Here is a 57,500-nt window from a genome sequence, read left to right as displayed (position 1 = left end):
GTGTGTGTGTGCGTGTGCGTGTGCGTGTGCGTGTGCGTGTGCGTGTGTGTGAGTGTGTGTGTGTGTGAGTGTGAGTGCGTGTGGGTGAATGCGTGTGCATGTGAGTGTGAGTGTGTGTGTGTGTGTGTGTGTGTGTGTGTGAGTGTGTGTGGGTGAGTGTGTGTGTGTGTGTGTGTGTGTGTGTGTGTGTGTGTGTGTGTGTGTGTGTGTGAGTGTGTGTGAGTGTGTGTGTGTGTGTGGGTGAGTGTGTGTGGGTGTGTGTGTGTGTGTGTGTACCAGTATTAAGGGGGAGAGGGTTTGCTTCTCCCTTACAGATGCTTGTGTGTGTGTAAAAATAAGTTTAGAATGGACTGCAAGAATTTTTATTTGGCATTTAGCTGACACTTATCAAAAGTGACTTACACTTATGACTGGGTTAAGGGTCTTGCTCAGGGGCCCAACATTAGCAACCTGGCAGCACCAGGACTGGAACTGCCAACCTTCCAATTACTAGTAGAATACCTTAACCACTGAGCTACAAGTCTTTTGACAAAATCTCACACTACGTGTACTTCACTGTCATTCGCTGAGTGGCATCGTATGATTAAGGCCCCACCTCCAGGGCAAGTCAGAGGAAGCGAAGACTGAAGACTGAACATTTTCTTTTTCGAGAAACATGTCTTGCATAAGTGACGAGAGACAATATTCCTCTTCAGTAAAACCATCACTCAACAAAGAAAAGTAAGTAATATTTCAACATAAGCCATCCGTACTGAGCGCAATGCTTTCCCTGATAAGAGTGATGGGTATTATTTGAGAGAAACTCAGAAAAACAGCTTTTTCGGAGACGATTCTAAAGTCCGGGAGAGCATATAAAAGGACGCATAACATGATAAACCTGCATGTGCTGTCCTCTAGCTACACAGGCATATGGTTTTAGTTTAGTCAAAGGTCCACAGGCTGTCGTTTGTACGATGGGAGATTTATACGTGTGATGAAGTGGGAGACACTCAAGCCTACGAAGGCTGAATCCGAACATCTTACACACCCGAAGGTTCATTCGACCCGATCGTCGCCTAACGCAGGGCAGAAAGTGCGGGTCCGGTGGAAGCACTAGAGAGAACAGCAGGATACCAAGCGTGTCGCCTGGGATTTTCCACTTACAGTTTGGAGACAATCCGCATTCAGACCAGGGATATAAACTTTTCTCATAAGTGAACCCACTTTTTCTAATATATATTTACAACAGTAATATACATTCAGATTTTTCCTAATTCTAAGAATTCATAAACCTCATGCATGTTTAAAATGAACAAGTGTCGCAATTGTAAATTGATACTGCAGGCATTAGTAGCCATGAGCAGTGGTAGCTATGTGGTTAAGGTACTTGACTTGTAATTGGAAGGTTGAAGACCCCTAACCTTCAGTTGCTCAAGTTGTACTTAGTCATAATTGTAAGTCACTTTGGATAAAAGTGTGAGCTAAATGTAAAAAAAAAATTATGTAATTATTAGTGGTCAAACAGTAAAAAAAAGTGTCCTGTGAAATGTCAAGAATATAATTTTAACTGGTTACATTTATAGTGTATAACTAGGCCTGTCACATTCATTCACAGTTTCTTCAAACAGCACACAGCAAACAGTATCACAGTGTGGTGATACTTATTTTCTTTTTAAATTAAATAAACATTCATCAGACTCTTAGTAACATATAGTGTAGTGAAGCATCTGAATACATTCAATACATGAATCAAGAGATCTTTAATTCTTAATACGTTTTTCACAAATTATAATGCATATCTTAGTATACTGACCGAGCTGTTATAGACATGCTGTTGACAATGTTCTGTAACTGGATTTTGGTTAGGGATTAGGTCAAGATTAGAGCAAGGGTGAGGATTAGGATTAGGGCTGAGATTAAGATTAGAGTTAGGATTAGGTTTTGGGCTAAGATTAAGATTAGAGTTCACATTAAGTTTTGTGTTGAGGTTAAGGCTTGTTGGGTTGGTTTGAGGTTTGATCACGTGTCTAACCCATTAGCTGCTCTTCTTGTGAGTAAACTTGACTGCTATTGTATTCAAACTCATCTGATTCATTTATGACTATGTTACAGATACTCTGTCGAGTTTATTTTATTTAAGTTTTACCATGAATATAATATGAAAATGTAGTATATGGCAGCTCAGTAGCAGATAAATTAGCCATCCAATGTGCATGATTCAGGAGAACACTGGGATGTTCATGTCAGGTAAATGTATCCATCTGAAACAGAATGCATGATTCCAAATAACCATTTATTTATTTACTTTCTTGGCCTTGGTCTGTCTCCTGTTTTGTTGCTAGGCTTCATGAGCAGTGGTGATGTTGAGGAACGCTGTGATTAACCATGTTAGGTTGGTTTTTACTGTGTAAAGCTGAACTCTTCTTGATCCCCAGCTTCCTGCAACCCTGTCCTGATGGCCCATCGGTGTGGGTTGGGTTCATAGAGGACATCCCTGTCATTGGGACAGTGAAAGAGGGCGTGGAATTGGTCTTGGCTGTGCATGAAGGGAATGAGTCAGTGGTCAGGCAGAAAGAGGAGGCCATTATTAAGAGTCTGTGTGCTCCACCTCAAGAGTCACTGCTGGAGCCCATGAAGGTACGTCATATCCATTACAGAACAAATATATGCCAATTAAATAATGGAACCAGAATCTGCACAGGCTGGCATGTCCACCATATGTCAAATAAATATAAAGTGTCCTCTTGCAAATAGCACTTATATCTCTTGAGAACACCACCAGCAATACTACAGCGTCTGTCTGCTGGTGTAGCCGATAATCGGAATGGGTGAGCTGTATGCACCCCAAGTCATTCTGCTAAAGGATCAGGAGAAAACACCGTGGACGTGATTGTGTCCTTGGTTCTCATAGGCTGGGCCATAGAATACTTAGTAACATTATGCACACACAGTGGACAGTCATCCATGCATTTATTTATAGCAGAATCGATTATTAAATGGTCTCCCTACCAGTCTTCTTAAATTTCTCAAACAAATTAAATTGATTCAGAATGCAGCTGCCAAACTTCTTACTACTAGAACTGGCTCTGTGCATTACAGAATTGTCTTTAAGGTACAATTACTCGTCTATAAATCACAGAATGGTTCAGGACTAATGTATCAAACTGAGATAGTCATACAGTCCAATCCAAGCAGACCTCTTACCAGGAGCTCATCAGCTAACCTCATATATTTACCCTCATATATTTACGCTCATGTAGTTACCCTCATATACTTACCCTCATATATTTACCCTCATGTCCTTACCCATATATAGTTACCCTCAGGTAGTTACCCCCATATAGTTGTCTATTCCCTGTTGTCTCAACTCCAGGGTAAAACAGCAAGTTGGTTGGAAAGATGGAAGCTTGTAAAGGTTCCAAACGTTCCTTTTCTTTCTTTCTACAGAAGTTGGACATTCCTGAGACACCAAAGTCAGCTGGAGCCTCAGGACATTGGGAGTCGTCTGGACTGCAGGACATAAGAGGTTTCTGACATTTGTTTGTTTGTTTACATAATAATGAATAAGAACACAATGTTATTGTTGTTTTTATTTATGTTTATTCATTTGTCATGTTAATGTTTTTCCCCACAGAGGTCAGATTGGAGTTCATTGCTGAATATGTAATAACAAACAAAAAAGGTCAACAAACAAAGCAAACAAAGCAAACAAAGCAAACAAACTCAGAGAAAACTCAGATGAAGCAGGAAGTTGAAAAAAAGATCAGATGTATCATAGCCTATGAGTATACACCAGCCAAAAAAGACAAGGCATCGGAGAGATCTAAACGAGGCGAGCATGTCTTCAATTACGGAATTCTTAAATTTCATAAAAAGTTACTGGATGACTTTTTAAAAGAGAAGAAAAAAAGCTTCAAGAAAAAAGAGGACTACAATAGATTAGGTTGCCACAGTCTTATTGACGACACAGCAACGATCATAGAAAAAACTACAGTTTTTTTTGATGAGGATGAAGTTTATATAAACAGCAATGCAGTAGTGTATGGTATATATTGCCGAGAACTGCGTTCAGCTCTTTTTGGTAGGCTTGACCCAAACAAAAACACTGATAACGCTGGTTCCAGGGTGAAAGAAATCACATATTACATGAACAAAGAAGAAGTGTATGTGGATCATTATGCCAAGGAAAAATGGTTTATGGACGACGGAAGAAATAAAGAAACATTTAAAACAGTTAAAAAAGAAGTGAAAGAAATGTACGAAGACAAGCGTGGGGTCAGGTGGTGTGATGAAATTAAGACACTACTGAAATAAAACCTGATCATAAGTGACTCGTTGGGTAGCGTTTTTTTGGCTCTTCACCTTTAACTGTAACAAATCTTTTTTCCTTTTCTTTTATCGTCTTTTTGTCCTGGAGGGGCGGTGTTCGGTGGTGAGGCTGTTAATAGTTCAAAAACTGGCTTATTATTTTGGATTTAACAGAAAATTGCTGTTCTAAGTGTTAGACTAGAAAGGGGCTGCAACCAGTCATTTGAGAGAAAGCTCACTGATAGCTAAAACCAGACATTATCAACGCTTTTACATTTTATCTCGACAGATACACATTTCCGACAGTTCTAAACTTGCTTGCAGCCGAATATAAAGATCTTTTATTCAATTATGATCATTAGTACTCAATTATTACTTTGTTACAAGCTCTGTGTGTGCTCTGCGACCTTGACCTTGTGCATTGGAAAGGTTCAATATAAAATAAAATGATGCTGTTCTGTGATTGATCGGAATTTTCCGCAGGGCCAGCCAACATTCAAAATATTTATATTCAGTAAATATTGCATTGGAATTTAGTACTATGGATTTTAGTGTGTCTTGTTTATGTGATCCTTGTGTACACTGGTTTCATTCTGTTCTGTTCCGTTCACTTCTAATGAACGTTGCAGCAACACCCTGGAGAAAAGTTATTTCACTTCACTGAATGCTTGTACATGAACAGGACAATAAAGTTCTTCTTGAGTCTTGACAATTGTTTATTTGAGTGAAGACGCATCTGAATGGTTTCTTAGGTTTGAATGGTTCCTAGCAGTTTAAAATAATGTTACAACAATAATTCTGATATTTTTGATACTGCAGCTAAAGCTAGTTTCTTTTTCTTCTTCTTAACATTGACGGCAAGCACCTCATATCCACATCTCACATCCATGACATCACAAACAGAAACAGTATGAACTACAGTCACGCAGAACAACTTCATAGATAATCTACTGGATGGCTGCACCAGCAGAACTCTTTTGAGTTACTCTAACAAAGTCACTACCTGGGCAAATTGAAATCCCTTATATAAATTCCCAGTCATCGGCTACAAGTATAAATGACTAATGAGAGGATGAATGTTGCAAGTTTAATTGATTAGTGAAAATATCTATGCTGATGTTTAATTGGTTAAATATAAGATATATGCTGAAGCTTAACTGGCTAGTGAGAGGATCTATGCTGAAGTTTAAGTGGTTAATAAGCAAACCTATGAGAGAAAAAAACTACACACACTGGCCGAGGGTCCAAATTCCTTCCATTGCTGCATGTGTCTAAGGAGGCCCCTGCCTTCCTCGGAGGGCAGCAGCTCAGCACATGGGTTTCATGTTTATTCCTGTGTTCCACGTCTTTGACTCGATTACATGCCACGCAGGTCCCGGCTGCTGTGTGTCTGCTGTGTGTCCTTGGTCACACCCCCTGGGTCTTATTATGTCTTTGTTGTTCCTTATTCAAGACTTTTGTTTCGTTCGACCGTTGTCAGTCATTGCAGTTACAGGACCATACAATTTGCTTTAAGGCCCCAGCACAGAAACAGACACTAGATCAACGTGCCTTGTCAAAACCTCATGGCAAACTCTGTCATGCCCTCTAGTGGTATAGAAGGCCCAGTACACTTACCTTGGATTGGTTGAACACTGAGCAGGCTACAAAACAAGGTGCCACATTATACCTATAAACCACAGTGTCATGTTTTAGAGTTAACAGCACATGTTATCTGTTGATTTAATCCCCAGGGGGACAGTTACTCTGAAGAAGTGGCTATTATAGGATCATGGATGCCTGGAAAAGCAGCATTACTACATATTTCACAGTTACAAGCTAAATCACAGCGCTGTTAACCATAATCGCAGGATGTCTAAGACAAGCTTCCTTTTACTGTTAGCACTGAACTGCAGTAAAGACAACAACTTGAAAAGCACAACATCCTAAAGATGTCCTTATTTCTCACAGTGCTGGACTGTTGACTGCACATATCAATACTGAGATGATGCGATGCTAAAATTCCCCAAAACCTGACGAACACACACACAATCAGGCAACTACAGTTCTATCTGAGCATTTATTTATCTGTCCACCCAAGCCGTACCATTGAGAAAAACAAAACAAAACATGAGAATCTGAATCCAGTACTAATCCGTCCACAAGTTGTTCTACCAAAAGTTGCGATTGCCATCAGTTAAAAAAACAAACAAACCACACAACCCCTGTGTCTCTGCCTCCAGCCCCAGGTGCGGAGCTGACACCCAGATCCACAATACCAAGGTTTATTTTAGCACTCAGTGTTGTGAGAAGGCTGAAGTGTGAGGGCTAGGGGGCGGGGCCTGGGACACTGTGGGCGGGGCAGTCATAGCCTTCTTCTGCTGCATTCTAATGACCTACGCCTCCATCTAGGCTGAAGTGGCCACAGTAGCGAGCACAGCCTCAAACCTCCCACACCCAGGAGAAACCTCACGGAAAAGCATCAACTGTGGCAGGGAAACGAGGACCACAGCTTCAGAGCTCAGGACAAAAATACAGAGAAATGAACAGCAAAGAAAACCAAAGAGAAGAGGCATCCCTCAATAGGTAGCTGCTAGGGCAGAATAAATACCGAAATGTACGGCAGAGACACCACACCGCCCGCAGTAGGAGCTAGTAATGACACAAACGTAGACAAACGTTCATCTCCTTCACTGCTGAAAGAAAAAAAACAGGTGGAAACTACATTTCAGGAACACAAGAATATCCTAGAAGCATTGCAGTGATTTCAGAACTTGTTATTACTGACTGGTAACTATCATATGTCCTTCTAAACGAACAGGACAGGGTTGAGTGTCTGGGTGTTCAATAAGGGAGAACAAATCTCTCAGGTCTTAAATCAGCAACGAAAGCAAACAGAAGAGGTGCAGAACTGTCATGTCGTTCATCGCGTCTAAGCGTTACAAACTCTTTATCTGGCATCCCACAGTGCTCCCCTGACACAAATCACACATGATGCAAATGCTAACGAGATTTTAAAAGTAAATTAAAGACCCTAAAAGCAGTGGAGTCGTTGTTCCCAGTGATGACCCCGACCTCACGGTTCTGTTGTCTCATTACGTAGCTTCATGTGACTAAGATACACTGCTGGACTGGGAGTTTTCATAGGAGTGTATTATAACTGCATCATAAAAACATACATAAAGAACACACAAACAAGCAAAAAATGAGAGCTTTTTTTCAAACTTATGTACAGACACATGAGCCTGATGTTGGGAGGGTGTGTGTGTGTGTGTGTGTGTGTGTGTGTGTGTGTGTGTGAGAGAGAGACACGATGGTGTGTTGTCCTCATCATTGATCAGATCTCGGGATCCTTTAGCTGGTCTGGAGAAGAATCTCTCCACCCAAGTCCGACCACAGTAATCGTCCTCACTGATGCACAAACACAGCAGCACTTGTCCAAAGAGTGTGTGAACAGGTCGTCCATAAACCATCACACCTGCGAGCTAAGCCCTTTATGATATGACATCATCCATTCAGTCTGTCTAGGGCATGGTGATGTCACAGAGCACAGAGAGACCTAGATTTAGTGAAGCTTATATAAGATGCATTTGTTCGCTCGCTATCTCTCTCTCTCACACACACACACACACACACACACACACACACACACACACACACACACACACACACACACACACACACACACACACTGCACGTTTGTCCTCTTTCTGTGCTCCAAAGTGAAAAGAGGCAAAAACACACAGGTTTAGTCCTTTATAAAGACAAGCGCCTTCTTTCAGTTCCCCCACACCACACACACACCTAACACATTCACGCTTATAAACTAAGGCATAAAACAAATCATCAAAACCTAGAATTAACAATACAAATACTGCTTACTCATCATGTGCAACACAAACAAAACAGCAAACAAAACCACCCACCCACCCACACACACTCACCCTCACCCTCACACCCACACTCACACCCACACCCACACCCACACTCACACCCACTCACACACCCACTCACACCCACACTCACACCCACACTCACACCCACACTCACACACACTCTCTCCTGTGCAGATATTCTCCACTTCCTGTAGTGTATCAGGCCAAGGCTTGTCTTCACAGGAGGAGAGGTTTGTCAGAGAGGTGAGGCCGAGGGCCACCCCCTGCTTCCAACACACACATTCAACTGCAGAGAGGAGACGCGGTCGCACAGATCCTGGGAGGGGTTAGCTGGCCACGTGGTTTAAGGTGGACCTTGGGGGTGACACGCAAATCTCCTGGTCCGCAGCATTTACCTGCTGGTATCCATGGGATCCTCCTTAAAATTCTCACACTGTTCCATCACCTTGCTGCAGGAGTTAAAAGAAAAGAAGGAAGTGCTCAAATAAACACTGGTTTGTGTACATGTAGGTGTTTGTTCTGTTCCCACGTACTACAGTGTGTGTACATGTAGGTGTTTGTTCTGTTCCCACTCACTACAGTGCGTGTACATGTAGGTGTTTGTTCTGTTCCCACTCACTACAGTGTGTGGACATGTAGGTGTTGGGTTCTGTTCCCACTCACTACAGTGCGTGTACATGTAGGTGTTGGGTTCTGTTCCCACTCACTACAGTGCGTGTACATGTAGGTGTTTGTTCTGTTCCCACTCACTACAGTGTGTGGACATGTAGGTGTTGGGTTCTGTTCCCACTCACTACAGTGCGTGTACATGTAGGTGTTGGGTTCTGTTCCCACTCACTACAGTGTGTGGACATGTAGGTGTTGGGTTCTGTTCCCACTCACTACAGTGCGTGTACATGTAGGTGTTTGTTCTGTTCCCACTCACTACAGTGTGTGGACATGTAGGTGTTTGGTTCTGTTCCCACATACTACAGTGTATGTACATGTAGGTGTTGGGTTCTGTTCCCACGTACTACAGTGTGTGTATATGTAGGTGTTGGGTTCTGTTCCCACTCACTACAGTGTGTGTACATGTAGGTGTTTGGTTCTGTTCCCATTCACTACAGTCTGTGTACATGTAGGTGTTTGGTTCTGTTCCCATTCACTACAGTGTGTACATGTAGGTGTTTGGTTCTGTTCCCACTCACAAGCATACAGGTGTGCAGGCATATGCATGTCATGTGTATGTGTGTGTGTGTGTGTGTGTGTGCATGCGCACATATGTGTTTGTGTGTGTGTGATTATGTACATACAGTTGTGTTCAAAATAATAGCAGTCCAACATGACTAAACAGATCAATCACTGTTTTTGGCAGAAATTATATTACTACATGCCAATGTAACTTACTGTAGTAGGTGTAGTAGAGTCATAGAAAACCATCAGACCCAACATTCATGATATGCATGCTCCTGTAACTGAATTAATTGAAACATGAAACATATTCAAAATAATAGCAGTGTGGAGTTCAATTAGTGAGGTCATATATTCTGTGAAAAAATAGATTTCAGTCAGGTGGCCCTTATTTAAGCATGAAGCCAACACATGTTGTACATGCATTTCTCTCTGAAAACCTGAGAAAAATGGGTCGTTCCAGACATTGTTCAGAAGCACAGTGTACTTTGATAAAAACGTTGATTGGAGAGGGGAAAACATATAAAGCAGCACAGAAAATGATGGGCTGCTCAGCTAAAATGATCTCCAATGCTTTAAAATGGAAAGCAAAACCAGAGACGTGGAAGAAAACAGAAGACTACCATTCGAATGGACAGAAGAATAGCAAGAATGGCAAAGACGCAGCCAATGATCAGCTCCAGGGTGATCAAAGACGGTCTGAAGTTACCTGTGAGTACTGTGACAATTAGAAGATGCCTGTGTGAAGCTAATCTATCAACAAGAAGCCCCCGCAAAGTCCCATTGTTAAAAAAAAGACGTGCTGAAGAGGTTACAATTTGCCAAAGAACACATGGACTGGCCTAAAGAGAAATGGGAAAACATTTTGTGGACTGATGAAAGCAAGATTGTTCTTTTTGGATCCAAGGGACGCAGACAGTTTGTCAGACGACCCCCAAACACTGAATTCAAGCCACAGTACACTCTGAAGACAGTGAAGCATGGTGGTGCAGGCATCATAATATGGGGATGTTTCTCTTACTATGGTGTCAGGCCTATTTATCACATACCAGGGATCATGGATCAGTTTGCATATATCAAAATACTTGAAGAGGTCATGTTGCTTTATGCTGAAGAAGAAATGCCCTTGAAATGGGTGTTTCAACAAGACAACGACCCCAAATACATCAGTAAGCGAGCAGCATCTTGGTTCCAGACCAACAAAATTAAAGTTATGGAGTGGCCAACTCAATCCCTGGACCTTAATCTGATAGAAAACCTGTGGGGGGACATCAAAAATGCTGTTTCTGTGGCAAAACCAAGATATGCAGAGGAATTGTGGAAAGTTGTCATATCATCCTGGGCTGGAATACCTGTTCACAGGTGCTAGAAGTTGGTCAACTCCATGCAACACAGATGTGATGCAGTTCTCAGAAACAGTGGTTATACAACTAAATATTATCACAGCAATGCTAAATCCTAAAGATTTTTCAGCTGCAGACACTGCTATTTTTTTGAACAGCCCAATATTCATTTTTTGCATTTTCAGTGTTCTCAATGCATGGAAATAAAAACTATTATAAGGATTCTGAGCTTTACTCATGTTTTTAAACACACTGCTATTATTTTGAGCACAACTGTACATGCGTGTGCGCGTGCGTACATACATGCGTGTGTGCACGTATACATATCTGTGCATATGTGTGCGTCTGTGTGTACATCCATGTACCGTGCCATGTCCTTGGTTTCTCTCTGTGAAGACTCCAGCTCTAGAACTTTCTCCAGTAGTCCGATGCCTCCCTCCTTCACTAATAATGGACAGTACTTATTGGCTACAGACAGAAGAGGAGAGAGATCATCAAAAGCCTTTTCCTTCCAATACCACAGAGTTAGACAAGCCTGTCCAATCACAGCGTCGGACAAGCCTGTCCAATCACAGCGTCGGACAAGCCTGTCCAATCACAGCGTCGGACAAGCCTGTCCAATCACAGCGTCAGACAAGCCTGTCCAATCACAGTGTCAGACAAGCCTGTCCAATCAGGTTCCAGCAGGCAAAAGTTTGAAACTAAGCAATAAGAACTTAAATTAAAGACACATTAGGCAGGAAACATGTTATGAGATACGGGGACAATTTGAAGGGTGATTGGTCTAAAAAATGTTCTACACAGTTAGAGTGCAACATTTAGGTCCACATCATGAGAAACATGAAACATGTCTGTGTGTGTGTGTGCGTGCGTGCGTGTGTGCGCATGTGTGTGTGTGTGTGTGCGTGCGTGAGAACTCACGGTAGACAGACACCAGGTTATAAAGGGCCCAGGTCGCCCAGTGCTGACTGACCGGAGAAATACTCTGAGGAAGGAGACGAAGAATAGGCTCAAATGATCTGAGAGAGAAAGAGGGAGAGTGAGGAGAGAGAGAGAGAGAGGCAGAGAGAGAAAGGGGGGAGAGATTGGGGCAGAGGTTAGACACACTTCTGTTATGGTTTGGAACAGGAAGGCTGCACCCTCAGTTTAAACACACACAGGAGTGCAGGCACAGCGAGGTGGTCCAACATGTTCTGGTCTGCATTTCACACACATCAGCGTACTAGTCCTCAACCAGCCCCTCTCTGTCTGCAGAGCTGAACACAAGCCTACATGAACAGTCTCACACCCAGAAACTGAGTCAGCTGCAGGAAGTCAGGGGTGAGATGACCTTTCGGGGGCAAGTCCGGGTCCCCAGCAAACAACAGCTAATCCTAAAGCGCTTTGATTCCCCGCTGACGCTTCTACAGCCCTGCCTGGTGCTGAGATCAGTTCTGATGCACTGATGTCTCCACTATGGGGCCTCAGATCCTCTGACCAGTCTACTGGAACTATTCACATTACAGCCCACCTGTAGAGTAGGTAGAGACAGGTGATGCTAATAGCCTGGTCACAGGCTCGATTCCCAGGGAGTTCCCCCATGTAAAATAAACATTCACCTTTTCACAAAGCTCCTGAAGGGCACAGAGCTACTGCAGATTAACGATTCTAGTTTTAACTAAGCCACTCTGCACAAGATGCGGTATATGTAAATGTATAAATACAGTATATGTAAATGCATAACTGCTGTATATGTATAAATACAGTATATGTAAATGCATAACTGCTGTATATGTATAAATGTTGTATATGTAAATGCATAAATGTTGTACATGTATAAATGTTGTATATGTAAATGCATAAATGTTGTATATGTATAAATGTTGTATATATAAATGCATAAATGTTGTATATGTATAAATGTTGTATATGTAAATGCATAAATGTTGTATATGTATAAATGTTGTATATGTAAATGCATAAATGTTGTATATGTATAAATGTTGTATATGTAAATGCATAAATGTTGTATATGTATAAATGTTGTATATGTAAATGCATAAATGTTGTATATGTATAAATGTTGTATATGTAAATGCATAAATGTTGTATATGTATAAATGTTGTATATATAAATGCATAAATGTTGTATATGTATAAATGTTGTATATGTAAATGCATAAATGTTGTACATGTATAAATGTTGTATATGTAAATGCATAAATGTTGTACATGTATAAATACAGTATATGTAAATGCATAACTGCTGTATATGTATAAATACAGTATATGTAAATGCATAACTGCTGTATATGTATAAATGTTGTATATGTAAATGCATAAATGTTGTACATGTATAAATGTTGTATATGTAAATGCATAAATGTTGTATATGTATAAATGTTGTATATATAAATGCATAAATGTTGTACATGTATAAATGTTGTATATGTAAATGCATAAATGTTGTATATGTATAAATGTTGTATATGTAAATGCATAAATGTTGTATATGTATAAATGTTGTACAGTATATGTAAATGCATAACTGCTGTATATGTATAAATACAGTATATGTAAATGCATAACTGCTGTATATGTATAAATGTTGTATATGTAAATGCATAAATGTTGTACATGTATAAATGTTGTATATGTAAATGCATAAATGTTGTATATGTATAAATGTTGTATATATAAATGCATAAATGTTGTATATGTATAAATGTTGTATATGTAAATGCATAAATGTTGTGTGTGTCAATGTATAAATGCCATAATGTAAATAATTCACCAGCAGCTGTGTTTCAGCTCAGATGAACTGTGACCAGGTTTTAGTATTTTAGTATTTTAATCGGGCACCTGCATGTCTCTAAACCTTGGTATGATTCAGGTGCCCCGCGTGTTGCCCCGCGTGTTGCCCCTCTGCCCTCCACATGGGTAATTGTTCAGAATGATGAACTGCACAGTACCAGCTTCCAAAAATACAGAGGAAAAAAAACAACACGGTACAGTTATAAGTGAAAAAACCCCTGAAGCTGTGAAGCTACATTTACATTTACGGCATTTATCTGACGCTTTTATCCAAAGCGACTTCCAATTATGACTTAGTACAACTTGAGTAATTGAGGGTTAAGGGTCTTGCTCTGGGGTGGTGGTGGGACTTGATCCAGCAACCGTCTAACTACTAGTCCAGTACCTTAACCACTGAGATACCACTGCCCTACACAAAGACCCAAATGGAGCAACTCTACTCCACACACTCTGGAAGAGGAAACTCCAAGCAAAGCAGACGAAGGACCCCTGTCCCAAACATTCAGTTTCTCTGGAAACTCCATTGTACTACAGTGTTGAATATCTCTACATACATAAACATATATATCAAAACATCAAGCAACATACTGGTAATCATTTTGTGTAAGCTTGTAGAGCCATTCAATTCTTGGGACGCCTGGTTCCATGTACTACAACTTTCTGTAAAAAGGCACATTTAACACGAAAACTCTCAATGAAGGAATACATTTACATTTATGGCATTTAGCAGATGCTCTTAACCAGAGCAACTTACAAAAGTGTTTTGTCATAGAATGTGTCCTAGTCAGTGCAGTTAGGGTCAGAGTTCAAGATCCCAATGAACTAAAACGCTGCCCGATACAGGACACAATGGCAAGATCTAGAAAGAACTCCAGAATGAGCACAGGTGTACTATCAACAATAAAGTGGTCATGTTCATGGGAACTGTCACTATGGAAGCGTTAGGCGTACCTGTAATTGATGTTCCGGCGGGAGCTGACGTCCCAGCTCTGGATGGCGTCCCACATTTTATCCATGACCTGCACTCTGTCAGGCTCGCCCAGCGCCCACACCTCTGGCCCGTCGTACATGATGTGAGACAGCACCCCGCACGCGTTGTAGGACACCTCGATACCATCTGCCTTGCTGTCCAACAGGTTACTGAGCAGGCCAGAGTCGCAGGTGTTAGAGCACACGACAACGCGGCTACCAAGACAGGACCAACACACAAATCCACATAGTGCTGATGCACACATATACAGGACCGAGTTTGGTGCAAAGATAAATATGCATGAACGTGTTCACAGGCACAGTGAAGTAGACAGTGTCCACAGGAAGTGGACAGTGTCCTGAGACACAGGAAGTTTTGGTCCTTCTTCAGCTGTGCAACTTTGCATACTTCACTACTATTTTTAGTATACATTTCCATTGTGACTAAGCAAACCAGTATACTACTGAAAATGATACAATATATGTTATTATTAAACATTTCTCATTATCTCGAGATATGTTTACAAATAAAGGTGATGGTTATTAATCCTTTATAAGATTTGATTCTTTTAGATGAATGAGTAATAGTTCAGTCTGCTGTAAGGTGCAACATTTTCCCTGCACAGACAGGACAGAACATTCAACTGCGGTGTGTTTGTTCTGAAGCTTCAATAGTGTGGTCTTCTTCACCGTAAGGATTACGCTGAAAACAGAGGCCCAAATGAAACACCGCAAACACCAACTACAGCAGCCTGGACAGATTCTGCTTCCAACTTGTTCATGCCAGCTGGCTGAGACCAGCTCAAGTCATGGCAGGACTTTCTAACGCTGACGAGCCTTCTGTCCCTCTGGTCACTGGGGCACCTCAGGAAGGATTATAAGATGATCATTGTTGAAGGGTGACTCCTGTGTCACTGTGTGTATGAGCTGACCAGCAATCTCAGTGGACTGAGAATGGAAACAAAGCCAGCACTCCCACCGTAGTACTAGCAATAACATTAATAATATTCATAATAACAATAGTAATAATAATAATATTATTAACAATAACAACAACAAGAGTAGTAATAATACTAAAAAAAACAACAATAATAATAATAGCTAAGCCAAAGCCTGCTCAGTCTCACACACAGATCCCAACACTAATCCAGCGCTTTGGCCGGACGATATACTTGGGAGGTCAAAGGTCAGAACAAAATTGACAATAACTCCATATGTCTAAAGACCAGCAGGGGGTCTGAGCCATCAGTGGGAGTGTAATGACTAAAATGGAGACAGGGAGGAGGAAGAGGAGGAGGAAGGGTAACGTGGCTGCCAGGCGGGTACCTGAAGACGGTGATGAACTGGCTGGTGAGCAGCTGAGGTCGGAGCGCCTTCACTTCTGCCACATTACCCAGAAGCCCCAGCATGTTCCGGTGCAGCTCCTGTTTATCCGGGAACTCCTGGGGACACACACCAAGCAGATCCTGTGTCTCACAGACCCTGAGTGTGTCTCACAGAGGAAACGGACTTGACTTTTCATTCTTTGACAGTTTGTGTAACATTTCTGAATGGCTCTAAATAGAAATCTCTCTCTCTGACACATACAGACACACTCTCCGTTTCTCCTACGCTGACTGATACACACACACACACACACACACACACACACACACACACACACACACACACACACACACACACACACACACTCTCTCTCTCTCTCTCTCACCTGCAGACACTCCAGGAACAGGTCCATGCCACTGCAGTTGAGGAACATCTGACAATTGTCAGGCGTCTCATCCGTGATGTTCCACAGAGCGCTCCATGAGAACTCCATCACCTGATCGCACTGAGGAGGCACACAGCACAAAGCCCAGAACAGCTACAACAGCGCCACCCACAGAACAGCTACAATAGCACCACCCACAAAACAGCTATAACAGCACCACCCAAAGGACATATACAACAGCTACAACAGCGCCACCCACAGAACAGCTACAATAGCACCACCCACAAAACAGCTATAACAGCACCACCCAAAGGACATATACAACAGCTACAACAGCACCACCCACAGAACAGCTACAACAGCACCACCCACAGAACAGCTACAACAGCACCACCCACAGAACAGCTACAACAGCACCACCCACAGAACAGCTATAACAGCGCCACCCACAGAACAGCTACAACAGCGCCATCCACAGAATATATACAACAGCTATAACAGCGCCACCCACAGAACAGCTATAACAGCGCCACCCACAGAACAGCTACAACAGTACAACGCTTGCTGCCAGTACAGTGAGGTCATATTCATATATTCACTCTTCATGAATGACAACTCACTGCATTCATACGTAGCTTTATTGTGCTGTGGCTAAGGTTACGGTGAAATCACCGTAGCAACACTCACCATTCTGTCCTGAAGTTTCTTCTGTATTAAATTCAGCATGGTCTTTGGCACAAAATGACAGAACAGAAAAAATTAATTAATGACAGAATTTAGTAGAGGGTATTTGTATAACCAAAAATAAACAACCACAAACATATTCATCAAACACACAGGTAAAAACTGTGTGTGTGTGAGAGAGAGAGTGTGTGTGTGTTCGCACGCGTGTGTGAGAGAGTGTGTGTGTGTGTGTGTGTGTGTGTGTGAGTGTCTGTTTGTGTGAGTAAGAGAGTGTTGGTGTGTTTGTGTGAGAGAGAGAGAGTGTCGGTGTGTGTGTGAGGGAGCGTGTCTGTGTGTGAGAGAGTGTCTGTGTGTGTGTGTGAGCGAGAGAGTGTCTGTTTGAGTGAGTGAGAGTCACTGTGTGTGTGAGTGTGTGTGTGCATGTGTGTGAGAGTGTGTGTGTGCATGTGTGTTAGTGTGTGTGTGAATGTGTGTTTGTGCATGTGTGTGAGCGTGTGTGTGTGTGTGAGAGAGTGTCTATGTGTATGTGTGTGAGTGTGTGTGTGTATTCGCATGTGTGAGTGAGTGTTCACGCGTGTGTGTTTGTGTGTAAGTGAGAGTGTCTGCGTGTGAGAGTGTCTGTGTGTGTGTGAATGAGAGTGTCTGTGTGTGTGCGCACATGCGTGTGAGAGAGTGTCTGTGTGTGTGTGAATGAGAGTGTCTGTGTGTGTGTGAATGAGTGTCTGTGTGTGTGTGAATGAGAGTGTCTGTGTGTGTGAATGAGAGTGTCTGTGTGTGTGTGAATGAGTGTCTGTGTGTGTGCGCACATGCGTGTGAGAGAGAGTGTCTGTGTGTATGTGTGTGTGAGTGTGTGCGTGTATTCGCGCGTGAGTGAGAGTGCTCGCACGTGTATGTGAGTGTTTGTGTGTGTCTAACTAAGAGTGTATGTGTGTGTATATGTGTGTTCGTGCGCGTGTGAGAGTGTGTCTGAGTGAGAGTGTGTGTGTGTGTTCGCACATGAGTGAGTGTGTGTGTGTTCGCGCGTGGGTGAGTGTTCGCATGCATGTGTGTGAGAGTGTCTGTGTGTGTGTGTGTGTGTGAGAGTGTGTCTGTGTGTTCGTGCGTGCATGTGAATGTGTTCGTACGCCTGTGAGTGAGAGAGTGTCTGTGTGTGTGAGAATGTGTGTGTGTGAGAATGTGTGTGTATTCGCGCGTGAGTGTGTTCGCGTGTGTGTGGAAGTGAGAGAGTCTCTGCGTGCATGTGTGTGAAAGTGTCTGTGTGTGTGAGAGAGTCTGTGTATGTGTGAGTGAGAGTGACTCTGTGTGTGTGTGTGTGTGTGTGTGTGTGTGTGAGAGAGTGTCGGTGTGTCTGTCTGTGTGTGTGTGAGAGAGTGTCTGTGTGTGTGTGTGTGTGTGTGAGAGTGTCTGTGTGTGTGTGTGTGTGTGTGTGTGTGAGTGAGAGAGTGTCTGTGTGTGTGTGTGTGTGTGTGTGAGTGAGAGAGTGTCTGTGTGTGTGTGTGTGTGAGTGAGAGAGTGTCTGTGTGTGTGAGTGAGAGAGTGTGTTTGTGTGTGAGTGAGCGAGTGTCTGTGTGTGTGAGTGAGCGAGTGTCTGTGTGTGTGTGTGTGTGTGAGAGAGTGTCTGTGTGTGTGTGTGTGTGTGTGAGAGTGTCTGTGTGTGTGTGTGTGTGTGTGTGTGTGAGTGAGAGAGTGTCTGTGTGTGTGAGTGAGAGAGAGTCTGTGTGCGTGTGTGAGTGTCTGTGAGAGAGAGTGTGTTTGTGTGTGAGTGAGCGAGTGTGTTTGTGTGTGAGTGAGCGAGTGTCTGTGTGTGTGAGTGAGCGAGTGTCTGTGTGTGTGAGTGAGCGAGTGTCTGTGTGTGTGAGTGAGCGAGTGTCTGTGTGTGTGAGTGAGCGAGTGTCTGTGTGTGTGAGTGAGCGAGTGTCTGTGTGTGTGCGCACGTGTGTGAGAGAGTCTGTGTGTGTGTGTGTGTGTGAGTGAGAGAGTGTCTGTGTGTGTGTGTGTGTGTGTGAGTGAGAGAGTGTCTGTGTGTGTGTGTGTGAGTGAGCGAGTGTCTGTGTGTGTGAGTGAGCGAGTGTCTGTGTGTGTGTGTGTGTGTGAGAGAGTGTCTGTGTGTGTGTGTGTGTGTGTGAGAGTGTCTGTGTGTGTGTGTGTGTGTGTGTGTGTGTGAGTGAGAGAGTGTCTGTGTGTGTGAGTGAGAGAGAGTCTGTGTGCGTGTGTGTGAGTGTCTGTGAGAGAGAGTGTGTTTGTGTGTGAGTGAGCGAGTGTGTTTGTGTGTGAGTGAGCGAGTGTGTTTGTGTGTGAGTGAGCGAGTGTGTTTGTGTGTGAGTGAGCGAGTGTCTGTGTGTGTGAGTGAGCGAGTGTCTGTGTGTGTGAGTGAGCGAGTGTCTGTGTGTGTGAGTGAGCGAGTGTCTGTGTGTGTGCGCACGTGTGTGAGAGAGTCTGTGTGTGTGTGTGTGTGTGTGAGTGAGAGAGTGTCTGTGTGTGTGTGTGTGAGTGAGAGAGTGTCTGTGTGTGTGTGTGTGAGTGAGAGAGTGTCTGTGTGTGTGTGTGTGTGAGTGAGAGAGTGTCTGTGTGTGTGAGTGAGAGAGTGTGTTTGTGTGTGAGTGAGCGAGTGTCTGTGTGTGTGAGTGAGCGAGTGTCTGTGTGTGTGTGTGTGTGTGAGAGAGTGTCTGTGTGTGTGTGTGTGTGTGTGAGAGTGTCTGTGTGTGTGTGTGTGTGTGTGTGTGTGTGTGTGAGTGAGAGAGTGTCTGTGTGTGTGAGTGAGAGAGAGTCTGTGTGCGTGTGTGTGAGTGTCTGTGAGAGAGAGTGTGTGAGTGTCTGTGAGAGAGAGTGTGTTTGTGTGTGAGTGAGCGAGTGTGTTTGTGTGTGAGTGAGCGAGTGTGTTTGTGTGTGAGTGAGCGAGTGTCTGTGTGTGTGAGTGAGCGAGTGTCTGTGTGTGTGAGTGAGCGAGTGTCTGTGTGTGTGAGTGAGCGAGTGTCTGTGTGTGTGCGCACGTGTGTGAGAGAGTCTGTGTGTGTGTGTGTGTGTGTGTGTCACCTTAACAAAGCCCATCTTGCCAACGGCCTCTTTGTGGTCGTTGTCCACCTGGCAGACGAGGGCGTTGCACAGGTGCACGGCAATTCGCTGAATGGACTCGTCCTGCCGGGCCGGTTCTAGAATCTTCAGCAGAAGCATGTTGACCCGGTGGTACTGGAACTCCAGCTCCTCGGGAATATTGAAGTTACACAGAGTCAGACAGCAATTCCTCTGGACCTGGAGAGAGAGAGAGAGAGACAGAGCGCGAGAGGGAAGGAGGGACGGAGAGAGAGGGAGAGAGGGAGGATGAGGAAGAAAGAGGAAGGTAGACAAAGAAGAAAGAAATTCTGTTTTAGAGAAAATAAGACAACAGAGTGGATAACTTAATGGAACCTTCTAGTGCTACAGCAATTTAACCCACAAAAAGTGTGTGTGAGTGAGTGAGAGTTTGAGTGCGTGTCAGTGAGAGTGCGTGTGAGTAAGTGTGTGTGAGAGTGCGAGTGTGTGAGAGTGCGTTTGTGTGAGAGTGCGTTTGTGTGAGTGTGTGTGAGTGAGCATGCGAGTGCGTGTGTGTGTGTGTGTGTGTGAGTGAGAGTGCGAGTGTGTGAGAGTGCGAGTGTCTGTTGCACACCGTGACCTCCTGGTACTGCTCCATGCCGTTGAGCACGACCTCTATGACCTCTCTGCGCAGGCGCACACTCTGGTCGTTGCGGTACTCCGTGTTGGTCAGGTAGAAGAGAGCAGCACTGCCCGTCACCTGGATGCTCTTATCATACTTATGACACTTCAGAGCGCCGATCACCAGCTGGGGGAACAACGCCTGGATCTGTAATCTGTGCTTGAACAACATAGGTGTAGCTGTTTGTGTGTGTGCACGTGCACGTGGGTGCAAGTGACTGTGTGCATGCGCGTGTGTGAGAGACGGTGTGCATGTGTGTCTTTGTGTGTGATGTGTTTTCTAGCAATGTCAAACAGCTGGTTAATGGCATGGTGTGTGTGTGTGTGTGTGTGTGTGTGTGTGTGTGTGTGTGTGTGTGTGTGTGTGTGTGATACTGTACCTGTAGTGCTCTGAGCAGCTGGTTGCAGTGCTGTATTCTAGCAATGTCAAACAGCTGGTTAATGGCTCGGTGTGCCAGCTCTGGCCGATACTCTCTGTATGCTTCTATGGCATTGAGCACCTGGTCCTCATTCTTAGAGCCTGTCACCTGAACACACACGCGCACGACCACCATTAAGCACAGGAGGAACACTGACTTAGACTGGCCACACAAAACTCCAAGGGACAAATAATCCAAAAAGATTTCCAAATTTTATTTATTCCCAGAAGCATTAGCCAAAGATTCAACTCAGTTCACCTAATGGGCAGGCAACAGCAGTACTGTACCTTACACACTCGCACACGCACTCGCACACGCACACTCACGCACACTCACACTCACACTCACACTCACACACGGAACACTGACTCAGCAGTAATGTACCTTATAAGCAGGTATGTGTGTGACGTTGCAGAGTGTGGTGTTGTACAGGCCCAAAAACTGTAGTGGCCTCTTCAGCTCCTGGAACGGATAGATACTGCTCTTACACGGCTCCATGCTGAGAGGGAGGGGGAGAGAGAGAGAGAGAGAGAGAGAGGGAGAGGGAGAGGGAGAGAGAGAGGGAGAGGGGGAGGGAGAGAGAGAGAGAGGGATAGAGAGAGAGAGAGAGAGGGAGAGAGAGAGGGAGAGGGAGAGAGAGAGAGAGAGAGGGAGAGGGAGAGGGGGAGGGAGAGAGAGAGAGAGAGAGGGATAGAGAGAGACAGAGAGAGAGAGGGAGGGAGAGGGAGAGAGAGAGAGAGAGAGATGGGGAGGGAGAGAGAGAAGGAGCGAGAGAGAGAAGGGGAGAGAGAGGGATATTGTAAAGTCATTATGGTCACAGGAAAAGGAGAGATGAGTGGGTGTCTCCCTGTCTGTCCTGCCTGGGCGTGTACGTCTGCGTACCTCGGGCGTCCCATTGCCTCCTCAAAGTGAGGCACAGTACAGTTGTCCAGCATGATGTGCCCAGAGATGTCGAGAGAGACGAGGTTCCCCAAACCCTGCACGACGGCTGTCAGGATCTTCCTGGTCATCTTGAATTTGGAGGATCGCTGGCTCTCGCGGGAGATGTCCAAGTGCCTGGGGACCAGAAAAAGACCCTCAGAGTAATGCAACCCCTTCCCAAAACTGTCAGAACCACACAACGACAGCTAATGCTACACTGACCATTTCACTGTCTGGGTTTACAGTGACGAATTCACTACAGAAGTGAAGCAAAACTGCAAACAATCTCTGGTGTGGACGTTAAGTGAGAAAGATACTTAGTCACTTCATAAAATTGTCTAGTCACAAAAATAGATGTTGTAAACTTTAAACACTTTCAGGACATCAAACTGATGAATGCATGTTTGACATCAGAATTGTCCAGAAAGCGGTTAACATTATTGGAAAACTGTCGCTAGGCAACTGGACATCGGGACTTGGAAGGATCCTGACCGGGTGTGTTTGTGTATTGCTGGTCTGAGTACCAGCACACACTCTGACACAAATAGGACCATTCATAAATTAGATTCAACACTGGAATTACTGTCCATTTATTCTGAGTGTCCTGTTTTAATGGCCTCCACTCTGGGTGCTCTGTCTGAGGAGACCAGTGCAGTGGATGAATGGCCGATTCAGAGAAGCACTTTGCTTCTGGCCAGGGAGTGAAGGATGTTACCCAGTAATACATACACACTCACACCCTCAACTATAACACTAAAACCGCCTGCTTAATATTGTGTACGTCCCACTCATGCTGCCAAAACAGCTCTGACCCATCTATACATGGACTCCACGAGACCTCTGAAGGGGTTCTGTGGTATCTGGCACCAAGATGTTAGCAGCAACCAGATTCTGTCAGCCAGATCACCCATAACAGTGGCACGGGTTCAGATCCAGGGGTGAAGCTACCGTCACCCTCCTGTACATGGACAGCACCAAGCTGTACGACTCCCTGATCCACCTGACCAGGACCTACGGCAAGGACTCCAGAAGGTCATTCAGACTGGAGAAGTTGGATGAAGTTGGATGAGGAAAAAGGAACAGTGATCAGGAGAGATGGAACTGAACCAAGACAAGGCCACATGACACCTGGAGATTCTCCAATCCCACGGAAACCATGAGGAAGAAACAAACAGGACAGCAAGATCCAAGTTCCTCCTCAGGTATCCACCGAGCGGGGCTAACAGAAGCAAAGCCGTAAACATGCACCCCACGCCAGTCATCAGATACCCCAGCAGGCAAGAAGATGAATTCTCTCACCAAAAACCAATGCTTGGGAGAAACTCCCTTTTCCAGCATCCCAAGAAAGAGCCGAACAACAGAAAGGTGAATGTTGTACAAGTCCGAGTCCGGATCTCAATCCAATCCAGAACATGCGGCACTACTGGAAAATCGCAGGCCACAAGCATTATCTGACCAACCTGAACAAACTGGAGCAAAATGTTTGGGAAGAACAGTGAGATTCGCTCAGACTGCACCGCTGGGAAAAACTGACTCAAACACACCAAAAGCTGCTGCTGCAACAAACTGAACGCAGGCACCATTTTTCAGGTCAAAAATTGACTTTGAAAAACTACATTACATTTATTCCATTTAAAAGCAAACTGCTTTGCAATAAACCACTGGGGGCGGAACAGTGCAAGTGTCATTTGTAATCCAGACAAATCAAATGACTTAAGAGTCTAGATACGTTTTCAAGCCTCTCAATACATACAACATTATAGTCCTTCACCCCAGAGTTTGAAGGGTGCGTTGCCATGGCGACCAAGGCACTACTTCACTACTCAGCCTAGTTAAGTCACTAAAGTTTTATCTAACAGTAGAAGACCTGTTGTCAGTCCGTTAGCTAAAATAACGTGTTCCATAACACACATTATAACGAACCACAGGCAGAAAACAAACATTCCTATGCACTGAGTTTGGACCAGGGTTCCCACTGTAAGTTAAATGTCAAATTCCCTGACTTTCTATGACCTACAATGAACGGAAAAGGGTGTGGAAAAATCAAGGAACCATAGCAACCACTCCACACACGAAAACATGACGTTGTGATGAAGGACAACTACAATGTATAATATCCTATAAACACAATTCCCCGACATTCCATGACTTGACATACAAAAGACAATCAAATTTCCATGATATTCCAGAAATGCCATGTTCCATGGGCACCCTGTAAGGATTCGAGCCTCAGTGTGCTCAGTGGCCCCGTAATGGTCCAGCAGCAGTGAGCTGCCACCTTTCTCACCTCAGGTGGTTCAGACGCACCACGGTTCTGATGAGCTCCTCGCTCAGGTCCACGTTGTAGAGGACCAGCGATCCCAGCCTATCCCTCCACTGGGCCAGGAAGGCAGGGCGCGGCAGGTGCACGGCGGACAGGTCCAGCGAGGTGAGCGCAGGCAGAGGCTTGAGCAGGGTCTCCACGTCCACCTCGGCCGCTAGACCCCCCACGTTCAGCAGTCGAAGCCTGCCAAAGCCCTGGAAGGTGAAGTCAGAGGCTAGGGTGTGCCTGGGCAGCTGGTCTTCCTCGTCCTCGTCCTCGTCCTCGCCGCAGGCCAGCGGTACGCGCGCCCTGTGGAAGAAGACATTGGTGCAGCCGAACAGGCTGAGGGACACCAGCGAGTGTCGGAAACAGGACAGTGTCCGCAGACTCCGCGCGCTCAGGCTGGTACAGGACGTCAGGTGCAGCTCGATCAAGTCCTGGGGGGGGGGGGGGCAGAATTCAGTTAAGATGCCCTGAATTACAAAACACTTATGGACATTCTGCTGCGCATGTCATAACAAATAAATGCATTTAAAAATCAAAGAGAGGACAGAGTGATTAGGTGTACTTTACTGAAATCGCTTCAAGGTTAAAGGTTTTTCCTGTAAGCTCTGAATTAATCATATTTCTCATATACAGCGCAAGACTGCAAATACTGAACAGCATTTTGGTGTCAGAGAAACACTCCTTGGTCAGATTACTGGGCAACCCCCTTCGCGCCCTGGTCAGGTTACTGGGTAACAACCTTCACTCATTGGCCAGGATACTGGGCAACACCCTTGACTCCCTGGTCAGGTTACTAGGTAACAACCTTCACTCCTTGGCCAGGTTACTGGGTAACAACCTTCACTCCTTGGCCAGGATACTGGGCAACACCCTTGACTCCCTGGTCAGGTTACTAGGTAACAACCTTCACTCCTTGGCCAGGATACTGGGCAACACCCTTGACTCCCTGGTCAGGTTACTAGGTAACAACCTTCACTCCTTGGCCAGGATACTGGGCAACACCCTTGACTCCCTGGTCAGGTTACTAGGTAACAACCTTCACTCCTTGGCCAGGATACTGGGCAACACCCTTGACTCCCTGGTCAGGTTACTAGGTAACAACCTCCACTCCTTGGCCAGGTTACTGGGCAACAAATTCTGCAGCTGCAGCCAACTTGCTGCTTTAGCTTTAGTCAAGGGTCTCTCCACACATCTCCTCTCAATATGTATGGCACAGAGCAAATTCAAATGCACTCATTAAAAAGAGACCACTGTAGACACAACACCATTATGCACATCTCAAGACAGATTACCGTGCGTCAACTAACATCCGAGTACAACAGTGCAGGAAACTTCTGAACAGATCTCAGGCTCACTGAACATCAACACAGTGAACATGTTACCGGGCAACACTGGTCCTCAACCAATAAGCAGCATCAGTCGATGCTCTCAGACGTCTCAGACGCAGCATGTTACTGGCAGTAAGGAGGTGGTATCCGATTCACAGCTGTCTGCATGCATAAGCAGACCAACGGCAACCAAACGTTCCAGTGCATGTCATTCTGCTGGAATGTGCTTAGCTGTCAGCCTAAGTCATATGGAAATAGTCTGGACAGTTAGCTCTCGCTACAGTACAGACCAATGCAGAATAACCAAGAGGCTCTATATGTTCTGTATGTTGGGGTTTTTGGATGTGCACTCTGAGCACAACCCAGAAAAATTAATAAAATGTGGTGCAGCACCATTTTAACAAAAACATCCTGCCAAGGAGCAGGATGTAAATGATAAATAAAAGAGGCCCAAGAACAGAGCCATGGGAGACACACTGAGTAACAGGAGCAGTGTTAGATGTGCTTCCCCATTGGCTAAATAGGATCTGAACCATGATAGCAAACTACCAGTAAGACCAATAGTAGAAGGTCATGAAATGAGAAAGTTATGATTGACTGCAATGGAAGCCGTGATATGGTCAAGAAGAAGAACAGATTCAGAACCAAAATCTGAGAACAGAAAAAGAACATTTAGAACACAAAAGCAATACTCAACACTCTCTCTACTGTGACAGCAACAGAAAACCTGACGGATTGTTTAGAAAATGTTACTGGAGTTCAAAATGTCTTGCAACTGGGAGGCAACAATCCTCTATAGAATCTTTAAGACAAACAGCTTAGAAATGGGTGTAAATCATTCCATAACCGAATGCTCAAGGACCCTTCTCTTGATAATGAGGGTGAGATCAGCCGTTTAATAATAATAATAATAATAATAATAATAATAATAATAATATTATTATTATTATTATATAAGCTAAGAGAGGGCAGGAGAGAGGGATAAGGAGAGAAAGAGTGAATGAGGGAGGACAACATTCATTGGCAGTAAGTCAGGAATGTGAAGAGTGCAGACTGACACTTCAGAAAGACAAGTCTCACATACACTCCCACACACAGGTCATTACACAAGTGACCTTAACTGAGACGGGGAAAAAATATATAAAGAAAGAAAGTAAAAGAAAGTAGAATATTGAAAGTGATACTAGTTTGCCTAACAAATCTAAAAGGCTCATATTAGGTAAATGTCACAACCATAGTGTCCAGCCTCATCACTAATACTACTTACTTAAAATTGGTTGTGATCAGAGTAAAGTCATGCTAAACTTTATTTTACAAGCGATCACTGAAGCACATCAATCTCATGTCATCAGTTGCTAGGCATGTTGAAAATGAAGGGGAATATGTCTAATATATTGACATTTTCATGGTACTGTGTGTTGGGGATGTGTAGGGTTGAGGTGACTTTAGGAATGTTGCCCATCCAAAACCTGGAAGGGTGGAGTGGGGGTGGTGTCAGAGGTGTTGTGTTGGGGATGGGTGGAGTGGGTGTGGTGTCAGAGGTGTTGGGGATGGGTGGAGTGAGGGTGGAGTCAGAGGTGTTTGGGATGGGTGGAGTGGAGGTGATGTCAGAGGTGTTGGGGATGGGTGGAGTGGGGTGGTGTCAGAGGTGTTGGGGATGGGTGGAGTAGGGGTGGTGTCAGAGGTTTTGGGGATGAGTGGAGTGGGTGTGGTGTTAGAGGTGTTGGGGATGGGTGGAGTGGGGGTGGTGTTAGAGGTGTTGGGGATGGGTGGAGTGGAGGTAGTGTCAGAGGTGTTGGGGATGGGTGGAGTGGAGGTGGTGTCAGAGGTGTTGGGGATGGGTGGAGTGGGGGTGGTGTCAGAGGTGTTGGGGATGGGTGGAGTGGGGGTGGTGTCAGAGGTGTTGAGGATGGGTGGAGTGGGGGTGGTGTCAGAGGTGTTGAGGATGGGTGGAGTGGGGGTGGTGTCAGAGGTGTTGGGGATGGGTGGAGTGGGGGTGGTGTCAGAGGTGTTGGGGATGGGTGGAGTGGGGGTGGTGTCAGAGGTGTTAGGGATGGGTGGATTGGAGGTGGTGTTAGAGGTGTTGGGGATGGGTGGAGTGGAGGTGGTGTCAGAGGTGTTGGGGATGGGTGGAGTGGGGGTGGTGTCAGAGGTGTTGAGGATGGGTGGAGTGGGGGTGGTGTCAGAGGTGTTGGGGATGGGTGGAGTGGGGGTGGTGTCAGAGGTGTTGGGGATGGGTGGAGTGGGGGTGGTGTCAGAGGTGTTAGGGATGGGTGGATTGGAGGTGGTGTTAGAGGTGTTGGGGATGGGTGGAGTGGGGGTGGTGTTAGAGGTGTTGGGGATGGATGGAGTGGGGTGGTGTTAGAGGTGTTGGGGATGGGTGGAGTGGGGTGGTGTTAGAGGTGTTGGGGATGGGTGGAGTGGAGGTGGTGTTAGAGGTGTTGGGGATGGGTGGAGTGGGGGTGGTGTTAGAGGTGTTGGGGATGGACGGAGTGGGGGTGGTGTTAGAGGTGTTGGGGATGGGTGGAGTGGGGGTGGTGTTAGAGGTGTTGGGGATGGGTGGAGTGGAGGTGGTATTTTGTCCTCTTTGCAGTGCTCGAATACTCTCTGTAACAATGTGTACAAAATGTTTTCCAGTTACATTAACAGCAACAATAACAACTCTCTCTCTTAGCTCTCTCCTGCTCTCTCTTAGCTTATTTATTAGCTTATACTAAGCTAAGGTGTATTGACCTGTATAGTATAATAATATTATTATTATTATTATTATTATTATTATTATTATTATTATACTACACAGGTCAATACACCTTAGCTTAGTATTGCTCACAGCAAAGTTCTTCTATATTAACTTGCCTCTGTACATCCACAGAAACTCAAGCCACTTCCTCCAACCCAGATATCTTAAAAGGCCATCAACACTGTGAATGTAAGAGAGTGAATGAGTGTGTGTGTGTGTGTGTGTGTGCGCTATGAGCAGTTCTCCAGTCTGCAGATGGTCACGAGAGGTGCCCACCTGTTTTGCGATAGCCTCCAGGTCCTTGTCCCGCACAAAGTCCTCTCTGAGGTGCAGCTGCGTTAACCGAGTGCTGCATGGGTCACAGAACAACTGGAAAAACCCATCCTGCAACTCAAAGTCACTGTCTGTGTGGACTAGCTCCATGTATCTGCATAGAGGGAACAAACAACACAGAAACACAGAGAACAGTAGATCACTGCAGACATTGTCATCTAACCTGGGAAATTCAGACAGCTTAAACAGCTTGGCAACATCACACAAACAAATCATCCCTGAAACAGAAATCTCAGATGGGTTTATCTGCTATAAACTCCTCCATTCTACTTACACATTAACAAGCTTATCACAGATCTCACTGGGCAGGAACACGTCTGGCCGCAGGCAGAGTTTGTTCTGGTCGCCAGTGTAGCACATGGTTCTTCTCAGGTTCTTCAGACAAAACACTGTACACAGAGCCATGAGGCTGTCCGGGTCGTCCCCTGCCTTGGTCGCCATGGCAACGCACCCTTCAGACTCTGGGGTCAATCACCAGGGCAACACAGGGATGGCACTGTGACTGCTGACCGGCTCAGGCCGCTGGCATTGGGAGACGTTAGCCTATTAACATAAACACAAACCGGGGAGGAAAACACACTGAATCTAACAGTAGCTACATTACTGACAGCACGTCAAAGTTGCATAATATTCTTCCAAAATCTATAATATATAAATCATTTGCGTGCCGTTACTTTTAAACGAAAACGTAGTCGCAACGAAAATGATACCAGTTAAGTAGCTGCTATTAATCTTACTAGCTACACAGCCCCAACATACAGAAATAAACAGAGAAGTGGGGTCATGACTGCTAACGCTATCTGACAACTGAAGCCAAACTTTTCCAAAGCTGTGAGGTGTCTAGGCTGGTTCTGCATCACCAGGTGGCAGATAGCGACCTTCACTTCAGTAGCTGATAAAAACACTGGAGTAGTGGTTGAGTTATCCAAATGAACCCAAACGAACACGGCGCGCTAGCTAGCCAAATTAGCTCCTCACAAACGTCGTAATTGCAGGCTGAAGAGTAGGCAGCATTAAATAAGAAAACAGGTTCCCTACAGTTTCATGATGTACGGTCTTCACGTGTAATTAATGTTTTATAGGCAACACTATGTAAACTATGTTGTCAAAAGCAAAGGGAACCTTAGACAACCCTTATGAACTCGGTAGCGTCAGCAGCCAACAGCTAGCAAGTTAACTGGCTAAAAACGACTGCAGGTTAGCTAACCACAGCGCAGACCTGCTAATGCTAACCTGCTAATGGTGACGTGCTGATGCTAAAGTGCTAACGCTTGCTAGCTGGAGTTAACTAAAAGCGAATCAGATATTATATACATCGTTTAAGATCTGACAGCGGCGCCAGTCCGCAGCTCTACCGGAGTCCCCCGCACTTGCACCCGGGCGACGGGCGGCGGCTCAGCTAACTCATTTACCGTCTAATATTGCTCATTAACTGATGCTCTGCTCTCGCCCGTCCCGATGTCAACAAAACACTCTCAACTTCCGGTTCACCTGTACATGAAATTATTGCTTCCTGCGTTAGAAGAGGAGAGGTGCGTGATGGCAGTTCAGTGAAATTAAATGTGAAATTAAATGTGAAATTACGTCGCCAGGCTTCGATGCAGCGCCAGAGAAACTGAAAAAAAAAGTTTTAGAAAATTTGTATATAACACAATGATAAGGTAAAGACTTTTGAGGTCTAAACCTAAAGTAAAAGTAAAATTAAATGATGTGTAAAATTAAGGATAAGTAAGAATAGTAAATAATTTCTAAAGCAGCTCCAAGTGTGTGTGTGTGTGAGAGGTTATGAATTAATTTATGCATTAATGTCTGATGAGTTTCAGGGCTGAGGACATTAAGCGATAAACAAGAAGGATATAGACATTTCCGTCTCTTAACACTTATGGATAAATCAATAAATAAAATGCATAAATGAATAAAACAGACGGATAGACACAAAATACAGTGTAAGTGATGTTATAGCTCATTCACTAGACTGTCTCCGACAGCTGAATGTTCTGTGCAGGCTCCTCAACTTTGTTTCCCACTCGGACTATTTTTGTTGCTGCACGTTTGTGTTTGTGGTTGAAGAGGTCGACATGTCGAGCTCGTACAGAAACAGGTAAGCCACGCCATTGGGAGCGACACACAGGCAACCTTCGCACGGTACCGAGCCGGACATCTTACGGCGCAGCGCTGTAATGTAACGCGCTGGCTTACGCTGGCTCGCGCGGGGCGGCCCGGGGCTGCGCCCGCGTTAGCTGGTCAAAGGCGAACGCTCGAGGCGCGGGTCCCTGCGGTCCAGCGCGTGACGTGTAGGGCATGACTCACGGAGTAAAAGAAAAGAGAACGGTGTCATGCAGCCTTGATGGAAGCCGCTTTTGCACGTCCATGTAGAGCAGGTCTGCCAACGCACGGACACTTATTCCGTCCTGCTCGACACGGTCCTCTGCTCTGCACATGACCACCTCAGGAACAGGTTACTGGACTCCACCCGACAGACATTACATTCAGTGGAATGCTCTGCCTTATCAACGTCAAATACTGGCAAGTTACTTATAATCGACTTAATGCAAAAAAAAGTGATTTGACCCACTGCTTTCATACTTTAGTTCGGACAGCTTTTCGGGCAGTGTTTTCGTGTCTTTTTGCGTGCTTGCTTTTTTTCTTTCTTTTATTTAGTTTTTTGGGCAGCCAGTGTTGCTGACACTAAAGGTGTTGCCACGCAGACAGTTGTTAGACTGTGGCCACTCCAAGTTAAACTACTGTACCATATAACCAGTGCGGTAGTGTTGCTTGTGGGTCAGCTGTGCTCCTCGTGAGTGCATGCATGGGCCCACTGAGACCAGTCAGTGTGCCGTGGTGTTACGGTCTGAGCTGTGAAGCCCCAGGTAGCAGAGAGGAGCTTGATGTTTTAACTTTAATGATATTTTTGTGTTCGGCTAACGTGAGTCTTTTCTGCCATGGACCACACACAGTAGTATTTCCAAAACAGTGAGAGTGGACAAAACATAATTCAGGCTACTGAGGATCAGTGGTAACACAAGAATATGCATGTGTTGTAATAGTGTTTTGTGTGTGTGTGTGTGTGTGTGTGTGTGTGTGTGCGCGTGCGCGTGCGCGGATTGTCTGTACGCCCCAAGCCATTTTCTAGCGCAAAGGCAATTTGAGCTCCCTGATTAGGCCTGAGTCTCACTGAACTGGTCCATCAGATGAGGGACTGTATTGATCGGAGAGCCAAAGCACTACAGTAGCTCCAGAGAGACGCGTCCCGAGTGGTGATGTAGTACGACTCATAGCACTGTACAGACTGGGCTTAATCCAGTTTGCGTTCAAACAGGTTTGCAGTTAGCAGTTCCGTGGCCCGAGCGGTATCGATGATGATCAGGTCCAAAGCCCCGGAGCACCTGGGTTAAACACATCAGGTTGCGTCCTGCCTCATCTTTCCCAGAAATGGGAGGGTGATTCCGCGTAATCACCGTTTGTGTGTACATTCTTTATTAATGCTGGTATTATTTGCTCATGTTTGTTTTCAGAGCTGCAGGTTCTCAAGACTGTGTTCCTCACTCAGCCATTATCTTGCTCTGTAAGCAGAGTATTTGGCACTAAGCCAGTAGGTTACTGACTAATAAAGTAACTATTGGCTTTCACGGTGGTCCTCATATCTTCAGATACCAAAGGTCCTGTGGCCCCCAGGATTACCCTGTGAGGAGAGCAGTCCGCTAGAAATGTGGCCCACTTGTTTACTGAAGCCTTATGGTTTAAAACTAGACAACCATAGTCAACCATGCAGCTCCAAAATCCCACATTCCCTTTCCAGGAACACCTACACTTACCTCCCACATCTGTGTCTGGTGTGTGTGAGTTCCTATCGGCCGCCGTCTCCTTCAATTAAAGCAGATAAAAGCTCCCTGAGCGCATTACATGCGCTATAAAAGGTTTATGTAACGTCCTGCATAACACACACACACGCATGCCAACACACTGTTTTTCCTATTCTCTCAAAAAGGATCCAGGAGTTCAAGGTCGCACTGAGTGAGGTCCAGATTGACCTGAAGACGCTACGTGGGCTCTGTTTTGGCGGTATGACCTCTGACCTTCTGTTCTCATCACTCCTTCTTCTGTCTGGTTTGTGGGAGTAACGTGACACAGGGTGTTAGTGTCAATCGCTGTGCCTGCGTTTGTCTTTATGCAATATCAACACTGCAGAAGGCTGTAATGTGCAAATGAGCCCTCTTACAGTATTGTTATAATGTGTGTGTGTGTACGTGTGTGTGCTGTGACCTCACGTTCCCCAGATGAGCATTCTGTGTGTTTTGACCAATCACAAATAACAGATGAGTGTTCTGAGTGTTTTTTGATGAATTAATTATTCATATTATCCAGAAAACATTGAATAGTTTTATTCAAAATAATCAGAGCAAGCAGGTTCCCTGGTGTAGTTGAATATCTTGCAAGGCGTCCGGCGTGCCCGTGTTGTGTAGCGCTGCCATTACAGCTCATGATGCTGTTATTCCTCCTCTCTGTCCTCTGTCGCCCATGCTCCAGGAGTGCCTTTTGAAGGAGGGACGCGATCCCTGTGCTGGAAAGTGAGTATACACACTTGCTCCCTTTTGTCCAGAAAACCCAGTGTTGAACCTCGATGATGTGATGGACAGATGAGGGCAGGACGTCTGAGACACTGCTGCAGTTATTATTGCCATCTAAGAAAGCTGAAACCTCAAACGTCTAAACATGTTTTGAGCAGAATGTTCGAATATGTATGAAAATACAGTTTCTTATAATGTGATATTTCAGATCTTGTTGAACTACCTTCCCCTGGACCAGACACTATGGGACTCCTTCCTGAAAAAGCAGAGGTGAGGTTGTCCCTGACAGACACACACTCACACACACTCACACAGACACACACACTCACTCACTCACTCACTCATTCACTCACACACTCACTCATTCACTCACACACTCACACACTCACTCATTCACTCACACACACTCACTCACTCACACAAACACACACACACACACACACACACACACACACACACACACACACACACACACACACACACACCATAAGTGATGTCACTTTCCCACACCTTCATGCTGGTTTGTCAAGGCCACTGACCCAGGCCAGGTGCAGTCAAATCTCCAGCCTGCTGGTCTGAGTTTCCACTGTGAATAGCCACCTCAAATGTATTTTTGTAGGGCCGTAGTGCTGAGGAACATTCTGCTTTGCATGACCTGCAACTTCTCAACAGCATGAAACTTTAACCTTGTGTGTCCTCACAACACTGCAGAAACTCAGATTTAGCATGTTCCTTTGGTGTTAGAGACACACACACAAACCCTCAAACACGCATATACACACACTTATATACATAGGCACACCCCCACATGCACAGACACAGATGCATATATGCACACTTATATACATAGGCACACCCCCACATGCACAGACACACATGCATATATGCACACTTATATACATAGGCACACCCCCACATGCACAGACACACATGCATATACGCACACTTATATACATAGGCACACCCCCACATGCACAGACACACATGCATATACGCACACTTATATACATAGGCACACCCCCACATGCACAGACACACATGCATATATGCACACTTATATACATAGGCACACCCCCACATGCACAGACACACATGCATATACGCACACTTATATACATAGGCACACCCCCACATGCATATACATACACTTATATACATAGGCACACCCCCACACGCACAGACACACATGCATATATGCACACTTATATACATAGAGAGACACACACACTGTCTGACTCATTGCTGCTATTCAGTTTCTCCTTAATTATTCATTATTATCCACAATCCTCAAAGAGGAACTTTAAAATAGCACTGGAGCAGGTTACCATAGTGATGCATCATCACACATCTGATATGTCTAGGTAGTCATTCACTTAGAGAGAGAGAGAGAGAGAGAGAGAGAGAGAGAGAGAGAGAGAGAGAGAGAGAGAGAGAGAGAGAGAGAGAGAGAGAGAGAGAGAGAGAGAGAGAGAGAGAGAGAGAGAGAGAGAGAGAGAGAGAGAGATGATAAACTTTATTAATCAGTTACAATATACAAATACGCAGCATACAAACACACCTTAGAATTAGAAAAACAAATAAAATTGAACTAAAAAAATAAACTTAAACTCTAACACTATACGACTCTTCAGCAACCTTTTAAACATATGTACAGTACTGCTGTCAGTCTGGACCTCCGTCAAACACGTCCTGACCCACATGGCCAACTTTGATTACACTAAAATGTACTTCAGAAGTTGACATCCTGCTTCCTTCTTTGTGTAATTGTACCCACAAATAACAGTGAAAAACTGTCTCCCTCACGCAGTACGGACACTCAGGACTCCCAGCTGGGTTTAAAAACTGAAACAAAATCATTACCCGCTACTATACCATGTAAACGTCTCCAGTGTAGCTCACCAAAAGACCTCCTTAACAGTGGTTTATAGTCTCCCCGCTGGGTTAAGCCCCTCCCCCAGAGCCGGTGATTGGTACCTGTCATTTAGTTTATCTTTATTTAATACTTTAACGCAGGCTCCATCGAGGGTCGTCCCAGACACCTGCTCTAAGGCCATGTTCTCAACAGCAGATAGCTGCAAAAAAGCCTCTCACAACTCCCAAGGTCAGGTGATAACGACAACCTAGGAAATGTCGTGGCCACCACTAACACTCCTACCACTGTAGGCGGGGTTAGACTGCTGTAGGCGGGGTTAGACTTGAGCGGAACACGCACTTCCTCTGTTAATGTGAATCTGCATTTACACAGAAGTTGTGATATGAAACACTCAGTCTTTACACTCAATTGTGCAGCTGCTCTGTCCTCATCACCCAGATCAGGACCCACTAGGGTCACCAGATCCCCTAGAGTCCAGCGCTGGACAGAGTCCTGTCCAGCGAAGGAGTCGACCCACTAGTGATGTCCAGGCGAGCTCCTGTGAACACGTTTGGTCTGGTTCTCTCAGGAGCAAACACCTAGAGAGACACTATATGCAGTTCCATCTGTCCAGGGGGCCAGGGGGTATCAGGGCATTAAGATCTGTCCAGTCATGACCATGCTTCCACGCTGACACACACTGTGTGCTAGGAGAGAGAGGTGCCTTGAAGCACATGTTTACGAAGATGAAAAATTATTTCCTCTTGCTCCTGATTCCCCTGACATGTTAGAGTGAATCTTCTCTTAAAGGTAAAATGGCACCCATTGGCTGGTTCATTCTCAAACCAGGAAGGAAAAGGTTCTATGTGTTGCTAAGCAAATTGAAACTGCTTTCTCTCAGTATACTGGAAAAAAGCAAAGCCAATGTGAAGGCAACTCAGGTCTTCCACCCTGTAACTGTAAAATAAAATGGTCTGCTCCCAGAATGCTCTCTGATGTCCACACTAGATGTTCAGACTACACAGTGAATGTTGCTCAATTACTAGAGGGTCATGTGTGTCCTAATCTGAGGTAGGTTTTGTGTGTGTGTGTGTGTGTGTGTGTGTGTGTGTGTGTGTGTGTGTGTGTGTGTGTGTGTGTGTGTGTGTGTGTGTGTGGGTGTATACCTGCACACATCTTGTAACCTCTTGGCTACAGCTGTTATAACACGTGAAAAGAAATTTGCCTGTTTTTATCCACAACTGAGGCTTTGGATCCTGATTCTCAAGGCTTTATTCTGAAGTAAAAGCATTATAATGTGTGTGTGTGTGTGTGTGTGTGTGTGTGTGTGTGTGTGTGTGTGTGTGTGTGTGTGTCGGTCGGTTTGTGTGTGTGTGTGTGTGCGCGTGTGTGCACGTGTGTGTGGACAGGGAGTTGTACGTACAGTTCCTGAAGGAGATGATCATCCAGCCAGGAATAGCCAAAGCCAACCTGGGCCTCTCCAGAGAGGACGTCACCATGGAGGACCACGTGAGTGAGCCCTCCCCTCCCCTCCCCTCCCCTCTTCTCCGCCTCACACACCTCACACACTTCATAATCACTTCTTCACCTTTTCCACCATAAGAGTTCCCGGTTTGTTCCGTTTTGCTTATTTGTGTCCTGTTAAGCACACTGATATGTAAAAGGAATCCAGAACCTGTTCCTCTGTTTCTCTTCCTCTCTCCCTCCATCTCTCTCTCTCTCTCTCTCTCTCTCTCTCTCCCCCTCCATCTTTCTCTTTCTCCCCTTTTCTATCCATCTGTCTCTCTCCTGCTCTTCTTCTCTGCGTCCAGCCCCTGAACCCAAACCCAGAGAGCCGATGGAATAACTACTTCAAGGACAATGAGGTGCTGCTACAGATCGACAAAGATGTCAGGTACGCGCACGCGCACACACACATGTACACACGCGCACACATACACTCGCACACACGTTGGACTGTCTGGCTCTAGTGGCAGCTCAGAGACTCTACAGTACTCACACATAGTAACACTCTCCTCTTTGTCTCCTCGCTTTCTCTCTTCTGTCTCCCCATGTTCTCCTCTGTCTCCTCTCTGTCTCCCTGCTCTCTCAGACGTTTGTACCCAGATATGGCCTTCTTCCAGAGGCCCACAGAGTACCCCAGCAAGCTCATCCTGGATCCCCAGAACGAGTATGAGACTCTGCGGAGACGTGTGGAGCAGACAACCCTCAAGGCGCAGACCGTCGACCGCAACCGGAGTGGAGTTACCAATGTGAGTGCGCTCACATGGGTGTGGGTGTAAGATCAGGGTGTTTGAATGTTTTAATCCTATATCTTAATCTCACTGATCTTATTTTTGACCTGTTTGCTTTGACCAGTCCACAAAGGGTCAAACACAGGTGAGTATTTGTGCTGTGTGTGTGTGTTTAGTGTGTGACCTGTACACCTGTGAGAAAAGCTGGTTTCTTTAGATAAGAAGTCTTTTTTACCCATATGCAGCTGTGTGTGTATGTGTACAGGTTGTTAGGAGAGTTTGAGTTTGTAACTAATATGATGAGACTAACAAACGCAGGTGGTCCTACCTACATCTGACCTGTCTACACTGCACACATCCATGCATAATGCAACACCAGATGAAATTCGATGAGGTTGCTCAATTATTTAAATGTAATTTTATGGTTCTGCTTTTCACCTGCTGGTGTAGTTATCATTTGTTAGTAAAGAGGCTCATAAGTACTATTTAAACCAGTATTTCCCAGTACTGCTTCTGGACTGTATCATTTAAACCAGTGTTTCCCAGTGTTGCTCCTGGACTTCAGCTCATTATCTGATGAGCTGATGTGTCAGAGTAGGGGGTCGGGTGGGGTCCGTCAGGTCAGGTCCGTCTCTACGACAGGGAAACGCTGACTTACAGGCGGCTGTATTTTCCAGAGTCACTGTCTAAGTACATGTTACATCAGGCCAGCAGTCAGACTGCACGCATACTCCAGTCCCTTGTCATTTCTGTGGTTGTGTTTCTTCTAATATTAACCACTGATACCACTTTGTAGGGGTACAGTTACAGACAGTGCCTGGGTTCCCTCTACCCTGTACAGGCTCACTGACACGGTGATGTCATGGTAGTAGGTGTGGCTGTAAGACTATAAGAGAACATCAGATGTGCATAGCAACACACGAGCCACAGACTCCATGATCTGGTGTCGTCTGTCTTGGTAATGTGGCTGCCAGTACAGCAGGTTCAGTATGTCCCGCGCTAATTAGCAGCCTTGTGCACTCGGCACTGTGACCTGCAGGTGGGCTCCCCAGGCAGGGCGCTGAACCTGTACCCGTCTAACGAGTTCGAGGTTCTGCCCAGCGGCTGTGAGGCCCACTGGGAGGTGGTGGAGCGCATCCTGTTCATCTACGCCAAGCTCAACCCAGGCATCGCCTACGTGCAGGGCATGAATGAGATCGTCGGCCCCATTTACTACACCTTCGCCACGGACCCCAACGGCCAGTGGAAAGGTGAGGAGGTGCTAGCTGATAGGGTGGTCGCCCTGACGCTGTGGTACCTGTTAGGGGCGTCGCCCTGATGCCGTGCTACCTGTTAGGGACGTCGCCCTGATGCTGCTCAGGTTATTACCAAAGCAGGGGTGAAATGGGATTAAACAGAGAACAATTGTTTCCCTGCGTTCAAACCAGCAGAGATCTTCACACTTTTCATATTACTGAGAGAAACTCAGTCGAACACACTCTTCTGTTCTCTGCTGTGTGTGAGACTGTACATTTCTGATGGTTTTAACCCACCATACGGCCTTCATGACATCTGCCATCAGAGCGCTTCAGCTATGCAGGCCAATGCCAATACTGCCCCCTACAGGAAGAATTGGTTCTGAACGCTCACTGTGTACCTTCTTAAAGCAGTCCATTGAACCAGAAGCGCGTGTCTGCTCTAACCTCACCCTCGACGTGTTCCTCAGCCTCCTCTCTGATGTGTGTCTGTCCTCCAGAACACGCTGAGGCAGATACCTTCTTCTGTTTCACCAACCTGATGTCAGAAAACCGGGACAACTTCATCAAGAGCCTGGACCATTCACAGTGTGGCATCACCTACAAGATGGAGAGTGTTTTCTCTATGCTGAAGGAGAAAGATGTGGAGCTCTACATGAAGCTGGTGGGCAGCAGACTCCCCCCCTGTCTACCCCAGGCTCACCCCCCGTCTACCCCAGACTCACCCCCCCGTCTACCCCAGACTCACCCCCCCCCGTCTACCCCAGACTCACCCCCCCCCGTCTACCCCAGACTCACCCCCCCCCGTCTACCCCAGACTCACCCCCCGTCTACCCCAGGCTCACCCCCCGTCTACCCCAGACTCACCCCCCCGTCTACCCCAGACTCACCCCCCCGTCTACCCCAGACTCACCCCCCCGTCTACCCCAGACTCACCCCCCCCCCCCGTCTACCCCAGACTCACCCCCCCCCCCCCGTCTACCCCAGGCTCACCCCCCCCGTCTACCCCAGGCTCCCCCCCCCGTCTACCCCAGGCTCACCCCCCCGTCTACCCCAGGCTCACCCCCCCGTCTACCCCAGGCTCACCCCCCCGTCTACCCCAGGCTCACCCCCCGTCTACCCCAGGCTCACCCCCCGTCTACCCCAGACTCACCCCCCCGTCTACCCCAGGCTCACCCCCTCTCTCCACTCATCCCTCTTTGTGAGGGATGGATAAATGGGCCTCTTTCTGGATTAGTTGATCGTTACTCTGCACTTGTCTGTTTCTTTTTGCTTGTTTTTCTTCTTGTCTCATCTCATCCTTATTTGTTTCTACCTTTTTTCTTTCATCCTTTCCTCTCCCCCTCTCTCTCTTTCTCTCTCTTTCCTTCTCTCTCTTAAGTCACATCAAATGTGCTTTACTGTCATGACAAGAAAAAATATCTACTTGTGTTGCTAAAGCAACACCATATATTATTAATATACATATTCCATTATTATTCTCTCTGTTTCTCTCTCTCTCTCTCCATAGCAAGAACAGAACATAAAGCCTCAGTATTTCACCTTCCGTTGGCTCACCCTCCTGCTCTCTCAGGAGTTCTTGCTCCCGGATGTCATCCGGATCTGGGACTCGCTCTTCTCAGACCAGGACCGCTTTGACTTCCTCATCCTCGTCTGCTGTGCCATGCTGATGTAAGGGCGCCCCCGGTGGTCACTGCCAGCCAGTGCTCTGCTCCTGCAGACCTCTATCCCACTCCCTTAATATTTCTCTGTTCAGTTTGTAAGGTCAAACCAGCACAAGTACCATGGCGTGCTGGTTGGGACTGACAAATCCGCATGGAAGAAAAAATTAAAATTAAACGGTGACTTGAGGCTTTTTAAGAAAAAAGTGTGCTGCAAGCTTCTCAAACGTTAGAAACGTTAAATGTCTGGGCAGCACAGCCTGCACAGAGGCCGCTTTAGATTTGGGTCAGATTTTTTTTGTTTGGAATGTTTGTATGGTGACCTTGAGAGTCAGATCAGGTTTGCATTTGGAAAGTAAACAAAACCTGAGAACATGACAGCATTAACTAAGGATATGCAATATACCACAGCACACAACACAAATATCCAACGAGTTCTGCCACGTGCTTACTTACATACATATCACTTACATATCAGAAGATTGCATCATTGTATCACCTCTCAGTAACTGTGTTATTTCTAACTTAACAAATTAGTGTTTTCTCTTGTGAACACATACTTTAAAAAGTCTTGAAAATACAGGTGAACACAACTGTGCTGACTGACAGACAAATACATTAGGAAAAATGTGAACGCTGAAACAAAGCTGTACAACTGCGTGTAGCCCAGTTAACCTACCTGCATGAAAATGGTTTTAAAATAACACGGGAGACCACCATGTTCTCAGTTTTGGACCTGTGTCTGTCTGTGTCTGACTGTGAAAACTTTACTAAGATTGACACACCTCAGTGGAAACACTAAAGCTCAACTTGGAATTACTGCAGATACTGAAAAGGTTTATCATTTTAAGTCCTTTCACATTTAAGTGATATTGCACAGGGTTCCACTCACTGTTGTATACTGTAAATATATTAAGGCAGAATACAAATACATTATTGTCATGTGGGGGGGGGGGGTTAAACAGTCAGGATTAAACGGGCAGGATTAAAATCCATTTTTACAGTATTTTTTCTAATAATCACTTGAAAATTCAGTTACCAGTTTAATGTGAAATAACTTTCCCTAGTAGTAGTCTAACAACCTTAGTCTTCAGTGAGGTGGTGTGTGCTGGTTTGTATGTGGAATAGCGTATGGGGACATTGTGTATACGTAATAGTGTACGGGGACATTGTGTATACGTAATAGTGTACGGGGACATTGTGTATATGTAATAGTGTACGGGGACATTGTGTATACGTAATAGTGTACGGGGACATTGTGTATATGTAATAGTGTACGGGGACATTGTGTATACGTAATAGTGTACGGGGACATTGTGTATACGTAATAGTGTACGGGGACATTGTGTATACGTAATAGCGTATGGGGACATTGTGTATACGTAATAGTGTACGGGGACATTGTGTATATGTAATAGTGTATGGGGACATTGTGTATACATAATAGTGTACGGGGACATTGTGTATACATAATAGCGTACGGGGACATTGTGTATACGTAATAGCGTACGGGGACATTGTGTATACGTAATAGTGTACGGGGACATTGTGTATACGTAATAGTGTATGGGGACATTGTGTATACGTAATAGTGTACGGGGACATTGTGTATACATAATAGTGTACGGGGACATTGTGTATACGTAATAGTGTACGGGGACATTGTGTATACGTAATAGTGTACGGGGACATTGTGTATACGTAATAGCGTACGGGGACATTGTGTATACGTAATAGCGTACGGGGACATTGTGTATACGTAATAGCGTACGGGGACATTGTGTATACGTAATATCGTACGGGGACATTGTGTATACGTAATAGCGTACGGGGACATTGTGTATACGTAATAGCGTACGGGGACATTGTGTATACGTAATAGCGTACGGGGACATTGTGTATACGTAATAGCGTACGGGGACATTGTGTATACGTAATAGCGTACGGGGACATTGTGTATACGTAATAGCGTACGGGGACATTGTGTATACGTAATAGCGTACGGGGACATTGTGTATACGTAATAGCGTACGGGGACATTGTGTATACGTAATAGCGTACGGGGACATTGTGTATACGTAATAGCGTACGGGGACATTGTGTATACGTAATAGCGTACGGGGACATTGTGTATACGTAATAGCGTACGGGGACATTGTGTATACGTAATAGCGTACGGGGACATTGTGTAAACGTAATATTGTACGGGGACATTGTGTATACGTAATAGTGTACGGGGACATTGTGTATACGTAATAGCGTACGGGGACATTGTGTATACGTAATAGCGTACGGGGACATTGTGTATACGTAATAGCGTACGGGGACATTGTGTATACGTAATAGCGTACGGGGACATTGTGTATACGTAATAGCGTACGGGGACATTGTGTATACGTAATAGTGTACGGGGACATTGTGTATACGTAATAGTGTACGGGGGCATTGTGTATACGTAATAGTGTACGGGGACATTGTGTATATGTAATAGTGTACGGGGACATTGTAAACATAATAGCGTATGGGGACATTGTGTATACGTAATAGCGTACGGGGACATTGTGTATACGTAATAGCATATGGGGACATTGTGTATATGTAATAGCGTATGGGGACATTGTGTATACATAATAGTGTACGGGGACATTGTGTATACGTAATAGCGTATGGGGACATTGTGTATACATAATAGCGTATGGGGACATTGTGTATACATAATAGCGTACGGGGACGTTGTGTATACATAATAGCGTATGGGGACATTGTGTAAACATAATATTGTACGGGGACATTTTGTATACATAATAGTGTATGGGGACATTGTGTATACATAATAGCGTATGGGGACATTGTGTATACATAATAGTGTACGGGGACATTGTGTATACATAATAGTGTATGGGGACATTGTATACATAATAGTGTATGGGGACATTGTGCGGATGGACATTCATTCTTATTTTTGTTCCTTCTCTCATTTTTCCAGTTTAATCCGAGATCAGTTACTGGTGGGAGATTTTACAATGAACATGAGATTACTCCAGGTACCACACACACAAACATGTTACTCCAGGTACCACGCACACGCACGTTACTCCAGGTACCACACACACACACACACATACGTTATTCCAGGTACCACACACACACATTAATGCATTAACACACACACTAACGCAGTAGAGCACACACACGTAACTCCAGGTACCAAACACACTGACGCACTCACACGCGCACACACACACACACACGCTACTCCAGGTACCACAAACACTAATGCAGTAACACACACATATACATGCATACATGACTACATACACACATACATATACACACACATACACACATTACTCCAGGTACCACACACAATAACGCAATGGCGCACTCACACAGACACACACAGGTTGCTCCAGGTACCACACACAGTAACGCGCGTGCACACACACACACATGCACACACACACACACACGTTACTCCAGGTACCACACACACTAATGCAGTAACGCACACACATTACTCCAGGTACCACAAACATTAACACACACACACAAACAATATTCCAGGTACCACACACACTAACGCAGTAACACACACACACACACGTTACTCCAGGCACCACAAGCACTAACGCAGTAACACACACATTACTCCATGTACCCCACACACTAACACAGTAACACACGTTACTCCAGGTACCCCACACACACACACACACACACGTTACTCCAGGTACCACACACGCAGTAATACACACACACACGTTACTCCAGGTACCACACACACACTAACACAGTAACACACACACACGTTACTCCAGGTACCACACACACACTAACACAGTAACGCGCACACATACACATGTTACTCCAGGTACCACACACACTAACACAGTAATGCGCGCACGCGCACACACACACACACACACACACACACACACACACACACACACACACACGATACTCCAGGTACCACACACACTAACATAGTAACACACACACACACGTTACTCCAGGTACCACACACACACACTAACACAGTAACATAAACCCACACACGTTACTCCAGGTACCACACACACTAATTATTCCATGTACCCCACACACTAACGCAGTAACACACATTACTCCAGGTACCTCCCCCACACGCACACGCACACACGATACTCCAGGTACCACACACACACTAACGCAGCAACACACACACACACACACACACATTGCTCCAGGTACCACACACAGTAACACACACGTTACTCCAGGTACCACACACAGTAACACACACACACACACACATTGCTCCAGGTACCCCCCCCCCCCCGCCCACACACACACACACACACACACACACACACATTACTCCAGGTACCACACACACTAATACAGTAACACACACACAAACAAATTACTCCATGTACCCCACACACTAACGCAGTAACACACACATTACTGCAGGTACCAAACACACTAACACAGTACCACACACAGTAGCACACACACAGGTTACTCCAGGTAACACGCACACACACACACACATTGCTCCAGGTACCATACACATGCACAAGTTACTCCAGGTACTACACACACTAATGCAGTAACACACACACGTTACTCCAGGCACCACACACACTAATGCAGTAACACACACACACGTTACTCCAGGTACCACACACACTAATGCAGTAACACACGTGTTACACTAGATACCACACACACTAACACAGTAAGACACACACCTTACTCCAGGTACCCCACACACTAACAGAGTAAAACACACACATTACTCCAGGCACCACACACACTAATGCAGTAACACATACACGTTTTATTCAGTTATTGGTTTAGAGGTCAATATTAGCACAGTGTTAGCGCTGCCTGTGTGAATTATGAGTAATGTGTGTCACACTGTTTTTCTTCCCCTGGCAGGATTACCCCATATCTGATGTGCACACTATCCTGACCAAGGCCAAAGAGCTGCAGGACAGCTCGTAGCTGGCATGCCTGTACTGCCCCATTACCCCACCCAACTGCCCTACCCTGCCTTGCCCCGTAGGGGAAACCACGGGAGAACCATAACCTGGACGACAGCAGTGCATCCTGAGAGGGGATCACGTTTTTCCACTGAATTCTGGGAGCCGTATGAGAGGACTTTCATCCTGGGTGTGTCCCTCTCATGGTGTGTGTAGCGGGAGGCAGATTTTTTTTATTACACTGAACACTTGAAAATTTGAACATGAAGCAAAGCAAACACATATCACCCTCGTTAGGTGTCACTCTCAAACGCCAAAATGTTTTTATTTTCCCTTTTTCCTTCTCAGAATTCTAGTGAAGGGTTTTCTGGTGATGTTTCTCTTCAAGCTGTGTTTTTACGAAACAGTTTACTTTATAATGGTCTACTTTTGTCTTTTGTGTGGTTTTTATTTAAATGATTGGCATAGTCAGAAAGCAGAATCTTATTACTACCATATAAGGACAGTTGTATCTCGATCTGTGTGTGTGCGTGCGCGCGTCTTGGTCTGTGTGTGTGTGTGTGTGTGTGTGTGAGCGCGCACATCTCAGTCTTTGTGTGTGTCTGTCTCGTGTGCTGTCCTGCTGACTGCTCTCATAACACCACAAACGTCAGCATTCCCACTGAACGGTGCGTAGCCGTCACAGCCAAGCCAACACTGTTCACAGCAATAGAGCTTGTTTATTGTTGTTGTTTTAACACACGTGTGTGTGTGAAGGGTAACTCACTGTGTGTGTGTAGAGTGTGTGTGTGTTCTCCCCATTCAGAAGTTTGTTGTGTGACTGAGTCAGGTTTATTGTTTGTACTTCTGCTGCATGCACATACGTAGCGGTGCTCTTGTGTTGATCATTTGTTTGTTGTTTATCGTCGTTATTGATGTTTTTTGCAAATAATGTCAAGAAAACCTGAATCGCATAATATGAGCATGACTCGCACTACAAGAATGACGCATCAGTAATGATCCACGTCGCCATGTCTGCTCATGCACACGAAGGGCACGCTCTGTTACGCGCCCATCCTCATCTTCATCGTCCGTAACACAACAGGAACATCTACCCTGCTCTTCCTCTACGTGACCCAGGAACCCTAACCAAAACGGGAATGGAAGTTGGCTCCACTTTCACAGAATGGTTTAGTAAATAAGATAAAGATGTGACTTGTGGTCCTGCATAAAGAAAAAGGCAAAGGTATTAAACTCTTTTGGATACCCAGACTTGGTTTTAGTAAACATGTTTTAATGTGCGTCTGTGAACACTCTGAGTTCTGGAGGAGCTGGACTGCACAGATGTCCTGTTTCCCCTGTGGTTTCGCTTTGTTGTAACAGTAGGAATATGTGTGGAAGCAAAATTTTGTCTCATCTTTGGGTTCCTCATTAATCAGAATCAAATGAATGCATCTTAAATCTGTAATATTTCCTGGTTTTTTGCTCAAGAAAGAGGATCAGAGTCATTGCTGATTCGTTCATTGGATAGAAATGTACGTTCAGTACATCCAAGTGTTCACGTCCATGCAGACCATGTCAGAAAGTGTGTTAAACCTCCTCTCATCTTCAGGCAGACAGAAGTAAAGTAAGTGCTGTGTCTGTTCTCCTGTGGCCCCACCCTTCTTCTGTTCAGAGGCCTATCAGCCCCCAGCACTAACTGAAGGCCCACCCCATTCTCTCCTGTCAGCCAGTCAAGTTAAGTGGTCATTGGTGGTGTTGGTTGATACTGGGAATATAGAAAATAAATGTATACAAATAAAAAAGGAAATAAACACGTAGAATAATGATTTGTACAATAAAGTAATACAGTGTTTTGCAAAAGTCTTAAGGTATTGCAGTCACTTTGAGTTTAAAGATTTTAAAGTGGTGTAGAGGGTGTGGTGTAGACTGTGGAGCGCTCTTCACCTGTATTGAAGGCTCTGAGTGTTGCAGGCATCTGGTAGGAGCCTGTCCAGAGTCCAGGCTTCACCACAGTGCTGATGTTTGGTGAGTGAATTTAGCTGATACTTTTATCTCTAAAGAGATCACAGCAAGGGAAAGTGTGGCAACTGTGCTCCGTATCTGTTCTTTGTATCTGTGCTTCATAGCTGTGCTGTGTTGTGTAACCATGTGGTGTAGCTGTGCTTCGTAGTTGTGCTGTGTTGTGTAGCTGTGCTTCGTAGTTGTGCTGTGTTGCGTAGCCATGTGGTGTAGCTGTGCTGTATAGCTTTGCTTCGTAGCTGTGCTGTGTTGCGTGGCCGTGCAGTGTAATTGTGCTGTGTAGTTCTGCGTTGTAGCTCTGCTCTGTATCTGTGCTTTGTAGCTATGTTGTGTTGCGTAGCCATTTGGTGTAGCTGTGCTTCATAGATGTGCCTTATAGCTGTGCTGTGTTGCGTAGCCATGCGGTGTAGCTGTGCTATGTTGCGTGGCCATGCGGTGTAACTGTGCATTGTAGCTGTGCTCTGCATCTGTGCTTCGTAGCTGTGCTGTGCGGTGTAGCTGTGCTCCATAGCTGTGCTTCGTAGCTGCGCTGTACTGCATAGCCATGCGGTGTAGCTGTGCTTCGTAGCTGTGCTGTGTTGCATAGCCATGCGGTATAGCTGTGCTTCATATCTGTGCTGTTGCATAGCCATGCGGTGTAGTTGTGCTCCGTATCTGTGCTTTGTGGCTGTGCTGTGTTGCGTAGCCATGTGGTGTAGCTGTGCGGTGTAGCTGTGCTATGTAGCTGTGCGGTCTAGCTGTGCTCCGTATCTGTGCTTTGTAGCTGTGCTCAATATCTGTGCTTCGTAGCTGTGCTGTGTTGCGTAGCCATGTGGTGTAGCTGTGCGGTCTAGCTGTGCTCCGTATCTGTGCTTCGTAGCTGTGCTGTGTTGCGTAGCCATGTGGTGTAGCTGTGCTTCATAGCTATGCTCCGTATCTGTGCTTCGTAGCTGTGCTGTGTTGCGTAACCATGCGGTGTAGCTGTGCTGTGTATCTGTGCTCCATAATTTGTGCTTCATATCTGTGCTGTGTTCTGTAGCCATGCGGTATAGCTATGCTGTGTAGCTGTGCTCCGCAGCTGTGCTTTATAGCTGTGCTGTGTTGCGTAGCCGTGCAGTGTAGCTGTGCTGTGTTGCTGTGCTGTCTACTGGGGTTAAACATCGACATCAACCACGATTAGACAAGAGACTTCTATACGCGCACGATAATGACACAGGACAAGGATCAGGTGAGAAACACAAGAGGGAATGACCATGCAAACACACACACCCATGCACAAAGACTTAGAGGGGGAGGGGCTGTATCCTGACAGTGTAACGCATTGTACTATAGTGTAACATTGTGCCATAGTGTAACAAACTGTGCTATAGTGTAACATTGTGCTATAGTGTAGTACATTGTGCCATAGTGTAACATACTACAGTATAGTGTAACACATTGTTCTACAGTGTAACATTTTGCCATAATGTAACAATGTTCTATAGTGTAACCCACTGTGCTGTAGTGTAATGCATCATGCAGAGTTGAATGAAAGGTCAGCTTTTGGTTGTTTAGTTGGTTGTTTTGTTTGGTTGGTTGGAACTTTAAACAAAGTGCATGCTTATTTATTTCAGTATCATGTCACGTCCATATTAGCGGTGATGAAAACTGTATCTGTTTCTGCGTCCACATAAAACTCACCTAACTTCAGTGTAAATTGCCCCTAACTTCAGTGTAAATTGCTCCTAACTTTAGTGTAAAACACTCTTAACTTCAGTGTAAAATGTGCCTAACTTCAGTGTAAAACATCCCAAACTTCAGTGTAAAACACTCCTAAATTCAGTGTAAAATGCTCCTAACTTCAGTGTAATATACTCTTAACTTCAGTGTAAAACGTTCCCAAGTTCAGTGTAAAATGCTCCTAACTTCAGTGTAAAACGCTCCTAACTTCAGTGTAAAACGCTCCTAACTTCAGTGTAAAACGCTCCTAACTTCAGTATAAAACGCTCCTAACTTCAGTGTAATATACTCTTAACTTCAGTGTAAAACGTTCCCAAGTTCAGTGTAAAACGTTCCCAAGTTCAGTGTAAAACGTTCCCAAGTTCAGTGTAAAATGCTCCTAACTTCAGTCTAAAATGCTCCTAACTTCAGTGTAAAATGCTCTTAACTTCAGTGTAAAATGCTCCTAACTTCAGTGTAAAACGCTCCTAACTTCAGTGTAAAATGCTCCTAACTTCAGTGTAAAACGCTCCTAACTTCAGTGTAAAATGCTCCTAACTTCAGTGTAAAATGCTCCTAACTTCAGTGTAGAACGCTCCTAACTTCAGTGTAAAATGCTCCTAACTTCAGTGTAAAATGCTCCTAACTTCAGTGTAAAATGCTCCTAACTTCAGTGTAAAATGCTCCTAACTTCAGTGTAAAACGCTCCTAACTTCAGTGTAAAACGCTCCTAACTTCAGTGTAAAACGCTCCTAACTTCAGTGTAAAATGCTCCTAACTTCAGTGTAAAATGCTCCTAACTTCAGTGTAAAATGCTCCTAACTTCAGTGTAATATACTCTTAACTTCAGTGTAAAACGCTCCTAACTTCAGTGTAAAATGCTCCTAACTTCAGTGTAAAACGCTCCTAACTTCAGTGGGCGAACAGAGAGGATGCCAAGAGCTTTCAAGGTCTCCATTTGCTTCCTCTTCTGTGTCCATGCTTCTCTGTCTGTCTCTCTGTGTGTCTGTCTCTCTTTGATACGTTTTCTTTCTCTCCATGTTCCTTTCTCATTTTCTCATGTTTTTCTCTCTCTCTCTCTCTCACGCACGCCCTCTCTCTCTTTCTATCTCTCTTTCTGACACCTGCTCTTAATCTCATAAGCGCTTTCTCTCCATATTTTTTTTCTCATATTTTTCTGTCTCTCCCTCTCTCTCCTCCCACTCGTCCTCTACAGAGCTGTTGTATAAGTTCAGATCTGTCCATATGTGATTGGTACCACATGGTGCTGAGGGGAATCTTTTTGTCACACGCCGGCGGCGATCGGGGTCGAGAAGTGTGAGCAACAGTTGGTCATGGAACATATTAATGAAGCATCTGAATGTTTCACGAAACTTTACAGGGAGACGTGAGATCATGACATTTTTACTGTTATTTTACTGTCCCAATAAGCAATGCCACGTTGGCAGAGACGAGTTAAATCCCTAGTTTGCCGTAGTTTTCTGAAATGGGGTGCAGGGTCCTTTTAGCTCTGTGAAACGTGTCAGATCCGCTCCTGTGCACAGTCCAAAAAACACTGAACCTAAAAATAAAGTGTGGAATGCTGGAATGCACACGTTTGAGTCACCAATGTGATGGATATTGTAACCTCGGGGCTGTGTGGGGTTTACCCCTAACCCAAGCTCCACTTCTCCTCCAGTGAGGTCCGGGGAGTTGCAGTAGATTGTGTTTAGAGCGTTATCAGTGAGTGAACTGGAAGCTGACTTTGGCCTGGACCAGTCGTGATGTGGTGCTGGTATGAGTCAGCTGGGGACTCTCATGTCTATGTCTCTGTCCTGAAGGACATCCATAATCACAGTCTCTGGGTCGCATTTCTTCGCTGTCCATTCTGACATGCATGTTTAACTCATGGGTTTAACAGGCTATAACTCTCATATTATCCCGAGGTACCTGTTATATGTTGGCTCTTTACAGAACATGTGAACTAAGAGTCCTGCTTACCACCAAAACAGGTTCTTCTTAAACAGACAAACGGAACCCAACGCACCTCCCATCCGGAGTCGTCCCCCTTTAAGGGAGGAGTGACACCGTAGCTTTGCAGTGTGCAACTACGCCACGTGTGATTCAGTGCCCCCGGAGACTGCGGTGGGGGGCGTACGGAGATGACACTCTCGAGAAGGAGGGTTCTGAATGCCTAGGCAGAGCAGGTGTAGGGGTGTGAGCAGTCGTGAGCCCTTCAGACAGAAGCAGAAAGGACACAGAGTGTTCTAACCACAAATGGGCTTTATAAGGGAGGGTGCTTCACTCAGGGACCACTTCTCTCTCTCTTTCCCTCCCTCTCTCTCCCTCTCTCTCTCTCTCTCTCTTTCCCTCCCTCTCTCTCCCTCTCTCTCTCTCTCCCCCTCCCTCTCTCCCCCTCTCTCTCTCTCCCTCCCTCTCTCTCTCCCTCTCTCTCTCTCTCTCTCTCTCCCTCTCTCTCTCTCTCTCTCTCTTTCCCTCCCTCTCTCTCCCTCTCTCTCTCTCTCCCCCTCCCTCTCTCACCCTCTCTCTCTCTCCCTCCCTCTCTCTCTCCCTCTCTCTCTCTCTCTCTCTCTCCCTCTCTCTCTCTCTCTCTCTTTCCCTCCCTCTCTCTCCCTCTCTCTCTCTCTCCCCCTCCCTCTCTCCCCCTCTCTCTCTCTCCCTCCCTCTCTCTCTCCCTCTCTCTCTCTCTCTCTCTCTCCCCCTCCCTCTCTCTCTCTCCCTCTCTCTCTCTCCCTCCCCCCCCTCTCTCTCTCTCTCACTATTATGAAAACTGATTCAGAACACCCGCCCCCCCCGATTCCTGTAACTTCTGTCAGAACTCACCCCACTGTTTCATTTTTTTTTGGACGTGAGGGCAGTGTTTTGGTTTTTCTTGTGATTTGTACATTAGGAAATTGTTCAGTGTAGATTTGTTGATTATTATAAAATCCATTTACCGTGTCTAAGTTGAGTTCTCTAGTAAAACCGTTTTAAACCATACAGCCACGGATTTGGCATTACTCCTGTGTAGCTATGGTTACAGGCTCTCAACACTATACAGTAGTGATCTTGCCAGGAAAAGTCCCTCAAAAAAAGCATCAGCCACCACAACACATTTTCTCGTACAGCGTTCGGTTTCCTGAAGAACCTGAGGGTTGAATCCTCCTTTAGGGGAAAAACTTCTTCACATCTTCCTGGGGCAGGACGTGGCATTGAGGGACACGTGGAGGAGTCTCCAGCCCGTCCCCAGGCTGTCTTCTTAAGACCTTACAAATCTTCAATGTCTCCATTATGTGTTCGAGGTTGTTACAGGGGCTTAAATGTATCAGTGATCGGATTAAAAATGTTGCTTTTGGAAGGAGTATAAGCACAGCTCTCCCATCTGTTACTGCTGCACTTCACCACAATTGTTTGTTTTTACAGTTGAATTGGACTTTTTATAAACTCTGTTGCAGTGTGAGGAAGTGATGATGTGTGTCGTTAACATGTCCCTTAATTACTTTTACTGTCAGGGTGGAGGTTTTTTTGCTTGTTTTAATCAGAAAAAAACTCGTTTTGTTAGAGGTACAGAGTATATCATTGCTTTCTGTTTTTATGAACACACATGCTAAAGTTATCTTTTAAACTGTATATTTGTATGGTGTAAAGATCACTGGATATGGGGCAGTGACAATCATGTAGCATTTTGCAGTTTTACAAAACTAGCTTTACAAAACTTTACAAACGGTGCTTTACAGCTAATTCTCAACATACCCTTTTAAGGCATTACTTGTATCCATGTATTTGTATCATAGTTGTTCATCCTTGTGTGTGTGTGTGTGTGTGTTGTACAATAGCAATTATTATTCATGAATAGTCCCAAATATAAACTTACACTTTTATTTTTGTTTTGCATGTGAAAACATATTCAATAAACTGACACAGATCTTAGTATTAAACTTAAATCCCTGTTTTTACAGTGTTGGCATATGCAAAACATTTCAACTGTAATTAACATGTTATAACCCAGTGCTGGGCTTGACAGACCCTTACACCGCTCTTCTTCTGTCTGGGCTTCTGTCTCGCGCTCAGCAGGAGGAGAACATCACTTCAGGGTTTAGTTTGGTCTCTCACCCAGGAGGAGAACGTCATTTCAGGGTTTGGTTTGGTCTCTGCTTTAGCAGCAGTGTGCTCCTGCCCAGCCGGCCTGAATCATGCCAAAGTCCTTAGGGGTCATAAGCCCCGCCCCCTTTCTCACACCTCCATGCTCTCACTCAGTCTCTCTCTCACCCTCTCTCTCTGCTCTTTCTGCCATTTCTTTACTATCCCTCCATCTTTCCACTCTTCTTTTGTCTTACTCTTTATACTGCACTAATGTGTGAGACAGTGTCCAGATCAAAACACCAGTCAGTCTTCACTTTTCGTTTTAAGCGCGTCCTCCATCTGCCTCCTATTTAACTATTACGCTTATATCTGCACGTTTCGGGCTAATAATAATAATAATAATAATAATAATAGTTAATCGAATTTAAAATATAAGTAAAAACGTAAATATTAATTGTAAAAACTGAATGTAAAAGGCCCTGTAAAAGCCAGTATTCTAATGGGCTGGAGAAGCGCTCGCCCTCTGCGTCTCATCCGTGGATAATGCGCGTGATATCGTAGGTGAAAGCGGCCCCGTGAGCGCGAGCTCCCGAGCGCGCGGAGGTGAAGCGCGTTTACGACGAAGACTCGCAAACCCAGATCATAAGCGCGCGCAATGGTGGCGCCGTCTCATTCCAGCCCAACGCTTCAATTTACGTCGCATGCGCAGTGCCTAGTGCAGGCTAGGTTTCAAAGTCGTGAATATTAACACGCGCATCAGTTATGTCTTTATTTGTGTGGGTTTTTTAGGGAATCGAGTTTTAGTTAGAGACATCTGAGATTGCTGAGTCAGCAAACGGAGATACAGTAAACCCTTGCTGTATTGTGTTCCGAGGCCGCGGATCCTCGTAAGGGAGCAGTTTTAAAATCGAGGTCAAATCCGCAGCATCAGGCGTGAGCCACATCACGGCGCGAGTGTCGGCTGCAGCCTCTTTCTCCCGTCTTCCCCTCTCGGTCAGCGTCTCGAGCCGCCTGGTGCGTGCACCGCCCGGATCGGTTCTGTGGAAGCACCCCAGAGAAGTAGAGACGGGGGGGGGGGGGATCTCGTGAAGGGGCGGTACTGATGCAGTCTGCACAGGGTGTCATCATCACCCATCCATCCGCGGAAGGTCTGGAGTCCGCCGCGAGGCTAGTAACTAGGCTCTCTCGTGCTCAGGCTTCGCTTGGCACGCGTATCATCGTCCGAGGCTGTCGTTCCCGGAATCACTGCGTAAAAAAGCGTCGCGTGTGACGGGACTCGCGCGTCTCGCGTGATATTCGCGTCGGCAGGACCAGGCGCGAGCGCGGAGGAGGATTTGTACGCCGGAGCGGAGAGAATGTGGAAGCGCCGTGTAGCTTATTAAAAAGCGGACATCCGAAGAGGCGTCCATTTTGTCACTGGGGGACACGAGGAATGGAAGTCTGTGATTAAAGTCGTCCTGCGACCTCGAGCTCCGCGAGAATACACGGACATGCACACGAATGCGACCTACATCGTGCGGATCATCACGTGAAGATGGGCTCGTTTCGCCTGGACGGCATGGAATTTCACTGAGTACATGTCTGGAAATGGAAATGTGTAGCGCGCGGCCCAGCACCCCTGCACGGGCTGCGCGATTGTGCTCCGTGCGGTCTGCGCGTTATTAGAGACGTCTCCCCGCGCTGGCCGGAACAATGGCCCGTTTCTTCTGTGCTTTTCACTCTGGCTGTTGCAGCCTGCCGTTCGCTTTGCATCGCCGCGATTCCAGCAGCTTTTTTTTAATCACCGGACTGTGAAACATCAGTTTGACATTTTTTAAATTGGCTTTGAATCACCGGGATCGCGTGATCGGCTCTCTGTCACCGGCGGGCAGGCCTCATCGGCGCGTCGTCCCGACGTCCTGCAGCGCGTCCCGTGTCGCACCTGAAGCAAAGCAGCGAACAGCTCGTGAGGCGGGATAGTGTTCCGCGCGCGGTGGTGGTGGCACGGGAGGGGTCTCGTGCTGTAGGCTGCGGAGGTGCACTGTTTAAAGGGAAAGGACGTGCAGCTGGAGCTAAACGCACACGCGCACGTCTTTCCTCTGCCGCGTTGTGTTGCCCCCGCTTCGCCAGTCACGCTCACACCGCGGTGGTCACGCTCTGAACTTTTTTTTGTCCGTTTAGCTGTTGAAAAGTTCGGATCATCGCGGCAAGTCGAGAGTTAAATAGAACAAACGACGCGCTGGTGGAATTGCAAACGTTTGTGCGCTTTTCGCGGCGAGCGGCTCTCTTCATCTACTGCGCGTCGGGGTTTAAAACTCCACCGTGTTCTCCGCTCCTGCACGTGTGCAGGCAGAGGCGCCACGGTTAACGGGGCCCACACGTCTCCGGTTCGCCGTATGTGGAGCCCACAAGGCTGTAGGAGGGGGGTTAGGGAAAGCCCACCAGAAGCCGAGACGTGACCGGAACAGCGAGCCCGGGGCGATGTCTCCTCGCTGATTAACGATGATGCTGGATACGCAGGTAAAGGACTTTCAACTCGCCGTTTTAGCGGAGTGAACAGCGCTGGCGCGGGGATTCCAGCGGCGTTGCTCGAGGGTCGGAAGCATGCGAATTCCAGACCAGTTCGTAGATCAAACTGGATCTGTGTCATTATAATGCAACGTGCTCTGTTTTTCTAACAGGAGGAAAACCAGATATAAGTGAGCTACAACAGGCCAAACACGCATGGGGCTTGGATGCAGTTGCTAGGGCTGATTAAAATAAATAAATTACCATAACAATGAATTCCTGTTCGTGCAATTGCCTCGAGCTGAGAATCATCGCTGTGTCTCTACAAAAAGGATTACAGGCTTGGCGCGAGGCCATGTCTTTTGTAAGCTGTTATGGCACGCCGACCCTGGGCTGTGCGCAGTGGATTGTGTGTGTGTTGTGTGTGTGTGTTGGATGTGCGTATATTTATTTTAGTGGCTTTTGTGCTCGTCATCAGAGCAAAAAGAACACAACAACTTGTACTAATGTTTATGACCTAGGCCACAGCATCGAGTGTGTGTGTGTGTGTGTGTGTGTGTGTGTGTGTGTGTGTGTGTGTGTGTGTGTGTGTGTGTGTGTGTGTGTGTGTGTATATATATATATATATATATATATATATATATATATATATATATATATATATATATATACACACATACATATATACATAGACATATATACATATATACATAGACATATATATACACATATATATATACACATACACACATATATATATATATATATATATATATATATATATATATATATATATATAAAAGATTTAGTTTTTTAAACTTTGGGTTAATTGTTATTTCAGTTCAACTGTAATTACACTTTGCCAGTGTATTATTGTAATACCATATAAACAGAAGGATATGAGGCTCTACATCAAATTTGTCCACTTCAGTAGCGTCACAGTGACTGAGTTGTAATTCCTGAGAACAAACTGTTGGGTTCAGGCAAGTGGACAGTAATGGAGGCTGCCAGAGATGACCCATGACCCATGGCTCATGGACACACACACACACACAAACTCCCTGATGATCTACAGAAAGAGCTCAAGAAAGCTGTATATCTCTGCAGGCATTTTTCAGTCGCCATGGTTACAACAGGAGAAGTCTTTGTCAGTGATTTAACTTCTTCTTTTATACACTAGAGATTCACCCCCCACTGATATTTGCTTGTTGTAAATTTGCAACAAGAGTGAATTTCAAAGAGGTTTTGTTTTGCTACCCTTGTTTGCAACATAATTATGACTGGTGCATAATGTAAAGGAAATGTATAGTCTGAGACAGAGAGAGAGAGAGAGAGAGGTGTGTATCAGAGAGAGAGAGAGAGAGAGGTGTGTCTGAGAGAGAGAGGTGTGTGTGTGTGTCTGAGACAGAGAGAGAGAGAGAGGTGTGTTTCTGAGACAGAGCTCAGAGCCCAGCTACACGCTGCTGTTATCAGGAACGGTTTGTGGTGCTTAGCAAAGTCTGTCTCTCCTTGCTCACATGAAGAATCCGAGTTGTATCTTCATTGCTGAACATGGCCTGGTGTATTGTAAAAGTGAACACTTCACTTCACACATGCTTCTGCTGTTTGTGGACCCTGGTAGTTCTCCGGCAGTCTGGAACCCTCACAGGGGTCTCTGAACGTCCTGCTGTCTTCTTGACTTCCTTACAGAGGGGGTGTGTGTGTGAGGAAGGTAGGCACTTGTGTGTGAGAGTGTGTTCAGGATTAAATCTCAGTGAGGCAGTTGTGATCACCTTCTACCACCCTTCCTGCACTGTAAAGATTGGCACATGTAACATGTTTTATATGTTCACAGTACTTTTTCCATGTACAGCACTAGGGATAAACAGGCAGTGTATTATATTACCTTCTGTTTGCTGTTGTTTGCACTGAACCCACTAACCTCTACCCTGTACCCTGTACAAGGCCTCTAGCACACACATAATGTGGCAACGTATTTCTGAAGTTGAAATGCCTTTGGACCTGCTGAACTTTCTGTCTTCTTCGACTTCTTTTCCCCACCAAGCCTTTATAATTTATTCATGGAGTGTAATGTATTATATATAACTCACATGAGCTCACAGAGAGGCGAATATGTGCAGGAATGTGCATTTGTATCCTATCATACACTCAGAATCTTTACACAGAAGCCTGGTGGGAGACATGC

At 45.5% G+C, this 57,500-nt stretch overlaps 4 protein-coding genes across 7 annotated transcripts in view; 3 read left to right on the top strand and 1 right to left on the bottom strand.

Moving 5' to 3' along the window:
• Positions 1-648: 648 nt before the first annotated feature.
• Positions 649-7,921, top strand: LOC118241593. The gene is made up of 4 exons (XM_035527544.1): positions 649-720; positions 2,415-2,616; positions 3,427-3,505; positions 3,614-7,921. Exons 1-4 carry the CDS (start codon positions 656-658, stop codon positions 4,291-4,293), a joined length of 1,026 nt encoding a protein of 341 aa, XP_035383437.1. The 5' UTR covers positions 649-655; the 3' UTR covers positions 4,294-7,921.
• Positions 7,922-8,263: 342 nt separating this feature from the next.
• zer1 (zyg-11 related, cell cycle regulator) lies at positions 8,264-30,057 on the bottom strand. Of its 3 annotated transcripts, none has more exons than XM_027021565.2 (16): positions 29,984-30,057; positions 28,846-29,114; positions 28,515-28,665; positions 24,150-24,601; positions 21,824-21,997; positions 21,326-21,440; positions 20,903-21,049; positions 20,476-20,649; positions 19,866-20,081; positions 16,836-16,877; positions 16,149-16,268; positions 15,764-15,879; positions 14,420-14,608; positions 11,597-11,694; positions 11,041-11,143; positions 8,264-8,611 (listed from the first exon to the last, which is right to left on the bottom strand). In XM_027021565.2, the coding sequence occupies exons 2-16, from the start codon at positions 29,010-29,012 to the stop codon at positions 8,554-8,556; spliced, it is 2,322 nt and encodes a 773-aa protein (XP_026877366.2). In that variant the 5' UTR covers positions 29,013-29,114; positions 29,984-30,057; the 3' UTR covers positions 8,264-8,553. The 3 variants fall into 3 exon arrangements, with proteins under 3 accessions (XP_026877366.2, XP_026877368.2, XP_026877369.2); XM_027021567.2 differs by lacking the exon at positions 29,984-30,057 and adding an exon at positions 29,886-29,977; XM_027021568.2 differs by lacking the exon at positions 29,984-30,057 and adding an exon at positions 29,805-29,822.
• A 555-nt stretch (positions 30,058-30,612) lies between these two features.
• Positions 30,613-46,930, top strand: tbc1d13 (TBC1 domain family, member 13). 2 transcript variants are annotated; one of them, XM_027021581.2, is made up of 13 exons: positions 30,613-30,672; positions 32,560-32,633; positions 33,099-33,139; positions 33,348-33,409; positions 36,401-36,500; positions 36,803-36,885; positions 37,084-37,243; positions 37,350-37,370; positions 38,265-38,475; positions 38,961-39,124; positions 39,971-40,131; positions 43,108-43,165; positions 45,045-46,930. In XM_027021581.2, the coding sequence occupies exons 1-13, from the start codon at positions 30,650-30,652 to the stop codon at positions 45,108-45,110; spliced, it is 1,224 nt and encodes a 407-aa protein (XP_026877382.2). In that variant the 5' UTR covers positions 30,613-30,649; the 3' UTR covers positions 45,111-46,930. The 2 variants fall into 2 exon arrangements, with proteins under 2 accessions (XP_026877382.2, XP_026877383.2); XM_027021582.2 differs by lacking the exon at positions 37,350-37,370.
• Positions 46,931-51,667: 4,737 nt separating this feature from the next.
• Positions 51,668-57,500, top strand: part of LOC113584565 (ral guanine nucleotide dissociation stimulator) — a 58,980-nt gene continuing 53,147 nt past the window's right edge. The window contains exon 1 of the mRNA XM_035526909.1: positions 51,668-55,327. Coding sequence (XP_035382802.1) covers positions 55,310-55,327 — 18 coding nt within the window. The 5' untranslated portion in view covers positions 51,668-55,309. The remainder of the gene's footprint in view (positions 55,328-57,500) is intronic.

This window comes from Electrophorus electricus, chromosome 6 (assembly GCF_013358815.1).
Source record: "Electrophorus electricus isolate fEleEle1 chromosome 6, fEleEle1.pri, whole genome shotgun sequence".
NCBI classification, from domain to species: Eukaryota; Metazoa; Chordata; class Actinopteri; order Gymnotiformes; family Gymnotidae; genus Electrophorus; species Electrophorus electricus.
The sequence above is the reverse complement of the archived record's forward strand: the minus strand, read 5'-3'. Positions and strand labels throughout refer to the sequence as shown.

Coding starts and splice junctions, on each gene's coding strand:
- tbc1d13 (XM_027021581.2), top strand. CDS start 30,650: ATGTCGAGCTCGTACAGAAACAG. Junction 30,673..32,559: donor TCGAGCTCGTACAGAAACAG/GTAAGCCACGCC, acceptor TCTCTCAAAAAG/GATCCAGGAGTTCAAGGTCG. Junction 33,410..36,400: donor TCCTTCCTGAAAAAGCAGAG/GTGAGGTTGTCC, acceptor GTGTGTGGACAG/GGAGTTGTACGTACAGTTCC.
- zer1 (XM_027021565.2), bottom strand. CDS start 29,012: ATGGCGACCAAGGCAGGGGACGACCCGGACAGCCTCATGGCTCTGTGT. Junction 14,609..15,763: donor CAGTTCATCACCGTCTTCAG/GTACCCGCCTGG, acceptor TGGCCTGCTCAG/TAACCTGTTGGACAGCAAGG. Junction 8,612..11,040: donor GAAACCAAGGACATGGCACG/GTACATGGATGT, acceptor TAACTCCTGCAG/CAAGGTGATGGAACAGTGTG.
- LOC118241593 (XM_035527544.1), top strand. CDS start 656: ATGTCTTGCATAAGTGACGAGAGACAATATTCCTCTTCAGTAAAACCA. Junction 2,617..3,426: donor CACTGCTGGAGCCCATGAAG/GTACGTCATATC, acceptor TTCTTTCTACAG/AAGTTGGACATTCCTGAGAC. Junction 3,506..3,613: donor TGGACTGCAGGACATAAGAG/GTTTCTGACATT, acceptor TTTTCCCCACAG/AGGTCAGATTGGAGTTCATT.